Source organism: Cervus canadensis, chromosome 3, assembly GCF_019320065.1.
Source record: "Cervus canadensis isolate Bull #8, Minnesota chromosome 3, ASM1932006v1, whole genome shotgun sequence".
NCBI lineage: Eukaryota > Metazoa > Chordata > Mammalia > Artiodactyla > Cervidae > Cervus > Cervus canadensis.
Genome location: NC_057388.1, coordinates 23,966,360 through 24,038,448, shown reverse-complemented (window position 1 = coordinate 24,038,448; position 72,089 = coordinate 23,966,360). Strand labels below are relative to the sequence as shown.

The 72,089-nt window shown below is 37.9% G+C and overlaps 1 protein-coding gene across 1 annotated transcript; it reads right to left on the bottom strand.

The window, feature by feature from the left end:
- Nucleotides 1–14,938: 14,938 nt before the first annotated feature.
- AHR (aryl hydrocarbon receptor) lies at nucleotides 14,939–66,152 on the bottom strand. Its single transcript, XM_043462780.1, has 11 exons — nucleotides 65,436–66,152; nucleotides 54,078–54,265; nucleotides 37,440–37,543; nucleotides 32,392–32,481; nucleotides 27,049–27,172; nucleotides 25,992–26,122; nucleotides 23,937–24,139; nucleotides 23,147–23,256; nucleotides 22,211–22,352; nucleotides 19,869–21,096; nucleotides 14,939–17,036 (listed from the first exon to the last, which is right to left on the bottom strand). The coding sequence occupies exons 1-11, from the start codon at nucleotides 65,498–65,500 to the stop codon at nucleotides 16,902–16,904; spliced, it is 2,520 nt and encodes an 839-aa protein (XP_043318715.1). The 5' UTR covers nucleotides 65,501–66,152; the 3' UTR covers nucleotides 14,939–16,901.
- Nucleotides 66,153–72,089: the final 5,937 nt, after the last annotated feature.

Genomic DNA, 72,089 nt, shown 5'->3' with positions numbered 1-72,089 from the left:
CAGATGTAGCTGAGGTGGAGCAGAGGGATGGGGACTACTGCGAGGGGCAAAAGAGAGGCAGAGGATGGATCTTCTGTTTGTTTCTAGACACGATCATAAATGTAGTGTTAGTCATTCAGTTGTGTCTGACTCTTTGCCACCCCATGGACTGTAGCCCACTAGGTTCCTCTATCCATGGTTTTCTCCAGGCAAGAATACTGGTGTGGGGTAGCCATTCCCTTCTCCAGGGGATCTTCCCAACCCAGGGATCGAACCTGGGTCTCCTGCATTGCAGGCAGATTCTTTACTGTCTGAGCCACTAGGGAAGCCCTAATTATAATCAGACATGATAATAATGGGAGAGTAATTGTTTTCTTCCCAAATGCCTTCTTAAAATCCATAACCACTGTATTAGTTTCCTATTGATGTTGTTACAGATTACCACAAACTTAGTGGTTTAAAACAATACAAATTAATTATCTTAAAGTCCTGGAGGTCAGAAGCCCTAAAATCAAGCAGTGGACAGGGCTGCCTGCCTTCTGAAGGCACAAGGGGAGAATTGGTTTCCTTGCCTTTTCCAGTTTCTAGAGGTTGCCTGTATTCCTTGGCCTGTGGTCGTCTATTTTCAGGCCAACAGCAGAGTATATTCAAATTTCTCTGTCCTTCCGTCATCACCTCTCCTCTTTTGACTCTGACCCTCCTCCCTTCTTCTTATAAGGACTCTACCTTATAAGATCATGAGTCTACCAAGGTAACAGAGGACAACCATCCCATCTCAAGGTTCTTCCCTAATAACATCTGTGAAGACCCTCTTGCCATCCAATCTGGGATTATAATGTGCACATCTTTGGGGGCACCATTATTTTATCTACCACCACCATCCTGGTTGTTTTGATTGCTTTTTAAAATAGTTTCATTGTGTGTAAAATTGGGACAATGATATTCACCCCCTGGGGATATAAAGTCAATGGGCTAGCCTGGCTTCAGCCATCATAGCAAAACACTTAAATAGTGGCTGTTAGAAGATTTAACTTTTTATGTGTTCTTAATTCAGAGATGCAGAGTTGAGATTCTGCTCTTACTGCTGCCTGTTACCTGAAGAGGCCACTTTGCCCTCGGTTTTCTCATTTTTTAAATGCACAACTTGAGTTTTTGCATCAACCTACGAGTAATGACTCAAGTTTCAATATAACCCCACCTATAAAAGAAAGGGGCTTCCCAGGTGGCTCAGTGGTAAAGAATCCACCTACCAATGCAGGAGCTGTGGATTCAGTTATTGGATCAGGAAGATCTCTTGGAGAAGGAAATGCAACCCACTCCAGTATTCTTGCCTGGGAAATCCTATAGACAGAGGAGCCTGGCGGGTACAGTCCATGGGTGGGGGTGGGGGGTGGGTCACAAAAGAGTCAGACACGACTTAGAGACTCAACAACAACAACTTAAGTTTTCTCATCAGCCTGTGAGTAATGACTCAAGTTTCAATCTGACCCCACCTATGAAAGAAAGCACTTTGAACCTCCTCACAATCTCACCCACTTCTTTATAGGAGTGTTAAGGCACTGTCCTGCATATATCCACACACCCCAAGGACTCCCAAGTCCTTTCTACTCTGGGCCCTTTTGGTTCACTCAAGGTCAGTAAAGAGAGCAGATAATCTGCAGAATAGGAACTCGTAGAAGATACAGGAAAACTATGATTGGGACTATTAGATGAGTCAAAAGTCAAGTATTTCAAGCACAGTGCAAATAATTTTAAGTTCACAGTGTCAGAGAGAGTGATCATGATAAAATGTCATCACCTCTGTGAAAGGCAGACGAAATTGAAAATGTAATTTACAGTCATCATCCCCTCATTTGACGGCTACTTCTGTGCTGAGCCAGTCTGTCTCCTGTTAATGCTCCCAAGTTTAATTGGCTAATATTTTCTCTAAAGGCATTTGTGGATAGCGTATTTATCTCTATCAGTGCACTCACTGACTGTATCTTTATACGGATAATTTATATCCTGCCTTAAAAGAATTTGTGGCAGCTGACATGAAAACCTAAAAAGTGTTGTCTAGAGGGAAGTGATGGATGAAGCAGGGAGAGTAGCCAGCGAGCATGCATGCTAAGTCACTTCAGTCTTGTCTGACTCTTTGGGACCCTGTGGACTGTAGTCCACCAGGCTCCTCAGTCCTTGGGATTCTCCAGGCAAGAATGCTGGAGTGGGTTGCCATGCCCTCCTCCAGGGAATTTTCCTGACCCAGGGAATCACACCTGCATCTCTTACCTTCTCCTGCACTGGCAGGTGGGTTCTTGACCACTAGTGCCATCTGGGACACCCAACAGTAGTCAGGCAGAAGTACAAATAACTTAGCCAGAAATACAGGCCGAGGGAAGCTGTTGCACTGAGTACAAATCTGAATTCTGTGCTTTCTGGCAGCCTGAAAAGGTAAATGAAATAAATTAGACAGGACTTTGCCTGAAGAGAAATCTTTTTTCTCAGTCTGAACTCTGACTTAGTTCTGCATCTCAAAGGTGCCACTGAACAAAATGATGGACAGTGAAAAGGGCCCTAAACTGAAATTTTTACCAAATTAGGTTGCTTTATAATAATAATGATAATGATAGTTGTGATGGTCAAGTTTGGACAGAAAAATCTTTTCTGTTACTTGGGATTCTGTGAGAAAGGATGAACACTTCTAGCCTCTTGTCTTATCCCTTAATTTTCCCCTTGGAGAAAGGCTGGGTGGGAGATGGCCACAGTTCAATTTCCTCAAATATATGAAGCAAATCTCTCAATGGTCCTGGGCATGAGGAATCTGGTCCCTTTCCCCCTTTCTTGCTCTCTCTGGAACTGTAAGAGACAGTGACATGGAAAAGCAGGCTGGCTCTGCCCACTGAAAATAATCCCAGAATAGTCTACACAGGGGTCTAGATTAAAGACTGAGGAATGGAAAAAATAAAAATAAAGACTGAGGAATGCAGTGGTCAATTCCCGTTTGACTCTTCTAAGTTATAGTTTCTGATAATAATGACATTTTCCTCCATTACTTTTTCCTTATTTCTCAATAGCATCAAAATTCAGATGGAATAGAGAAGTGTTATTTTTGGTCTTGGTCCTTTAGGTTACCCACAAAAAATCTATTTCTTCTTTTTCCACAGAAATAGAATTTTTGCTGGGCAGATAGTTGCAGCCAGGTATAATGTGAGGACTAAGTCCGTGGGTACCAAAATTGGGCGGAAAAAAAATGTATGCACGTTGTGACTTTAGCTCTTAAAGATCCTTGGCCTGAACAAGGTCCTTCCTTTCCTTTCTCCGGGCAGGAAAAGGCAGTGGCTGGAGCATACTGAGGCTGGAAGAGTTGCCCCAGAAGCCTGGGCAGCCTTCTGGAGCAGAGCCCACATGCATTTACATGAGAAAAAGCCCAGTTTTGAAATAACTCTATCTTTGATCTCTTTATTATACCAAGCTGCTCACCTAACTCATTCGTACAGACTCCAAAACCAATAAGAACTAACAATTCTTTAACACTGTTTTGGAGTTTTTTTTTAATTGTTTTATATCAACATGTAGTTGTTTAACAACGTTGTGTTTGTTTCAGGTGTACAACAAAGTGATTCAGCTATACATATCCACGTATCTATTCTTTTTCAAATCCTTTTCCCATTTAGGTTATTACAGAATACTGAGCAGTTTTCTGTGCTAAGCAGTAACTCCTTGTCGCTTATCTATTTTAAATATAGCAGTGTGTACATGTCAATCTTAAACTCCCAGTCTATCCCTCCCACTCACCCTTCCCCACTGGTAACCATAAATTCATTCTCTAGGTCTGTTTCTGTTTTGTAAATAAGTTCATTTGTATCATTTTGTTCACATTCCACATATAAGCGATATCATATGATATTTGTCTTTGCCTGACTTACTTCACTTAGTATGATCATCTTCAGGTCCATCCATTATTTCATTCTTTTTAATGGCTGAGTAATATTCCATTGTATGTATGTACTACATCTTCTTTATCCATTCATCTATTGATGGACATTTAGGTTGCTGCCATGGCTTGGTTATTGTAAACAGCATTGTAATGAACAATGTGGTGCATTAGCCTTTTAAACCATGTTTTTCTCTGGACCATATGGTAGGTCTATTTTAGTCTTTTGAGGAACTTCCATGGTGGCCATACCAGTTTACATTCCCATTTCTCTGCACCCTCTCTAGCATTTATTTGTTGTAGATTTTTTGATGACCATTGTGATTGGTGAGAGGTGATATCTCATTGTAGTTTTCATTTGGACTTCTCTAATAATTAGCAATGTTGAGTCTTTTTCCGTGTTGGCCATTTGTATGTCTTCTTTGGAGAAATGTATATTTAGTCTTCTGCCCATTCTTTGATTGTATTATTTGTTTTGATGATATTAAGCCTCATGAGCTGTTTGTAAATTTTGGAGACACATCCCTTGTCAGTTGCATCATTTGCAAATATTTTATCCCTTCTTGTGGTTGTCTTTTTGTTTGGACTAGGGTTTCCTTTGCTGTGCAAAAGATTTGGAGTTTAATTGGTTCTCATTTGTTTTGTTTTATGGCCATAACTTTAGGAGATGGCTCAAAAAACATTGCTATGATTTATGTGTCAAAGAGCATCTGTTTGTGTCATCTTCTGTTTCTTTCATCAGTATCTTGTAGTTTTTGGAGTACAGGACTTTTGTCTCCTTAAGTAGGTTTTTTCTTAGGTATATGATTATTTTTGATGCAGTAGGAAATGGGACAATTTCTTTAATATCTTTTTCTGAACTTTCATTGTTATTGTATAGAAATGCAATGGATTTCTATGTATTAATTTGTATCCTGCAATTTTACTGAATTTATTGATGAACTCTAGTAGTTTTCTAGTGGCAGCTCTAAGATTTTCTCTGTGTAGTATCATGTCATCTGCAAACAGTGACAGTTTTACTTCTTTTCCAATTTGATTCCTCTTATTTCTTTTTCTTCTCTGATTACCATGGCTAGGACTTCAAAAATCATGTTGAATCAAAGTGGTGAAAATGGACATTCTTGTCTTGTTCCTGATCTTAGAAGAAATAAATACTTTTAGCTTTTCATAATTATGATGTTAGCTGTAGGTTTGTCATATATGGTCTTTACTACATTGAGGTATGTTCCCTCTATGCCCATGTTCTGGAGAGTTTTTATCATAAATGAGTGTTGAATTCTGTCAAAAGCTTTTTCTGTATCTATTGAGATGATCGTATGGTTTTTTCTTCTTCAATTTACTGATGCAGTGTATCACATTGGTTGATTTGCAGATAATGAAATGTCCCTGCATCCTTGGGATAAATTCCACTTGATCATGGTATATGATCTTTTTAATGTGTTGTTGGATTCTATTTGCTAGTATTTTGCTGAGAACTTTTGCATCTATGTTCATCAGTGATATTGGCCTGTAATTTTCTTCTTTTTTTGTGTGTGGTATCTTTGTCTGGTTTTGGTATCAGGGTGATGGTGGCCCCTTGAGTGAGTCTGGAAGAATTTCTTCTTCTGCAATTTTTTGGAATAGTTTCAGAAGGATAACAGTTAACTTTTCTCTAAATGTTTGATAGAATTTGCCTATGAAGGCATGTGGTCCTGGAATTTTGTTTGTTGGAAGGTTTAAAGTCAGTTTCCATTTCAGTACTTGTGATCAGTCCTCTTTGACACTTAATATCAGGTGCCAGTATCTGTGTGGAGCACTGTCCGTGTGTTATGTCACCTGGGTCTCAGAAATATCCTCTAAGGTAAAGTCATTACATTCTTTTTTGAGGAAGGAACAAAGACACAGAAAGGTCAAATAAGCAACTTATACCCCACACACAGCAAAGGAGCAGAGTCTGAGTTCCAGCAGTGTCCCTGCCTCGACTCTTAAACATCATGATGTCTTGCCCTTTACAAGGACTTGGAGCAGAGAACTGAAGGCAGGGTTTCTCTATTTCCATGGAGAGTCAGAACAATGTAACTTGAGGATAGAAAATGTTTCAGGTTTGCCATGCACCTCCTGGCAAGCCCTGGAGAGGGGAAGGGCTATCCACTCCAGTATTGTGGCCTGGAGAATTCCATGGACTATATAGACCATGGGTTGCAAAGAGTCGGACATGGCTGAGCGACTTTCACTCACTTCACTCCCTTGAAAATAATTGAAATTATTTGAATTGTCTGTGAAGTTAGAACAGGGAGGCAATCAACAGAGGAAGGATGAGAATTTTAGTTAAAAGAGCATGCAGAACCCATCAGGATAAGTGCTGGAGACCACTCTCCGTGGGGCTTTTGTGTTTCTGCATGTGTTTGCAAGCAGAGGCACTGGCTACTTGTGTTCTGAACCATCTTTTCAAGGAAGTTTGTATAGTGAACAGCCTGAGAAGATATTGAAGGTATTTCCCTTTAGAGCAAAGGGTCAGGCATGTCTACCACCATCTTAAAAGATTTGGGTTCCCTAAGTTCAGGGCTCCTTTCTTGTAACTGTGTGTAGGGATGTTTGTCTTGCCTTTTGGGGAACCAACACAAATGCATATGCTGGCTGCTATTACGATTGTAAGTAATCAACCACCCTTTGCCTCTGACCCAGAAATCATATGTCTTTTTGCAGCTAGTTAATGTGTTGGCTTGAATGTAGGGGAGAGTCTTAAACTATTCAGAGTTCTTGACAGTAAAGTAAGTTTTCTATTCCCTTTTAATTGCAATGAATCACTCAGTATTCAAAGGCAGTTGGTCTGGATTTTCTGTCAGTTGATTGAATAAGGAGAAAGGAAAGTCTTTAAAGATAATGGAAATTAACACCCTTGAAATAGATATTCATTTAGTCAGAATTCATGTTAACCCAATTCCAAAACACATGACAAAGTTCCGAAATTAGATTTCAGTACTTTCAAATGTGAACAAATACGTAGTCTAAAGTGTTTTGAAGATACAGCATGATGGGGAAATGAAGTTGATAAATTTTGAGACATTCCACAAGGATTAGGATGTCCAAGTTTACCTGAAAGGAGGGTGAAACTATAATTCTGAATAGAAAGAAAATAAAAATTTCATACATAGTGGTTAAAAAATAATATTATTTGAATATTTTGATTTCCCTAACTGGAGAATAAAACCAATCTCTTGTGTTGGGGAAAAATTACTGGTTTAGAACTCAAAATAGGTGAGATCATTTTATCAACTAATTGTGCAACTTCCACAAGATAGTATCTGGGCCTTGTTCTTTCTTCAAGCATAAAACAGGGGTCATGAAATACATCATTGTGAGGCTCACACCTAACATGGAAGTTCATGGAATCCTAGACTCAGAAGTAGAAGGAAACAGTAATGATAAAGTGTAATGTTTCAGAATTTTGAATTATTTTCTCAACATAAATTCTAAGTGGTGTTTCTAGAGACAGGAAGATCATTACATTTCAATGAATCAGTTTATTTCATATCTAGAAATATTTCAATAATGGTCTTCTTTATATTAAAGTAAAATCTGTCGTCGTTATTCAGTCATGAAGTCATGTCTGATTCTTTGCAAACCCATGAACTGCAGCATGCCAGACTTCCCTGTCCTTCACTATTTCCCAGAGCTTGCTCAAACTCATGTCCCTTGAGTCAGTGATGCCATCCAACCATCTCATCCTCTGTTGCCCCTTTCTCCTCTTGCTCTCAATCTTTCCCAGCCTCAGGGTCTTTTCTGATGAGTTGACACTTCACATCAGGTGGCCAAAATATTGGAGCTTCAGCTTCAGCAACAGTCCTTCCATTGTGAATATTCAGGGTTGATCTCCTTTAGGATTGACTGGTTGGATCTCCTTGCGGTCCATGGGACTCTCAAGAGTCTTCTCCAACACCACAGTTCAAAAGCATCAGTTCTTCGGCGCTCAGCTTTCTTTATGGTCCAGCTCTCAATCTGTACATGACTACTGGAAAAAACATAGCTCTGACTAGATGGACCTTTGTCAGCAAAGTGATGTCTCTGCTTTTTAACATGCTGTCTAGGTTTGTCATAGCTTTCCTTCCAAGGAGCAAGCATCTTTTAATTTCATGCCTACTGTCACCATCCACAGTGATTTTGGAGACCAATAAAATAAAATCTGTCACTGCTTCCGTTGTTTTCCCATCTATTTGCCATGAAGTTAATGGACCGAATGCCATGATCTTCGTTTTTTGAATGTTGAGTTCTGAGCCAGCTTTTCACTCTCCTCTTTCACCTTCGTCAAGAGGCTCTTTAGTTCCTCTTGTAACTTTTATCATTGATCCTGGATTAACTTCTGGACCATAAATGACAGGAATAATCTCTTTCCCCAAATTCTAGCTTATTAGTTATTTGAAGTAGGTAATCACATCACAGACCTCTTCTCTTTTTTAATCTATTAATCCCCGATTTCTATAAATTTTTCTACATATAAGTCTGTGTTCCTTCAAATTCTGGCTGGCTTTAAATTGTAAGCTGTTTCATACAGGCCCATATACTTTAGACACCAAACAGAATTCTGTCCATCACTCTTCCTGAAAAATTTTTCTAGAAGTGGAAGAAATAGTATCAGAAAATGACCTCCAAGGGCAGTGGATCCTGTCCAAGGTGGTGATGGTGGGGCTGGAGGTTGGGTAGGAAGCCAGGACTGATTCTGCCTAGTGGAATTTAAAAGTCTAAACTCATCAGCACAGGAAAGCTAATGGGACCAAATTAAATTCTATCAAGCATGTGCACATACCAGGGGAAGAGGGCAGTTAAACTAATAAATGTGATTTTCTCAGTTGGGAGCCAAAGGATCAATTGGGGTCACTCAAGTTACAGTGTAGCTTGGGACAGGCCTCCCTAGTCTAATACTTATGTTGTAAGATTATCCTGATGGTTTTCATATATTAATGTAACATACATCTCATCAGAGGAGTTTGTTAAAAGGTAACCCTCAGAAACCATAGATTCATTCTCTAAGTCTGTGAGTCTGTTTCTATTTTGTAAGTACATTAATTTGTATCATTTTTTTAGATTCCACATATAAGAGATATTATGTGATATTTGACTTTCTCTGATTTCACTTAGTATGGTATCTTCAGGCCCATCTACATTGCTGCAAATGACATTATTTCATTCTTTTTAATAGCTAAGTAATATTTCACAATATTCATGTACCACACCTTCCTTATCCATTCATCTATCTATGAAACATTTAGGTTGCATCCATGTCTTGGCTATTGTAAACAGCCCTGCAATGAACACTGGGGTGCATGTATCCATTCCAATCATGTTTTTCTCAGGATACATGCACAAGAGTGGGATTGCTGGATCATATGGTAGTTTTTTAAAGAAGTTCCATACTGCTTACCACCAATAGTACAATAGAGTTCCCTTTTCAGCACACCCTCTCCAGCAATAATTGTTTTTAGATCTTTTTCACGATGGCTATTATGACTGGTGTGAAGTGGCATCTCATTGTAGTTTTAATTTAGATTTCTCTAATAATTAGTGATGTTGAACATCTTTTCATGTGCCTCTTGCTCTCTCTATGTCTTCTTTGGAGAAATGTCTATTTAGATCTTTTATTTAGGAGAGAGAGGGGGACCAAGAACAATAAAATATTATCATGTTACAGAAGCCAAGGTAAGAAAGTATCAAGGAAGAAAGATTTCTTGACTTAACATTTCTACAAATTGGTAGTAAATTCACACTGTGAAGATTTAAGAAATAGGTCAGTAATGGAGAAAGTAAGTCACAGCAAGCTGCTCCATTTAGATGTAGAACAATAAAAATGAATGAGTGAATGGACAGATGGAAAAAGAATGAATGAGTAGCGTGATTTATTGTCCTTAGAAGAAAATGGATGATGCTTGTGTGCTGGAGAAACCAACACATTCAATGTCTGAAAATGCAAGAAAAAGGACTAGGGAAAGTCTGAGAGGATAACTGATCGATAAAAACATAAAGGTAAAAAAGGAGGAAACTGATTATCACATCAGACTTTGTTTGAGTCAAGTCAGAGATAATATCATTGGAGAGTGTGAGAAGATGGAGATACCATGGATGGGGGATAGGGGTGGGATAGATCATAAAATGATGGGTTAACCAAGGCAGAAATCTTTTTATCTCTTATATGTAAGAATTCACGAGGTAGGCAGACAGGGTTTATTTTGTGGTTTCAAGTCACAAGGAACCCTGGCTTGTCCTGTTTTCACTTCACCATCCTAGTTTAATGGCTTCTGTCTTCACTGTCAGAAGAGCTGCTGAATCTCCACTGATCACACCCATGTGTGCTGGCTACAAAGGAAAAGCAAAAAAGCACAAAAGACTTGTTGCAGCTGCATTAGGTCTATTTCAGCACCCTTAGAAGTATCACAGAAGTTTTGCTTTCATATACTTGGCCAGATCTTATGTTAGCTATACCTATCGATAAAGGAGTCTGGAAAATGTAGTCCTTTTTTTCCCCTCAGTGATCAGAGAAAAGTCAGGGTTCTCTTATAGAGAAAGAAGAAAAGATATTACTGGTGTTAGGTAATTGTCAGTCTCCACCAAAGACATGGTAAAAGTGTGTGTGTTGTTCAGTTTCGCAGTCGCGTCTGACTCTGCAGCCCCACGGACTACAGCACACCAGGCTCCCCATCCTTCACTATCTCTGGGAGTTTGCTCAGATTCACGTCCATAGAGTCGGTGATGCCATCCAACTGTCTCATCCTCTGCTGTCTCCTTCTCCTCCTGCCTTTAATCTTTCCCAGCATCAGACTCTTTTCCAATGAGTCAGTTCTTTGCATCAGGTGGCCAAAGTATTGGAGTTTCAACTTCAGTATCAATCCTTCCAATGAATATTCAGGACTGATTTCCTTTAGGATGGACTAGTTAGATCTCCTTGCAGTACAAGGAACTCAAAAGAGTCTTCTCCAACACCACTGTTTGAACACATCAATTCTTCAGCACTCAGCCTTCTTTCTAGTTCAACACTCACATCCATACATGACTACTGGAAAAGCCATAGCTTTGACTGTATGGACATTTGTTAGCAAAAGTAATGTCTCTGCTTTTTAACACACTGTCTAGGTTTGTCTTAGCTTTCCTTCCAGTTCAGTTTGCAGTGAGGCCATTTTTCCAGTTTTGTCACTTTGTCTAGCAAAACTGCTTATCAGGAAAAGAAGTGGCCTGGCTATGTGCTCTGCTGATGAGTTTTGGCCAGGGCTATGGATTGGAGTGTCAGTTACCAGTAAGGAAGTAAGCAATTTCAGGGCACAAGCAAATGCATTGCTGACACCCTGATACTGAGGTCCAGGCTGATGGACTGAATAAGAACAATGTGTAGTCACAGGGCTGGAGATCACAAGAAGGGCAAAGAGCTAGTTGAACAAAGAAGAAAGAATCAAGAAAGTGGAAGATGGTGTGATCAGAAAAGGAAATTTGAAGTTGGCAAAAATAAGGCAGTTAGAAATGCTCAAAGTTTGAGATGTGATTGTTTTTAGCTGGAATGGAAAAACAGATTATTATATTGATGTGTAAGCGTTCTGGAAACACGGCTAGAAGGATCATTGATAAGGATGATAATCAGGAGATTAAAGTAGAAAGGAGCACTGGAGACTAAAAACCTAGATATTCATGAAATAAATAGGAAACAGAATGAGAAGAAACAGTACCAATGTAGAGACTTACCTACAACTGAGGTTGACTGGAAATCACAGGGAAATAGTAATCACGGACATTTATTCAGTACTTGCTATGCGACAGTTAACAAACTGTTTTTAATACAAAAATGATTTTTAAATAAACTATTTAGGAATAATTTTAGATTTACATAAAAGTTGTAAAGATACAGAGTTCCTTTCTTCTCTTCATTCATTTTCCTCTAAATTTAACCTCTTACATAACCATGGTACTTTGGTAAAACTAGGAAATGATACTGGTCCAATACTACCACCTAAATTTTAATTTGGGTTTCTGCAGGTGTTCTGCTAAAGCCTCTTTTCTATTGCAGAATGCAGTCCAAGATACTCTATTATATTTTGTATTTATCAACAGTTATGTCTCCTTAGCCTCCTAATCTGTGAAAATGTCTCAATCTCCAGTTTTCTTGACTGTAACACTTTGAAGAACACTCCCAGAAATCTTGTGGAATCTCTCTCAAGTTGAGGTTTCTCTGACATTTTCTCATGATTAGACTAGGGTTACGTGTTTTTGAGAAAAACGCCACAGAGCAGAAGTGTACTGATCATACCATTATATCTGAGAGGAACACCGTGACTTATCATTGTCAAACTCAACTGCTTGGTTAAAATGGTGCTAGGCAGATTTCTACAATGCCAACTTGTAACTTTTTCCCTTTCTCTACTGTATTCTTTGGAAGCAAGAGGCTGAGTTTAGCCCACACTCAAGGGAAGAGGGGGTATTATTAAGCTCCTTGGAAGCTTAATTATCTATTAGAAGGCATAGTTATCTACACTCAGGATTCTTCTATTTGGAAGAGTTGCCCTTTTCCCCCATTTACTTACGCAACCCTTTATACCAGCATGGATTCATGGGTATTTCATTCCTTGGTTTGTAATCCAATACTATTATTGTTTTGCTCAAATTGTTCCCATTTTGGCCTCCTGAGAACTGTTTTTACATAAAGTCTCCATGGAATCCCCCAACAATACAGTGGAGCATTACTGTTATCCTTATTTTGTAGAAACAGAAACTCAGGCTGAGAGAGAAGAAACATTCCCAGTGATTCACATCGTATGTGTGCTGAAGCCAGGAGTCTGACTTCAGTGTCTGAGTGCTTGGCTCTATTCTGCTGCTCTTGGAGGGAAGGATGCTCTACGAATACAGATCAGAGATAAGGTGTCTCTATCATCATTTCAGAGGTAAGATCTGTTTTTGAGAGGATTCATCACAAAAGTAATAGTTGCAGAGAGGATGTGCTTCCACAGGGTCAGTATGAAGAGAATGAACCACACACAGTGATCAGAAATGAGACTCTTCCCAGGTGGGAGGAGAGAGAAGTTGAAGGAATAATCGGATGCAGGGCAACTAATACCACAGAGTGAATGAAGGAAAGAAATTCATTGAGGCTACAATATATTTGGTTGCAGGGCCACAGAGAACCAGCCTATGGTAAGAAGGAAGTTAAGTGAACTACAACAGAGCAATGTAATGGGAGGAAAACAAGATTTCAGGAGCTCGACATTGTTTTAGAGAAAGGAGGCAGAGAAGTGATAAGGAAAGGGATGCAGAATTAAGTAACATTTTTTCCAGGATAGAGGATGACCTGTACACTGGTAAGCTTACAGGACAGAGAAAAGATTCTGGAAGAGGAAAATACAGTGATTTACAATGTTGTATTAATTTCTGTTGTGCAAAGTGATTCAGTTGTCCATATACATACATTTTAAAAATAATCTTTTCTATTTCGGTTTATCATACTGAATATAGTTCTCTGTGCTATACAGTAGGACCTTGTTTATCCATTCCATGTATACTAGCTTACATCTGCTAACCCTCCTCATGGACATAAGAGAATACATTTGTCATTCCCAAGGGTGTGGCCGAGGGTTGAAGGAGGGATGCAGTGGAATCTGGGGTTAGGAAGGGTGTTTAATCTTGAAGGAAAGGGACCTTCTTCTCCCCCATTGGAGGTTGGCTTAAGAACAGAGCCCAATGGTACTGTCAGGGTCAAAGTACATAGTCTGAGGATGTGCTGTGGGGTTTTGATAGTTTCAGTTGTATTAGCGGAATTGGAAGCATGGTCCTCTGCAGACATTGGGAAAAAACTTGGAGCAATATTCCTTAGTCTGGTGAGTAGCTAATAACATCCCTGGTCAGTGTCTGATAGGCTTGATAACAGGGGGACAAGTTGAAGTCATTCATCCTGATGGAAACCAATTAACTAAATGAAAACCGGCATCAGGAAGATGATTATCTGGATTTTTTCTTAGTTCTCTGAGATCAAATACTTGAAACAGAATGTATTATGCACTTTTTAGACAAAAGATAGTGTTAGTCTTTCTAAAATGTTCAGACTCAGGTATAAAAGGAATTTGCTATGTTACTATCAAGTTGTTATGATTAAGAATAAGTGTAAAATTAATGTAAACAATTGTTACTGAGAATAAAAACTTTTTCTCAGGAATTTTTCTTCAAATAATGCCAACTGCAGAATTCAAGGTGAGTGTTTAATAGTTATGAATATAATACCAAAGGCTTAACATGCCATTTATATTTGATAGAGACATAAGTTTGGGCAATAACTTTTCTTACCTAAGCACAAAATAGAACATGGGTTGTTTAAAATTTTTTTCATAAATTTTCTTAAAATACTGTCTATTAAAATGGAATTAATACTACCACCACTAAACTGTAACACTGATTGTACAAGATTTAAAAGAACAGTCCATTGCAGAAGCATTTTAATCCATGAGTTTACTTGAAGTCTTTTTTTATATTCCAGTAAAGCCCAAAATATCTAGGGGAGCAGAACTTCGTAAGAAGTTTAGGAATTACTGACATAACCTATCCTTAAATAGTATAGATTGCCTTCATCTGACGTAATTATAATACTATACTATAAGTGCTCATTTCCTTTATGTGGACCAAAAATAATCTGCATTAAAACATACTATTCATACTTGGTGATTATTTTATTACCATAAATTATTGTATACAATTTTTGATAAGGATGTTATAAATCATATTTTAAACAAAAATGTATGCATGGCATATGTAAGCAGTAACATCTTGAAGGAGAAAACACCCATGAAAACATTTACCTAAAATTTAGTAATACTGAAAAACACTAGATTGTGCAGAGTAATGATTAAAAGCTATATGTAATACATTGGAACACTGGTAAATCTTCAGGTACTGGAGGAATAACCTGGCATAGGAAAAAGATCAGAGTAGAAACATCCACATCCTTAGACGTGCACGTCATCTAAAAATAAATCCCTCAATATAGCAATACACAAAGATTCTTCCTTAGCAATACAGACAATACTTAGCAATACAGACAAAGGTATATTGGGTTTAATGTGATTTTATTACTAGGTAAATTTTAGTTACTTTATATAGGTAAAAATATACAATATTGCTTTAAATTTTTTAAGTGTATACTTGATCGTCATCATATTCACATACAGTTTAGAAGCCTGCTTTTTCCCGCACTAAACAGTTCATTCAGTAACATGTGGAAGAGACTAACAAAAATGATTTAGATGAAGACTTTTCATGAAAGGTTTCAATGTAAAAATGGAGTATTAATCTGGACTAATATTAGTCTGGTCTAAATCTTTAGTGATTCCTCCTGCTACAAACAAATTATGAAATGTTTTAGACAAATTTATTTTTTTCAACACTTGAATTCATTGTCCAGGTTCAAAATTCTGTCAGAAAATGCATAAAACTGACTTAGCTACTGTGTCTGAAGTCACTTTTATACACATTGATTTACTAAAAAAAAGAAAAGTAATGTATTTTAATACTACATTTCAGTTTGGGATTTCATTGTGTTTTTATATAATACATGCAAAACATATCTATGCCTTTCAGCTGTCCTATTTAAGTAAAAGAAAGTCAGATGGTGGCACTTTTAAGTCACCCAAGGATGGTAAAGTTATTAGTGGTCTGATTAATTTGCTTTCTTAAAAAGACACAGTGATAACCTGAACAAGTTATTTATGTGCATATGTAAGATATGCACTATTTTTAAATGAAAGACTGAAAACATTTTACAAATATTGTTGTTCATTATAAACTATACAATGCACCATTTTTTCACTCATACCAATACTTTGCACCAAACATTGCTATATTCAATCTTAACACTCCTCAAATATGAGAAAAACAAATAGTTTCCACTGTACTAAGAAGTGAAATTTATAAAGTCAACATACTACATTTTAAAGGATTACAGCTCTAAAACAGTTTTTAAAGAATTTATACATATTGAAATGGGTGCTTTACTTACTAAAGAGCTAAAAATAAAGCTGCTTCTCTTCATTTTAAGTTAATACACAGGGTTGCATTTAACAGCAGATTCTTTACAGGGCAACATTCAACTATTAAGGTGGAGATTTTAGTAAAGCTAAATGGTGATATATCTCTTACTTCTGAAAACTCTTGAAATTTTAGTGCTGTCCTCTTACAATAACTAAAAAAAAATTTGGGAAGATATTTCCACTTCCAAAATTTTTCAACGTAAGGCACACGGCAACATTAAAATCTAGAAACAACTAGAGTAAGTAATAAATATTTCTCTTTTCAACCATTATTTGCTCTTTACCTGAAGAAAGTGGGTGAGTAGTGCAGTTGAAACATGCCTAGATTAATAAAAATGACTGAATTTAAGAAATACCAATAATATTTGTGTGCAGAATGTTATTAATTTTAAAAAGAAAAAGTATATTTTATGTAAAATATATACTTTACATAAAATATACTCCCTACAGTGTTACAGGTAGAAAAAAGTGTGAGGCACTTACATTACCAAGGAGGGAGGAGCATATAGAGATTATCTTTTTATACAAGCACCAAACCACTTGTTTTAACCTCTGAGATAAAAGCAGAAGCTAAAAGTAAAAGGAAATAGTTCATATTTGGTACACTAATAATCTACAAGTTCAAAACTCAAAAGTATTTTATTTTAATCTGATGGAAGTAATTCCACCAGAGAAAAATTTTTCTTATTTAAAAGTGTCATAATATCTCCCTGAAAAAGTTCTGTATATTCTGTGGTATTATTTCAGAATACTGTAAACTGTAGATGGTATTTCACTCCTCTGTGAGAGCATACTATGCTAGTGATGGTAGTATAGGTGATTAACTCCTCTTATTACAAACCAGATTTTAATGTTTTTATAACAGTAAAAATAACACATACATCAATGCCTCCATGTGAACTTGCTGACATCCAACAAGGACAGTCTTATTACTCTGTGATGCTTCACAAACTACTTGAAAACCAAGGTGAGGAGTGGGCTTGGAATTACAGGAATCCACTGGATGTCAAATCAGGGTAAGGTCTGGCTTCTGATGGGTGAAGATGGGTGGCAGGCTGAGTGTTACTCATGCTATTTAATTCAGCTGGATACGTCTCATTTAAAATTGCTCCGTTCTGAAACTGCAAACAGCAACACACCTTATTAGAACAGATCCTTCATACAGATTAAACCATAAGATAGGTGAAAATGTAGTTCTAAAATCTTTACCCTCCAAGTTATCGTTAAAACTCCTTTACTGCCATTTTAACTCATTCAGTGAAGACATATTGAACACATGTATTAGTTGCATTTACAATCTTTCAGTTTCTCCATTAGATAGTATAGGTAAGTGATATCCTTGTCTCACTTTAGATGTGGCACTCCATACATTGCCTATCTGATCAATGAAATGCCTTTGGTTTGGGCAGGAACCACTGGATCAGAAAGTACCAGTCACGAACCACAGGTACTACTCTCTGTCCTAAGTAAGTCTGCTTTGACCAGATTGTATCTCAGTAAGATTTAGGTAGCAATAAACTAACTACATTCAAGATCACCACACTGGACTACAGATAACCTAGAACTTTCTGAAAAGAGGCAAGTTATGATTTGCAAGAGGTTTCTTAATATTCCTTACATACTATATACCATGGGTATGATTTCTAGAACCAATTTTATTCATAATATGCTTTCAAAGTACTACGAAAATTATTGTCCTAAGTATGGAAATAAAAATTACCAAAGTAAAGTGCTTGCTCTCGCCTTTTAACAATGAAATTTAGTCTCATTTCCATAAGTGCTACTGGAAAAAAAGGAGGGAGGGGAGGACCTTGAGACACACAGTTCTGTGGAATTACAGGAATAATTCCTGTTACTAATAATTAGTTGGTGATGGACAGGGAATCCTGGTGCGCTGCAGTCCATGGGGTTGCAAAGAGTTGGACACGAGTGAGCGACTGACCTGAATAATTCCTAATACTTCTGTAGATTTTTATAGATTATAGAACTTTTTGAATCTTAGTATAATTAGTGAAAGTAATAGATTATAATCATACCTTTAATTGCTTCAAATGAAATTTACCTTTCTAAAGCCTATGTAACATAAGGTTTCAGTCCTTCTAAACTTTGTCAAGTTTTCAAAGGGAAGGTAATAATCACCCAGCAAAAGGTAGGTTTTGGATAAATTACTTTCATCACTCAATACAACGCACATCAGCAACTGTCTTTAAAGAGACTGTGTGCTAAGTCACTTCAGTCGTGTCCTGCCCTTTGGGTATGGACTGTAGCCCGCCAGTCTCCTCTGTCCATGGGATTTCCCAGGCAAGAATACCAGAGTGGGCTGCCATTTCCTCCCCCCGGGTATATTCCCAACCCAGGGATCGAACCTGTGTCTCTTATGTCTCCTGCATTGGCAGGCAGGTTCTTTACCACTAGCCCCACTCAAAAAAAGACTGTCTAGAGTAGTGCTAGCCAACAGAAATATAATGTGAGCCACAGATAGAGTTCCGATTTGTTTAGATTTAATAACTCCTTTTTTTTTTTTAAGTTGCTCAGTCATTTCCAAGTCTTTGTGACCCCATGGACTATAGCCCTCTAGGCTCCTCTGTTCATAGAATTCTCCAGGCCAGAATACTGGAGTGGCTAGCCATTCCCTTCTCCAGATGACCTTCCCAACCCAGGGATCGAACCCAGGTCTGCTGCATTGCAGGAAGATTCTTTACTGTCTGAGGGAAGTCCAGTAACTCCTTGGAGGAATATATAGGTCCAGAATTCTTACTATTCATAAGGAAGTAACACAAAACAGTGGGAAAGAAAACACTGTAAGGAGCTGGTGCTAATGCAGGCCCTCTTCAGAATATAATTTTACATAATTCACTTTTCTACAGTTTACAAGTTACCTATCTGTGCTTATTCTGCAGCAATGTTGTGAGATAGACTGTAACTCATTGTTAAATTTTAATATACCTGAGCAATGTCAGGAGTAAGGATAAGAAAATTTTTCACAGTCTTTTTCTAGGGAGAAACTCATATGTAATCAGACAAACCAAGTGTATAAAAAAGGTCAGGAAAAAAACAGAAAGCTGCAAATGACATTTATAAACTTATTACAGTCTTATTGGGATTTGCTTCACAACTAAAATATACAACATGAACTCAATGTTTTCTAATGGAAAAGCATAAAGGCAAGCATGAGACATTCCTGGGTGGTCACAAAGAGCAGCAATTATCAGGAAGCACTTTAAGTTACCATGGTGGTAGAAGAGTCTGAATGACACATTTAAATGATAAAGATAAAACATCCAGCTTGAGTCTTGTGATAGAAAGCCAGATAAGTACCTTTCTTAATTTTCTTAAGATACCAGGGGGAAAAACTATTTTACCTTGAAGGGTAAAATGAAGATAGAACACCGAGCCTAGGACTTTTACCAGAGATCACCTAGGACAAAACTATTTGAAACAAACACATCGATACTGGTTTTAACCCAGTTTCAACAGGAAGAGAGTCAATATTTAATAATAATGAGTATAATCTATAAAAACACTGAGTCACTGTTTATATACCTGAAAACGTAAATCAACAATGTCAGTTAAAAAAAAAAAAAAAGAGCTTTGAAAAAACTATTTATAAAACCTTAAAGCCTTCTAAGTCAACATGTTTAAAAGGTCAGATTTTTAAAAAAATCAACATTATTCTAAACAGTGTACTTTTAATTAATTTTACTTTGTAATTTTACTTTTAACTTATGGATGTATTCATACTGCTTTCATCCTTGATTTCTTTAAAATATGATATACTTGTATCAGTAATGTGAAAGTACCAGCTTACACAAAATAGTCACAAATAAAATTAGAAATGTTCTCCCATTCATGCTACAGATAGAGGTTTAAATCACTGACAGAAAACTCGTAACTTACATCTATTTATAATGTATGAAGAGGCATTTGAGAGGACTCGGTTTGAGAACGCTCACCTTGCTTACATATGCCTGTGAGCCCGGCGCGGCTGGGTTGTACGGCGCCTGCGCCAGCTGGCTGCGCTGGGGGCCGGGCGGGCACTGGTACATGGAAACAGCCCCGGCGTAACACGTCTGAGGAGCTACCATGGCCGCCTGTGGGTTCAGTCCATGCTGTTGGTTTTCAGGAACTTGTAAACATGAGACAAAATCTTCTAAATTAGAAGCAGTAGTAGGGTATGGGGCTGGTTCAAAATTGCCCATGGGAAAGTCTAACTGTGTACCCTGAGGCTGACCACAGGGAATCAAGTTCTGGGGGTAAGGCATAGGATCAAGCTCAGGTTTGTAGGGAAACTCTTGACTGGTCCCAGGTAAGTCTGCAAAGACACTGTACTGCTGGAGGTCCTGCTGAGGACAGTTCAAAGGCACGGACTGGTTAGAGTTCCAGTTTGCAAACATGCTGTTCACCTGCATGTGCTTCATTTTCTGACACAGTTGTTGCTGCGGCTCCATGGCCGCGTGCACCTGATGGGGCTGCAGCTGCTGCTGGTCTGATGGGAGCTGTTCCCGGACCAGACAGCTGGGGTTCAAAGCCAGGGACGGCTGCTGAGGGTACCCTGAACACCCGAAGGTGGGCTTATTTAAAGAGTCTTCAACGTAGGTCAGAATTTCATCTGTTAAGTCAATATCTCTGAAGTCATCTTCACTGGAAAAGTCAGTTCTGAAAAATTCCTCATTCTGTTGCATGTGCTGGATGTCTTCAAAATCAATGCCTAGGTGTTTCATAATGCTGTACAAGTCACTGTTTCTGTTATCTGCAAAGAGCCCGGCATGATCTCCAGAGAGAGTTGGGTTCATGTCCTGAGACTGGCTGATCTGCTCATGTTTCAGGATACTGTCACTCCCCATAGGTACAACATTGTTTTGCCAGTTACTGCACTCATTCAGAGAGTCACTGAAAAAATTCCTTTCGATAGGTGTACTAGTTGAAGCAGGACAGAGATAAATAGCCTCGTCTTGTTGCATTATGGCATTCAGGAGGGAATTGGGGTTGAAGGACTCCTTACTTAGAGTTGATGTGGCAGTTGACTCTTTTCCACCAGCACCATTTTTAGTCTTTATTGGTAAGGGATCCATTATGGAAGGAAAAGGGCTGCTTATCTCATATAGAACGGCGTCTCCAGTGGTAAACATAAATGGCAACTTCATATTGCGTTTGTTTAAGTGCTCTGTTCCTTCTTCATCTCTACAATTGGGCACAAGAAAGTTTGCATGTATTAGGAAAAGCTGTATCATAAACATTTCCAAAATAAATTTTAAAAAAGAAAAACTAGCATGCAAAATACGCAGTAGTTAAGTTTGCTAGAGGTGAACATAAATTTGAGAGAAATCTTTCTGATGACAAGTACTTAAAATTGTTCAGATAAATTTAGACAGAATTTGTCCCAAAATTTAATTTCACTCTCAGATTCCATCCCTACCTGAAAAAATAAATTCTGAATGGAATACAGATCCAAATATACAAGTGAGGCATGCTGAAATATAAAACTCTAAAGGAAGATTGACATATGAAAATTAAAATTTTTTGCATAGGAAAAGAATTCATAAGTCAGGTTAAGGCATGGAATAAATGTCATAGTTTCATATATACTATGTAGTGTGTATATGTGTAAAATTTAATGTTGGTATTAGGTAAAGAGCTCCAAATGGGTCTAACAACCTCTTAATAACTAATAGAACAAACAAAAATAGCAACTGTATAAAAACATGTAATCTTCACAAGAGTATGTAGGATATTTTATCAACACTGACCATACACTAGATTATAAAATAAGCCACAACAAATTTCAAAGGACTGAATTCCTTCAGGCTCTTGTCTAATCTTTGACTGTGTGGATCACAATAAACTGTGGAAAATTCTGAAAGAGATGGGAATACCAGACCACCTGACATGCCTCTTGAGAAATCTGAATGCAAGTCAGGAAGCAACAGTTAGAACTGGACATGGAACAAAAGACTGGTTCCAAATAGGAAAAGGAGTACGTCAAGGCTGTATATTGTCACCCTGGTTATTTAACTTATCTGCAGAGTACATCATGAGAAATGTTGGGCTGGAGGAAGCACAAGCTGGAATCAAGATTGCTGGGAGAGATAGCAATAACCTCAGATATGCAGATGACACCACCCTTATGGCAGAAAGTGAAGTGAAGAAGAACAAAAGAGCCTCTTGATGAAAGTGTTTATTTTCAGTGTAAATTCTCCTAGAATTTACTTTAAGGTTTTCATGTAAGAGGATTTCTAAACCAGAGTGTTAAAAATAAAAAACCAAAACATGAAACATTCTAGGTCTTTGTACTTACGTTAGAGGTCTCTGAGTTGCAATGATATAATCTGGTCTTCCATTTTTATAAACTAAGCGTGCATTTGACTGCACCCAAGTCCATCGATTGTCTTTTGTAAGAAGCCTGAACACTATCATGCCACTCTCTCCAGTCTTAATCACTAAAACAAAAAAAATTAAATTAGCAAATCTAAAATCAAAACAATAAAGAAAATCTCTGTAATATTTCTGGATGTAATTCACGTATCACCAAAGATGATAAATACACTGATGACTTCTAAGCAAAGTATATTAAAATGCATCAAGATAGTTCTTCAGCATTGCTGTTTTTTCCTCTTTTGGACTAAATTTATTATTTAAATGATTCAAGGAAAGATTAAGTCAAACAATTCAAGTAATGTGTGAAACTATAATTGGGGGGGGGGGAATTGTTTTCATTTTTAAAAGGGAACATGTCCTACAGTCTAATATTTTACTATACAATTTTAAAGTATAATTTGGGCTTCCATGGTGGCTTAGATGGTAAAGAATCATCCTGCAATGCAAGAGATGCAAGTTCAATCTCTAGGTCAGGAAGACCCCCCGGAGAAGGGAATGGCAACCCACTCCAGTATTCTTGCCTGGAGAATTCCATGAAGAGGAGCCTGCTGGGCTACAGCCTGTGGGGTTGCAAAGAGGCAGACACAACTGAGCAACTAACACTTGCACTATATTAACAAAGTTATGACATAAATTGGTGAGACAAAATGGCCATTTTCAGAGTAATTAAGCCACTCCACTCCTGTGTGGCAGCTAATGAATTGAGTGTAACTCCAGTTACTCACAGTGGTGTGATACTGAATAGAAGCTAATCCAGATAGTTCCCTTAAAACACTTTTACATCAGTAATAATCTGAAACATGTCCTAGCGTATAAGGTATTTTCTCAGTCAAGTTCATAAGAAAATACAACTTACTCCGGATATGGTACTCAGCACAATAGAGCATATCAGCAGCATGGATAAACTGATATCCTGAGCCTCTCATGCACAGCTCTGCTTCGGTATAGCCTAAAACAAGTTTTCCTCTGTTTAAAGGGAAAATAACAAAAAAATTAAAACTTAATAAAGAATTTATGTCGGTGACTTCTTTTGTGTTTTCTGCACTATGTTGACACTCAGAATTTCCCAATAGCAGGTAGAAATGAACACATTTCTGTAATTTCTCTTTTGCATATGCCTGCAAATTTCAGTTTTAGATAATTTTCATGGTCTTCATTCAGGAGAATAATCACTAAAGATGAGTCTAACAGAGTAGATTATACAGATGAAATACAAAATCTTTAATTATATTCTAGAGTGCTTTTACTCCATTTGGAGGGGCAGGGTTTCTCAAACCTGTATGCATTCCCATACTGGGGAGGAGAAACGCCCTAACATACTTTGGTTACTGAACTTCCAGGGTTAAAAGTCAAACTTCGTACAGTGTATAACAAGCCAGCAATAAATGGATACTGAGTCTTATTAATATAAACACATCATCTATAATACAGAAATTGTGGCAATACTGTAAGATATAAAATAAACAATCTGTGAATGTGATGAAATTATTTTAAAAGGCTATGCTACAAAGTATGAACTAATAATAGCTACTATAATAATAAACAAAGTTATAAACTATACCATATAGAAAATATATACATCTAAGACAGACTTACTGCAATAAAATACACATTTGGTAAAATAAACCCGAAAAAGTTTCACTTACTTGGCATCACAACCAGTAGGTGTGAAGTCGAGTTTGTGTTTGGTTCTAAAGATGAAATTTTTGGTTCGAATTTCAAGTATGGATGGTGGCTGCAGTGGCGTAGCTATTGCAAACAAAGCCAACTGAGGTGGAAGCATTGATCCATCTTTCCCTTTCTTGTTCTGTCCATGAAGATATTTCAACCTCCCTTGGAAATTCATTGCCTTAAGAAACGAAAAGTTCATTGAGACTACTGCTGTATAAAGGTTCCACGCCACCCCAGTCTGATCACTGTGACAGAAGGACACTTCCTGAGCTGTGAGCTTGCCCTGGGTGAAAAGCGACAACAGTGGGAAGCCGAGCAGGCGTTATAGCCAGCAGGAAGCCTTCGGGCCTGCTGGTCGTTTCCACAAAACGTCTGTTAGATCTTCATCGCATATGCCTGTCCTCTGGGGATGGGTGAGAGACTCAGTTCCCAATTTTTTCCAGGGGAAAGGAGTAAGCCACATTTCTGCTCAACTCCAGTCTGAAGTTAGGTTTGAAGACAGAGCAAAGAACACATAATGGAATCCAGCTCTTGGAGAATATAAAAAATGGAATTTCCTTATACAACTTACCTGTTAAATTAGCATATAATCACTTCAGTTTCAGCCTTTTTAAATAAAAGTTTTGTTTTTTTAAACCTTCGAAAGATAAGTAAAATGGTTCCTTTTTAAAGGGTTCAATCAAGGCCATTTTCAGTGTTTTTGATAATTCCACAAAAGTTCACGAGGCTATCAAATGCTATTGTCGTTCCCTTCTTCCCAGGAAGCCCATTAAATATATCCTAAAAGATAGTATCAGACTGTCCTCAAGGGACTGCTGAGTGACCCACTCTTCGTTTTAACAGGTCACAATAGGAAGACCTACATAGTTTTCTGAGCTTGCAGCTGCCCAAGCATCTATGTCTAGCATGGGTCCATGCACACTGCATGCTCAAAATCTATTTCCTGAACAAATGAATTGTGATAAAGTCAGCAAGTACACATTAATTATAAAATATACGTGGGCTAGATTCCATAGCTCAGAGTATATTTCAAAACTCAAGGGGATCTTTTCTGTAGAGAGAAAACACAACTGTTCAAAAACACTAAAATGAATCCTAAAGCCATATAAAGAATGCAGACCTCTATTAAGATAAAGAATAATTTTAGAAGACTGAGGAAACAGACAATCATGACCATGATCAATTTGGTTGCTTAAAACAGTACTGACCAGGCCAAGGGATGACTCTGATGTCAATCTGACACCAGTACAAAGGAGAAAAGACCCAATTACACAAAGAAACTTCACCTAGAAATACAGACTAATAATTGCTCATCAGTACAAGGAAAACTATCTCAAAGCACAGTTCTAATTCTGGGTAAGCAAAATTCAGACATAAACACACCAACAAAAATCATTTTGTTAACAGATCTGTGGTGGAGTGCACTATCTTAAGGATACAAATGAGAGCCTGGACGATCTACCTCCACTCCTAGAGTTCTCCCTTTGCTGATCATCCTGGGAATTCACACAGGATGTCGTGATGGAGTGCACTGGTGGTGATGAAGGTCACTCCAACACGAGAGTTCACACTGCACAGTGTGTCTCACACCAGATGAGGATCCTGCAGTGATGAATATACAACCATATTTTTTTCTACATGGCAGTTACTCTAGTCATGTGGAAAAGACCATGATCATATTTCCATCTGGCAGGCGTTAAACCCAAAGAGGATAATAAGCAGTCTGCCACCAAAAAAGGGCTACATAATTACCTTATACCTACAAAGTCCAAAAGAAGGGCAAAATACAATGGCCCGTGTTATTCCACTCAGTCTTTGTTATACTGCATCCTAAAGGATAGAGACTCTGAGTTATGGAAGATATTTTCAAAAATCTAAAAAGACTTTTAAAAAGTTACTTTCCTTTATAAAACTATTTAATTAAGTAGATTTTTATAACCTAAACTCAAATACATTCAAATTGGTTTCATTTTTCTTTTTAATTTTCTAAAACTTCATAGTAAATGCCAGTATAAGATGCTGCACCTTACCAGAAAACCAGATGAATTATCTAGCAGACACCTGAGTCGGCAGACGAAGCACCTCTCCATAAACGAAGAGTTCTCTGGAGGAATCTGGTCTGGGTTATAATACATGGCTGGCTGGGAGAGTCCATTAGCTTCTATAGAAATAAATAGCAACACAAAGTTACTTTCCATTTTGCTAAAAATTAAGTGTTTGAATGGGCTTCGCAGGTGGTGCTAGGGCTAAAGAACCCATCTGCCAGTGAACGAGACATAAGAGACACGTGTTCAGCCCCTGGGTTGGGAAGATTCGCTGAGAGTGGGCATGGCAACCCACTCCAGTATTCTTGCCTGGAGAATCCCATGGACAGAAGAGCCAGGCAGGCTACAGTCCATGGGGTTGCAAAGAATCAGACACAACTGAGCAACTTAGCACAACACAGCACAAGTGTCTGAAGAGCTGAAATTTGTGTTCATTTCTAAACCAAAGCTATATTCTAATTATAAAAAAAAAATCACTTTTAGAAGAGAAGCTAGTGAAAAGAAATTAAAACTTATTGAATACTTTTACTACATAGAACTTTATCTATTCAGCTGTTTTTATTTCTATTGAGCTATCACTGTCAACAATTTCTCTATTTTCTAACACCTTTTTTCTCCTTTTTAACATTTTTACAGATGTATGAAGACACGGCTTTTGTTGAAAAAAGTATTTTTTAATCCTTCCATCTGCCAGTTTGCTTTTATATTTGGTGCATTTTAAACACGGAACAATACATACACACTCCAGAATCAACCTTATACATTCCACCCCCTCTTTCACAATAGTGTAAGAATTATTTTTATACACTCTATTACTGAGTATATGGCTATACTTTATCACTTGGAATCCATCAATGGCTGTCATCTTTCGAAGTCCTCCTTAGGTCATCAGGCTTCTTGTGACCTGGTTCTGGCCCACGGCTAGATAGTCATCTTTCCCCTTCTTCCTAATCTTCACTGTGGAGTTCTATGCCCCTAAAGGTTCTCTGCCTCCTTTCAGAGAATTCAATTCCCAACACTACGTTTTGGTAAACATTCTTACCATCAATTCTTTGTGCAGAGTCTGGACACTGTTGAGGGTTTAATGCCCAGTGCAGCTGGCGCTGAAATTCAGCTCGGTCTTCGGTATGGATCAGTTCATACACACTCTGATGGATGACATCAGACTAAAGAAAAAAGCAACAAAGAAATTAACAAGTAGTGCTGATTTTTAAAAGGACTTCCTTGGTGGCTCAGTGGTAAAGAATCTGCCTACCAATGGAGACATTGGTAGACACAGGAGATGTGGGTTCAATCCCTGGATTGGGAAGATCCCCTGGAGGAGGAAATGGCAACCCACTCCACTATTCTTGCCTGTAGAATCCCAAGGACAGAGGAGCCTAGCGGGCCACGGTCCATGGGGTTGCAGAGTCAGACGTGACTGAGTGATACAGCATGTATGCACTGATCTTTAAAAATGTGGTTTATTGATTTCAAAACCTAGCTGCTAGATTACAGGGTGCTTTTTAGTGGTGATGTATGCAAATCAAACAATTGCAGAGTTCTCCTGGAATTCAAGACAAGAAAAGCTAGAAAGACACAAGCACTCTAGCTGACAAGTCAAAGGTTATTTGCCATCACTTCCCCATGTGAACCACTTTTTAGTCACATAAGTCACCTTCCTGTTCATTAACTGCAACACATTAGGGTCTGCTGATTTTTATTTATTGATCTTTTAAAATAGAGCCTCTTATACAGAGTGAAGCAAGTCAGAAAGAGAAACACAAGTATCATATATTAACACATATACATGGAATCTAGAAAAACAGTCCTGATGAACCTAGGAGAGAATGGACTTGTGGACACAGCGGGGAAAGGTGAGGAAGGGATGAATTGAGAGAACAGCACTGACATATATATGCTATCATGTGCAAAACAGATAGTGGGAAGTTGCTACATACCACAGGGAGCCCAGTCTGGGGCTCTGTGATGACCTAGCAGGGTGGGCTGAGGGGAGGGAGGCTTAAGAGGAAGGGGATACATATATATATAAAATTATGACTGATTTGCCTTGTTGTACGGCAGAAACCACATAACATTGTAGGGCAATTTTCCACCAATTAAAAATTTTTTTAAAAAATCCTCTTTTGACAAAACTTGTCTGAACATTCAGTTAAATTTGACTTCTTTCAGCCTGAAGTATTACGTATTTCCTTCACTGCTCTCTAACAATTTTCCTGACATGAAATTTTGACTTCTAGTAGATTCCATAAGGCTAAGGGATTATGCCTTTATAAAGGTCAGAGTCTTTCCTCCACCTCTTGCTTCTTAGCATTTACTACAGGGCTGAGGCCTTAGCCTTTCCACCATTAGCGTTCTAACTTTTTTATTGCAACTCACGGCAAGAAATATTTTCCATTCATTGTGTGTGTTTGTGTGTGTAGATAGACATGGAAAAATGTTCCACAGAGCGCTTCTATGTGTGACAATATTGTGTTTCCTATTTTATTTTAAGCAGCTAAAAAGAATGACTGGTGATCCTCTATATCAATTTCATCACCCACTCATGAGTCATGACCTACAGTTTTAAAAATGGTGCCATATTTCAGGGGAAATGCCTTCAATTTTTCACCATTGAGGGTGATGCTTACTGTGGGTTTGTCATATATAGCTTTTATTATGTTGAGGTATGTTCCTTCTATTCCTGCTTTTTGGAGAGTTTTAATCATAAATGAGTGTTGAATTTTGTCAAAGGCTTTCTCTGCATCTATTGAGATAATCATATGGTTTTTATCTTTCAATTTGTTAATGTGGTGTATTACATTGATTGATTTGCGGATATTAAAGAATCCTTGCATTCCCTGAAATCAGGAACAAGACAGGGTGCCCACTCTCACCACTACTGTCAACATAGTGTTGAAGTTCTGGCCACAGCAATCAGAGCAGAAAAAGAAGTAAAAGGAATCCAGATAGGAAAAGAAGAAGTAAAACTCTCACTGTTTGCAGATGACATGATCCTCTATATAGAAAACCCTAAAGACTCTACCAGAAAATTACTAGAGCTAATCAATGAATATAGTAAAGTTGCAGGATATAAAATTAACACACAGAAATCCCTTGCATTCCTATACACTAACAATGAGAAAACAGAAAGAGAAATTAAGGAAACAATACCATTCACCATTGCAACAAAAAGAATAAAATACTTAGGAGTATATCTACCTAAAGAAACAAAAGACCTATACATAGAAAACTATAAAACACTGATGAAAGAAATCAAAGAGGACACAAACAGATGGAGAAACATACCGTGTTCATGGATTGGAAGAATCAATATTGTCAAAATGGCTATTCTACCCAAAGCAATCTATAGATTCAATGCAATCCCTATCAAGCTACCAACGGTATTTTTCACAGAACTAGACCAAAGAATTTCACAATTTGTATGGAAATACAAAAAACCTCGAATAGCCAAAGTAATCTTGAGAAAGAAGAATGGAACTGGAGGAATCAACCTGCCTGACTTCAGACTCTACTACAAAGCCACAGTCATCAAGACAGTATGGTACTGGCACAAAGACAGAAATATAGATCAATGGAACAGAATAGAAAGCCCAGAGATAAATCCACGAACCTATGGACACCTTATCTTTGACAAAGGAGGCAAGGATATACAATGGAAAAAAGACAACCTCTTTAACAAGTGGTGCTGGGAAAACTGGTCAACCACTTGTAAAAGAATGAAACTAGAACACTTTCTAACACCATACACAAAAATAAACTCAAAATGGATTAAAGATCTAAATGTAAGACCAGAAACTATAAAACTCCTAGAGGAGAACATAGGCAAAACACTCTCCGACATAAATCACAGCAAGATCCTCTATGACCCACCTCCCAGAATATTGGAAATAAAAGCAAAAATAAACAAATGGGACCTAATGAAACTTAAAAGCTTTTGCACTACAAAGGAAACTATAAGCAAGGTGAAAAGACAGCCCTCAGATTGGGAGAAAATAATAGCAAATGAAGCAACAGACAAAGGATTAATCTCAAAAATATACAAGCAACTCCTGCAGCTCAATTCCAGAAAAATAAATGACCCAATCAAAAAATGGCAAAGAACTAAACAGACATTTCTCCAAAGAAGACATACAGATGGCTAACAAACACATGAAAAGATGCTCAACATCACTCATTATTAGAGAAATGCAAATCAAAACCACAATGAGGTACCATTACACGCCAGTCAGGATGGCTGCTATCCAAAAGTCTACAAGCAATAAATGCTGGAGAGGGTGTGGAGAAAAGGGAACCCTCTTACACTGTTGGTGGGAATGCAAACTAGTACAGCCACTATGGAGAACAGTGTGGAGATTTCTTAAAAAACTGGAAATAGAACTGCCATATGACCCAGCAATCCCACTTCTGGGCATACACACTGAGGAAACCAGATCTGAAAGAGACACGTGCACCCCAATGTTCATCGCAGCACTGTTTATAATAGCCAGGACATGGAAGCAACCTAGATGCCCATCAGCAGATGAATGGATAAGGAAGCTGTGGTACATATACACCATGGAATATTACTCAGCCGTTAAAAAGAATTCATTTGAATCAGTTCTAATGAGATGGATGAAACTGGAGCCCATTATACAGAGTGAAGTAAGCCAGAAAGATAAAGAACATTACAGCATACTAACACATATATATGGAATTTAGAAAGATGGTAACGATAACCCTATATGCAAAACAGAAAAAGAGACACAGAAATACAGAACAGACTTTTGAACTCTGTGGGAGAAGGTGAGGGTGGGATGTTTCGAAAGAACAGCATGTATATTATCTATGGTAAACAGATCACCAGCCCAGGTGGGATGCATGAGACAAGTGCTCCGGCCTGGTGCACTGGGAAGACCCAGAGGAATCGGGTGGAGAGGGAGGTGGGAGGGGGGATCGGGATTGGGAATACATGTAAATCCATGGCTGATTCATATCAATGTATGACAAAACCCACTGGAAAAAAAAAATAATAAAAAAAAATAAATAAATAAATAAATTAAAAAAAAAAAAATGGTGCCATAAACCACCATTAATGTCAGATATAAATGTTTTCTTAAAGTATATCCAGGTTAGGTGTACATATGAAGAAAAAAAAAACAGATTGAGAAATAGCTAGTCTTTTTGATTTCTTACCTGATATGAATCAATCAAATAATAATTAAGCTAGTTATGTAATGAAGTTTCTAACAGGTTTTTCCATGGACATTAATATATTTCCTTTAAAATTCAAAAATACTTAGGTTTGGTGTCAGGAGCCAGATTCCACCACTTTAGCTATCTGGACTTGAACCTTCCTATGAACCTTTGCTTCTAACATGAAGTCATCTCTATGCCATCCATTACACAACTACCAGAGTTATCTTGGGAAATATAGACTGGAATACATGCATTCCCTTCAACAGAAGTATCTAGTGGCTTCTGTAGTGTGTATGACATAATTTGGACTTCAGGCTTATGGTTATTCAACCATCAGCCTTGGCATCACCTGTTGAGCCTGTTAGAAATGAAATACATGGGCTCCACTACGACATACTGAATCAGATTATATGGGACTGAGGCTCATCAATTTTATGACATTTTTATCAAGTTCTTCAGTGATTCTTAAGAACATTAGAAATTAAGAACTACTGATATGTAAGAATAGCGAGCATTTAAATGTACTTACGAATTGTTCCCACATCGTATTGGATGTTTTCACCCCTCAAATACACAGAACACCTTACAAATCCATATTGACTGTATACTTAGTAACATTAAACCAGACACACTCACCTCCTTCAAGGCCTTCCAGCCTACTGCCTACAGTATGGCTAGCTTTTCTTCTCTGCGTTCCCTCCACAACTGTCCACTCATCAGGACCCCACACTCTTTTCAGATTAAATACCATTTCCTTCAGGAAAACTTTTATAATCCATACAAGTCAGAATTAAAGGGATAAGCCACAGTATTTTGCTTGTACCTTTATATATCACCTCATTCATTTCATAGTTACCACTTGCCCTCCAATTTCCACAACTGATTTGATGGCACATGTTCTCCTGTCTGCCCCCATCCAAACCCCATCTGCTCTTTCTTATACATAAGAATTCCTTATAAATGAAAGAAGAAACACAAAACCCATGAGTCACATGTACCTTTAAGGAACTTACAATGCAGTAAAATATTAAAAGCATAGAAATACATTAGCTGCAAACATATACTTTTTTATTCTATAACATATGTATTTCAATTTTATTTTTATCTAAAAATTATCACTTGTGTCCCTAAAGTATAAGATAAATAAAAAGTAGTAAGTTAATTTTCAAAAAAGAATTTTTTAATGACCTAAGAAAACTATATTTACCTGCTGAAACCCCAGGTAATCTTGTATGGTAGATGAAGCATAGAAAACCAAAGCATCTGTAGTGACAACCAGTACAAAGCCATTTAGTGCCTACAAGGAGAAAAGTTAGAAAATTAGTAATGTGACTAACTAACAATATTATCATCCATTAAGTATTGACTTCAGTTAAGGTTATTACTTTTACTGATGAGAAATCTCTTAAATCATTAAAATGATTACACCCCCAAAATGCAGAGACACCATACCCCTAGTGGTGAAAAGCATCCATTCTTTTGATTTGGCCAAAGAAAATCTTAGAGCTCATTTAATACTCAATCACAATAACTTGAATAGAATATTGATTTCTTCTTCCTCATGCTCTATAGATTTTGTGTTTATTATACTGGACATGTTTTCTAAACATAATTGTATACATATCATTTGCTGCAATCTGTCACACTGCTTTTAAAGGAAGATAGCATGTAAAGATGTTGATTAGAGCCTTAAAGTAATTTGATAGCAGAAAATCTCTGTGTAAAGATAGTTTAAGCACTAAAGTTTGAAATTTAGATACTCTCAATGTATTATAAAACATTGAAAACATTTTTATTTTAGAAAAGGAATACAAATGGACTATACATTAGAACTAATATATACATGTAAGACAAGTATACAGCAAATTGTTTCATTTAAATTTAATATAATTACTAATATATTTAGGTTTAAAGCTATCATATTTTATAGGTGTTATTTCTATCTGTTAACCTATATACTATGCTACTTTTTCCACTTTGCCTCCTTTGGGCCAATTATTTTTTATTACTCCTTTTCCTTTCTTTTAGTTAAGAAATTATATATATACTTTTCCTATTCTTTTAGTGGTTGTTCGAGTTCTATGTTAATATCTCTATATGGTAATAAAAGTATTTAGATCACCTTAAGAATTAATTGTGATCACATCTTTTAAATCTCAAGCCCTCATTACTGCCTGCTTGAGTTCAACTCAGCACTTGTTTTTCTTCATGCTATATGTGCTGAATGTTAAACCCTCCTGAGACACTCTTTTCTGTGTAAAACGAGACAGGGAATGGTTAAGTTTAAGAGTCACATAGTTTGGAGTCAGAATTTGGACTAATTCTTCTGTCTCGTACCAACAGTGTGGTTTTGTTAATTTACCCGTTCGAGCTTTAGTGAAAAACAGGCTCTCTATCAGGTGGATAGGAGGACGGTGTCTCACCTGACGCAGTGCCTGGTACAGATTGGCGCTCAGCTCATGTGAGGCACCATTGTTACAATACGCTGCTGTGGAAATGGGCAGATCAAGTATTACCAGATCATGCTTTGTGAACTACAGGGACACATAAATGATAGCAAGTAGTTAACACGTAATAAAATGTTACACAGCAGACAGGACACAAGCTCAGTACTGAGATTCGCAAACGAACAAGCCGTCGCCGCTGGGCTCATGATGCCCGCACACTAGTAAATACCCGCACTGTCAGCCGGGGTGAAAGAAATACAGCGACTGTCTTCCTTTTCACTCCAATCCCTTTCACCTTCAGGATCCCTGGTCTACATTATACTTCTGAGAGTCTGATTATAGAGACAACAAACAGCACCTATATTCTTTAACAATCACTTTTCTAAATGGTTTTTATGTATTCAAGTAACTTTGAATTCTCTCAGCAACCCAAAGTAGGTGCCACAGTCCAGGTTGTAAATCGAGGACACGGAAGTGAAGAGCCGAGAGCTAGGAACAAGCTGAACCAGAAGGGAGAGGTTGGCTCTAAAGTTTGCCCACTTAACATCGTACATCATATCATGATCTGCTACCTTTAAGCGTTGCTAATCACCAACTGTTGCATGGCTATAACTCACACAGTTACAACTGGGATCTGAGATCCTTGACTTCACATATCATGCCTTATCATGCCTGGCAATTTCCCTAGGATGAAGAATGGCAATGGCACCCACCAAGAACGAAAATGTTTAATGATTCAGTTCAGTTCAGTCGCTCAGTCGTGTCCAACTCTTTGCAACCCCATGAATCACAGCACGCCAGGCCGTCCTGGTCCATCACCAACTCCCAGAGTTTACCCAAACCCATGTCCATCGAGTTGGTGATGCCATCCAGCCATCTCATCCTCTGTCATCCCCTTCTCTTCCTGCCCCCAATCCTTCCCAGCATTAGGATCTTTTCCAATGAGTCAACTCTTCACATGAGGTGGCCAAAGTATTGGAGTTTCAGCTTCAAATCAGTCCTTCCAATGATAAACACCCACCAAATTGAGCATTCTTAAATTTTACTTGGTTGTAGTAGGGTTATGTCCATTACTGCATGTTTTTTGTTTTGAAAATATCTTCCTTCTAGACAACAGTATCCATTGATCATATATGCATATTATTTTGTAGAATATCATGTTTTCTGAAGAGTGGAAGAAATTTAGTACTTTCCAATAAGCTCATTAGTGTATGCCAGGAGACACAAAGATAATTTAGGGTATGCCAGTAACTTTTAGACAAACGTTAACTGTCAGAAATAAACCAAAAAGCCCGTGGAATGAAGTTATATTGAATTACTATCTTAGCAAGTTAAAGAAAGGAATAAATTTGGTAATTACATACTAACAAGATTATTATTGTTAGTCTCAGTCACAATTTTCTGAAAATCATGTTGAGCTACACTTTCTATTTAATAAGAGAAATAAACTGCAATTAATACTGTTATTTATAATTTGAACTGCTGTTATTTCAAAAATGAAGCTGTAGATTTTAAAAAGCATACTATTAGGTATCAACAGTCAGAACATAAATATATAATGAAAAGATACAAAAGTTACTTATTGTTTTATTTTTATTCCTTATAAAACAGTAATTTAATCAAGAAAATAAACATTTTAAACTTTTGTTAAATATTTAAAAATATTTTCTTCAAGTGCCTCCTTTGTTAAAACCAAAGGTCACCAAAGTTATAAGCCAAATAGTGAGCTGTACCTCTGGACATATCCTCTTTGGTAACTAGTTGATAACCACACATAATGGCAACTGTACATAATGAAATATCCCATCTTCACATGTCTACAATGCTTTTGGTCATCTACTTCATATGGGATAACAGGTACTGTCCTAAGCAAGGTGTTCCCAGATTGTGGTCATGCTAAAGAACCCACCTGCCAATGCAGGAGACCTAAGGGACAGGGATTCAAACCCTGGGAAGATCCCCTGGAGGAGGAAATGACAACACACTCTAGTATTCCTGCCTGGAAAATCCCATGGACAGAGGAGCATGGCGGGCTACAGTCCACTGGGTCGGAAAGAATCAGACATGGCTGAAGTGACTTAGCACGCCCTAAGCAAATTATATAGTATGTGATGCCTCATGCTGGAGAATAATCTACAAATGGCATAAAACAGAATTAATGACGGACTATTCATTTTAAATATCTAAATGCTTCCAATTTTTAGAAAATTAAAAAGTGAACAACAGCTTGCAGCAGTATATTTTTATTGTGGGCCCTTGACAGGGGATATGTTGACAATCTGTCTAAATGTTCTAGGGGGAAAATAAAAATCACTGGCCCATAATTTAAGCCAGTTTAAGATAAGAAGTGTGAAGTATGCCACGTTTGTCTATTTTCACTTGAGATAAAGAACTTCCTTATTACGTTACTACATAAACCGAGACGTGTTCAATCACATTGTGTGTGTGCATGCGCGTGCTCAATCGTGTCCAACTCTTTTTGACCCCCATGGACTGTAGCCTGCCAGGCTCCTCTGTCTATGGCATTTCCAAGGCAGGAATACAGGAGTGGGTTGCCATTTCCTTCTCTAGAGGATCATCCCGACCCAGGGATCAAACTGGCATCTCCTGTGTCTCCTGCAATGGCAGGCAGATTCTCTACCACTGTACAACCTGGGAAGCCCGCTATGCTTAATCGTATTAAGCAGCAATTATTAGAATGCTTTCCTGGGACCTAAGGGGTCTTTGTGTTTCAGCTAATATAGCAATACATAGAAATCCTCAGACAGAGTCAGGAGGATGACTCATGGTTGAATATATTTAACTTTCTTCTAACATAAGGGAAGCAAAAGTTAATTTTCCCTATTAGGGATTTGAACACAATTATAAAATTATAATTTGTTGTCACAATTTTATAAATCATTATAAATAATAATAAAATGTTATAAATTGTCAGGTTACACTTAAGCATTTACTGAATGAATGGAGTTACTGAAACTTACAGCTACTTTTTAATCACAGTTGCAAATTAAGTTCACATCTCAGTTCCCTGGGTAGAATTAAAAATCCTTATGCAGAATTAAAAATTCTGTAGAATTAAAAATCTGTAATATAGTGCAGATTACAGCATACATCTTTTTAATTTTGAGTTTCTTCTCTAACATTTTTAAATGGAAGTTTAGTTAATTTGCAGTACTGAGTTAGGTTCAAGTGATTCAGTTATGCATGTGTACATTCTTTATAGCATACATCTTCATTCTTTAACAGAATAAATACCTGAGAATTTAACTGAGAATCGAGCAGTTTATCGGATCCAAGAGAAAGAAAAATAGGAAAAGATTTAAAATACTTTCACAGACAAATCTACCAGAAACTCTCAGAGTTCTAATGCATGACAATAGGGCTGACAGAGGCTAAAAAAATATCTATAGCATGTTAGTAAGTCATACACAGCTGCTAAAAGAAAATATAGTTACAAGAACACTGTTCAGGTTAAGAACAATTTTGAACTATTAAAATTATTTTAATGGAGCTATATTCCTAAAAACATATACCTAAAACCAATGTCTTAAATGAGAACCTTTCAAATGATCTAGAATTTCTTGCTATTTAAAGAAATGCAACAGGGAAAGTGATAACTGACTTCTAATAAATCTACTTCATAAAATTCCATTTATTCATGTACTAGCATTATACCACTACTGTAGGTCAGATGAAAGTAGTATGAATCACTGAGTCCTAAAGAAACTAGGAACAGTTAAAAGGCTGTTAACTAATTTTCCATTTATAATGGTTCTAATGAAAAAGAACTATATTTACTACAATTTACCTGTAGTAAGAATTCTCCTTCCTGCAAGTTCAGGCCTTCTCTGAATTTGGTTCTACAGTTGTCCTGGACTCCATTTCTGTCAGCTGGGGAGGACTTTAATGCAACTAGGAAAAAAAGAGGGAAGAACAATGATACAGTAGTTAGTTTTTAAAATAAGCAATTTTAAAGAGCTCTAAGGAAAAAAACCTATGTATACCGAAAAAAAGAGACAATTTGAAAAATTGCTATCTACTGGTACTGCAATGACTAAGTAAATAATCCTTTGCCAATGGGTGGTTTCTAATGTCAGTTGACAGATTCTTAAAGACAATTTTTAATGAGTTCGCTATATGATTTTTGGCATATTACTTAAGAAGTTTCAAATAAACTGTTTCCCAGGTGGCATGACTGGTAAAGAATCCTCCTGCCAATGCAGAAGACCCGGGTTTGACCCCTCGGTTGGGAAGATGCCCTAGAGAAGGAAATGGCAACCCACTCCAGTATTCTTGGAAAAGCCCATGGACAGAGGAGCCTGGTGGGATATAGTCCCTGGGGTTGCAAAGAGTTGGACACGGCTGAGCACACGTTATCGTTATTCAAAGAACTGCATGACATTGCTATACACACTCCTCTGGTTCTCATCTATTTAGAATAATAAGATTCCTCACAACCTAATTTATAAAAAAAAATTTATCTATATATTCATCTAACTTCTGTGAACTAGGGGTGGTAAGAGAAAGAATCAACCAAAACCCATTATTAAAGACATATATGTCCATTAAAGTTAGGATCCTCTAGTTTTAGGGTAAGAAAACTCAGTATTGTTATTAACTTCATATGAGACGTATAAATCAACTCATGGAGAATTAGCATCTTTATGATGTTGAATCAGTCTGTCCAAGAACATGTATGTTTCTCCATTTGTTCAAGTCTCTATCTTTTGTCCCACTAGAATGCTTTGAAGTCGTCCACAGAAAAAGATTTGCACGTGTATTTTTATGTCTGTTCCTAGGTATTACACCTTGTAACGCGGCTTCTCTTTCATTAAGTGAAGTGAAGTCACTCAGTTGTGTCCGACTCCTTGCAATCCCATGGACTGTAGCCTACCAGGCACCTCCATCCATGGGATTTTCCAGGCAAGAGTACTAGCTAACTGCTTGTGGACTGCATATGTGAAGGAGAGGCGGATGGGATGGTGAGATGCTTACAGTAGGAGACAGCATGCTCTCAAGCAGCATGTGTCACCACCTTCCCATCTCTCTCCTGTGTGTGTGTGTGTGTGTGTGTGTGTGTGTGTGTGTGTGTGTGTACGCATTTAGTCTGGGAGACAGCACAGCTGAACAGAAATAAAAACAGCCACCATTTACTTATTTAAATGGCGCATTTTTCTGAGCACTGCAAATATTCTCTCAGTTAAAAAATGTGGACATTGGTATCACAGAGAATTGAGTTCAAATCTCAGCTCTGCCATTTCCTAAATGTGGGAGCTTTTTGAGCCTGTCTCCTGGTATGTAAAATGGTAATTGGGAAAACAAAAAATCACCCTGCAGGAGCTATTTCTAGCACAGAGGAACTCAATATTACTTCAGTAAATGGTAGCTTTAATTATTAGCAGTACTTCCCAGAGCTTATGGACTGCCCTGTTATAAAGTATGAACTTTTAAACACTATTATGATATCTATTTTGCTGATCTTTTTGTAACCTGTGAAAACCTTGACATTCTTTTTAAGATCTCTTACTTCATTAAATTTTAATGTGCTAAGGATAATTGGGCTCAGTGATAAACTAGAGATTTATTAATAACCAGATTTCCTCTCAGTTTGAGAAAAGCGTTCCATATAAAACATTTTCATGTTTGAAGTATATTTTCTGGTAAATCACCAACGCATGTGTCACATTTCAACCTTATGCCAAGTTCTGGCCTTTGCAGAACTTTTAAAACATGTCTCTGAAAGAAGAGGCCAAAACACTGGCCTCTGAATATAACAATTCCAAAAGGCCACAGAACAGATTTCCTTAGGCCAAAACACAGTTTGAGGTAAACTGACTGATCTAACAGTTCGCCAAGACCAAAGGAAAAGGCTCAATCTCTTCTCACTGAAAGGTAAAGGCAGAAAGGTTTTTCTCCCCTTTATATCCTGTTTCTCCCCTTTATATCCTGTAAGTTCTCTTATTTGCTTTCTAGTGGCTGCATTTGCTGGAATCCATTAAAGCCTCACAATGTCAGGGTTAACTACACTCTCCTACTTTTCCAAAAGCTCCAGCGTGAAGGAGAGGAGCACTGACAGAACTTTCTCTAGGCAAGAATACTGGAGTGGGTTGCCATTCCCTTCTCCAGGGGATCTTCCTGACCCAGGAATCGAACCCAGGTCTCCCACACTGCAGACAGATTCTTTATTGTCTGAGCCACCAGGGAAGCCCAAAATATACACTACCGTGTGTGAAATAGCTAGCTTCTGGGAAGCTGGCATACTGCACATGGGGCTCATCAGTGGCTCTGGGATGGCCTAGAGGGGTGGGGTGGGGGTGAGGTGGAGGGGGGCTCAGTATGTATGTGTACTTATGGCTGATTCACTCTGTTGTGCAGCACAAGCTAGCACAACACTGTAAAGCAATTATACTCCAATAATACAATACAATAAAAGGCAAAAAGGTTATACCAAATATTGGTGGGATTGGTTATTAAGAAAACAAAATCCAAACCCTGATATTATGAAAGCAGCAAAGTCATTCTAAAAATAGATATGAATAGTGTCAAATTTAAATGTCTAAATTTTATCAGGAATCTTTTAAAACTAACTTTCAATCAAAAGAATCTATGTCAGTTTCCACTAGCATTACCGGACCGCTGAGAAGCTGAATAAGAAATGAAAGAGGCCATTCATCTCAGTAACTTATTTGTTTCTGGTCTTGTATGGGAGATATCAGCCAATGTAATTAGACATTAGACAGACTGCCTTTAAGTAGGGCATATAAGCTATGGAAATAAAGAACCAGAAAAGAATGCCAAAAATATTAAGTACCAGCATAGAATTTAATTAAAATACTAGAGAAACTTGAAAAAGACAAAGTATAAACTCTTTCTAAACAACAATACTTACAGTTCTAACTGTTGGAGGGACAATACTTAATAGGTATAACTACTGCTTAAGTAGGAAAAGTGATGAGTGCATTTTGGAGAAGGATCACTAGGGTTCTTCCAAAAACAAGCAAACAAGTACTTCTGTTGCTCTCATGCTTAAGGCTAATAATCACTTAAGAATTTAAGTAAATATTGTGCAAAGATGAGTCCAGGAAGGGCACACTCCCTTCCCATTCTCACCTAAAGAAATACTAATATGACTTTTTAGAAAACTCAGATCCTAGAGACTTGCCCCAAATTATGTAATTTTTGCCCTTCTATGAATCTGTCCTCCATTTCTTTATTTCATACCTACCACCTCTGCCTTCTAGAAGATGTATTAATTAACAATACTCACTTTCACATGCACATTTCTTGCCTTGATTAGAAAGCAACAGAAGAGTAAGAAGCAGATGTGGGGAGATAACCTTCCTACCATCTGAGTGCTCTTCAATAATTTCCTTAGTAATAATGTGTGATACTCAGAGCTCGCACTCTATGCCAACCTGTTTCCAAGTATTACATCTTATTTAATCTTCACAAGAGTGCTATGAGACTGGCCTTATTGTCCTTTCAGAGATTAGGAAATTGAGACTTAAGGACGTTAAGAAACTTTCCCAAGGTTATACCTTGAAATGGTAAATATGCCTAGATAAGAACCCAGATAGCTAGATGCCAAGGGCATGAGCTATTACTAACCACCTACCAGACTTCTCCCCCATGCTAACCACCTGTCATCTTTCCTTTCCTCATCTTTAAATCAGGACAGTGATACCTCTGGAGACAAATTCTTATGAGGGCTAAAATAGTATGTGGAGTACTTGGGTAATCAATCTGTAACTGACAGTCAAGTATAGAGAGAATAGGCTGTACTTTGAGTTTATACACCCTCAAACCATGATGGCCGCTGACACTAAAAGTTACACACCAGGATAACTGAGTGTTTTCTCATCTCTAACCAGTGAGCATTAATGAGTGTCTGACAGGACTGCTATGATGACTATAAACATAAATTTGAAGGTGTTTCAAACTTATAAATTGTTATAAAAATTACATGCATAATCAGATGGAGAAGACACTTTAATCATCACACCCCTGGAATTAAATACATGGCAGTTTACAGAAACAAAATATACTATCTGAAAACAAGTCATGAGTCAATTTTGCTGTTGGGAAATCTCTGCCGTACTACACAGACCTTGTTAAAACCCTTCCCTCATCTGTAGGAACAGCACATCTTCCAGTCTGCTCTACGGCTCTGGCTTTAAGCATTCAGTGGGATATTAAGATAAAAGGCCACCACAATATTTCAACTATTTGCTCTTTGAGAGATCAATGAAACAGCTATACAAGAATTTAATTGATAATAGAATTTAGAGTGTAAATATGTCACAGCATTATCAGATTGTAAGATTTTAATTATTACCAACTGATTCAAGTCTTTTCTCCATATTCCAGTATTATTCCCAGGTGCACTTAACTGTATCCATGTTTCTTAACATGGCACTTTCTTTCCTTACATATCAAAGCTGAGATTTCCATTTCTCCCTACAAGCCAAATATTTCCTCTTCCTAAACATGCTCTGAATTGTTCAAGGGAGAAATTCATGGGGAACAAATATTGGCATGTAGTAAACTATACTTTGTATTTTGTTACTGTAGTTGGCATTTAAACAGAAGGATGTCATGATAAATGCCTTGCCAGGAAAAAGCATAAGTCTTTTTAATTTCTGTTGATATAAATTCAATTTCTTTTACAATAATATTTATCATCCCCTTTATTACCTCTGGCAGGAGAAGTTTAAGTTCTTGTCCCACATTTGTATGAGCATATAACAGAGCAAAACTATCACCAAAAATTAAAAAGGGCTAAATAATGCAGTATTGCTTGAATATAAGAAATACTATATTACTTAAAACTACATTCCCCAATTGAGTATGGATGAGTATTTACAAATAATTTCCAATCATATATCAGTGTACCTAAAGGGAGTTTTTTCTAGATCCTTTGAGGTAACAAGATATTTTGCTTCAGTAACATGAAGTTTGCTTTTTGGTAAAGGAAGTATTGCCCTTTGTGATAAAGAAGAAACTGAAATTTTAAAAAAACCCATGTTATATTCTAGGAGGATACATACATATTATATCTTCCTAAGTCTCCAGGAGACAAAGATGTATACAGTTTGGTCCTTTCTGATGATAGTCACAGATTATTTTTGTCTGACTGGCAGTTTCTACTCACCAAGGCAGAATAAAAGTAAATTTGGTTTTTAAAAATGCAAATGTTAGTTTATAATGAGTGAATGTAGGCTAAAGTGGTGGTTACTGTCTTTTTTTAGCAAATCTAAAAAAAAAAAAACCAAAACACCATCATTCTAAAGTTGAAAAAGTCCTTAAAGTTAGATCAAGTGGAAACTATCTAACTTACTCTCCATCAAATGGAAACTGACTTTGAAAGATATTACTCAAAATTTTTCAGTTTTACATTTTAGTTACATGCAATTCTACTTTAACTACATGTGAGGCCTCTAATTAATGAAACCAACTAGTGCAATTAATTTACCTTTTCAGTGGGAACTGAGTTGCATTTGACTTTCCACGTAAATAGTGAAATTAAAACTGCATTCTAAGTAGGAGAATTTAATCAACCACAGCAGGGATTCTCAAACTTTCTCAGACATCAGAATCATCTGGAAGACTATTAAGACACATTGCGTGACCTCTAGAATTCTGATTCAGCAGGCCTAGTATGGGGCCCCTCAGTCTGCATCATTAACACGTTCCCAAGAGATGCTGAAGAGCAGGTACCACTGCTCCGAGGGACTCAGAAAATCAAGACTGAGGAAGTAACTCACAACGTTCTGGATCTCATTCCCTCAAATCCTCTAACATTATCATTCATCTACTTAAAGAGTTCATTATTAACATGAATGTCTTCAGGAAGGAATTCTCATCTCAATTTTATAAAGATGAAAGTAGAACCACAGAATTGACGACTAAAACACAGGGCAGTGACAAAAAATTCTCTATGTGCAGCTGACCTGTGAACAACATGCAGTTTGATCTGGGCAGGTCCATATATACATGGGTTTCTCCCCAGTAAATAACACAGCACTACATGATCCATGATGGGCTGAATCCACGGATGCAGAGCTTTGGATACAGAGGAACCATGAATGTGGAGAGCTGACTATAAGGTTTCATGCCTATTTTTGACTAATCTTCATGTTGTGCAAGTCAGTTCAGTTCAGTTCGGTCACTCAGTCATGTCCGATTCTTTGCGACCCCATGAACCGCAGCACACCAGGCCTCCCTGTCCATCACCAACTCCAGGAGTTCACCCAAACCCATGTCCATTGAGTCAACTATAAACAATTTTAATTTCAGAATCTGGTTCACAAAGATCTCACTATTTAGGGTAAATCCACTACAAACCTGCAACATCAGGCAGGCAAGCATTCGTACTGTCCATGCTGAGAATATGAAACTCTGTGGAACAGTGAGAATACAGGTCTAATCTAAAGCCACCAGGTTAGGTAACTGAGCCACCTCCACGTCTCCTTCCTGCTGGTGTTTTCCTTACACGACAATCTCCCTCTACTGGGCCAGGACAGACAGGGGACCTGCCTCTGACGCAGAGACTAGACACTATCAACAGCCCAGTGGACAACAGCATACTCGGTAAAGCTGACCATCAAAGCACTCTCACACCATGCGGGCAAACTTAACGCTGAATGAAGTGAAAGTTGCTCGGTCATGTCCGACTCTTTGCGACCCCATGGACTGCACCCTGCCAGGCTCTTCCGTCCATGGGATTTTCCAGGCAAAAATACTGGAGTGGGTAGCCATTCTCTTCTCCTAGGGATCTTCCAGACCCAGTGACTGAACCCAGGTCTCCCCATTTGCAAGCAGATTCTTTACCATCTGAGCTACCAGGGAAGCCCAATTTAAGGCTAAAAGAATTCAATACAGACAACTTTAGGTTCCAGTTGATCCAGTTTTACTGTCTCTCCTCTCAGCCTCCCACTGTGGGCACCTGGATGGCTTAATGTTTTCTGTGGACAACCAGGAACCAGAAATTACTTCCTCTAGTATTATTTTTCTGTGGACTTTAATTTCATTTTAGTTTATACTTTCAGGTGTAATTTTCTCCTTGACCCTCTAAGAACTTGAAACACCAAATGAGGTCATCTTTGAGCAAACATCACCATAATGACATCTGCTGAAACTGTATCACAATTTCATGTTACACACACACACACACACACACACACACAGATGTGCTTTCCTCTCTCTCTGCCCATTCCTAAAACATTTTATCTTTGGTATTTTCCCTCTTATTCTATAGGCTTTCCCCAGGAATATTTTATTCATTTTCATGGTTTAAAACACTATTTCAATGACACTATGGTGACTCCCAAATTTAAATCTCCAGCTATGAACAAATAAATGAATTTGAGCAACAGATTAAAAATGACTGATCACCCCATGCACCTATGGTCAAAATAATCTATGACAAAGTGGGCAAGACTACACAGCGGTGGAAAGACAGTCTCTTCAACAAATGGTACTGGGAAAGCTGGAGAGCTACATGTAAAAAAAATGAAATCAGATCATTCTTTAATACCATACACAAAAAATAAGCTCAAAATGGATTAAAGACTTACATGAGAGACTGGATACTATAAAACTATAAAACATAGGCAGAACACTCTGTGGCATAAGTCACACAGCAAGATATTTTTGATCCGTCTCCCAGAATAATGGAAATAAAACCCAAAATAAACAAACAGGATCAAATTAAACTCAAAAGCTTTTGCACAGCAAAGGAAACCACAAACAAAGTGAAAAGACAATCCACAGACTGGGAGAAAATATTTGCAAATGATGTGACTGACAAGGGATTAGTCTCCAAAATGTACAAACAGCACAAGAAGCTTAATACCATCAAAACAAATAATCCAATCAAAAAATGGCCAGAAGACTTAAACAGATATTTCTCCAAAGAAGACATAAAGATAATCAAGAGGTACATGAAAAGATATTCAACGTCACTAATTATGAAATGCAAATGAGGTATCATCTCACAGCAGTCAAAAAGGACACATGCACCCTAATGTTCATTGCAGCACTGTTTCCAAGAGCTAAGACAAGGAAGCAACCTAAATGTCATCAACAGAGAAATGGATAAAGAAGATATGGTACATATATGCAATGGAATATTGCTCAGCCATTAAAAAGAATGAAATAATGCTGTTTGCAATAACATGGATGGACCTAGAGATTCTCATACTGAGTGAAGTCAGTCAGACAGGGAAAGAGAAATATATGCTATCCATTATATGTGGAATCTAAAAAGAAATGATACAAATTAATTTATTTACAAAAATAGAAACAGATTTACAGACTTAAGAGATAGAACTTATGGTTACAGGGGATGGGGGGATAGTTAGGGAGTTTAGGATTGGTATGTGCACACTGCTATATTTAAAATGGATAACCAGCAAGGCCCTACTGAATAGCACAGGGAACTCTGCTCAATGATATGTGGCAGCCTGGATGGGGGAGGAATTTGAGGAAGAATGGATACGTGTATATGTATCACTGAGTCCCTTCACTGTCCACCTGAAACCATCACAACACTGTTAATCAACTATACTCCAATATAAAATAAAAAGTTTCAAAAAGGATACCACAAAAAAAAGTTGATCAAAAAGACAAAAAACCATTACATATATATAATTACTGAATAAAAATGATTAGTGGTAGTGTTACTGTATCTCATTACAGACCCTCAAGGGATTAATTTTACACTATATGTGAAAATAGTTTCTAAAACACTATAACAGGGCAGACGTATATTTCCATCAACCAACAGTGAAGTCTCACAAAAAGTCTCACAAAGTCTCTCAAACTAAAATTTAACTAAAGACATTTAAAACCTGTACTGGGAAAAAAAAAAGGAGAGAAAACTACTAAAGTTGGGCTGGCTTTAGTATTTCCCCAGTGGTAATCTTCCTTTAAAAAGAAAGCTAAGCCCATAAATTTATAACCAACTGGAACTGCTCATGGCCAAGCAAGGAAGGATCAAGGATCCTAGAGTCATATAACACTAGGAAACGATCAAAGAGAAAACCCATTAAAGCAGTAAATTTAAGAGACAAGAAAGAAGCAAAACAAATTATAAAGAACATAACGAGTGCAGGTTCTGATATGCATGTCACTGTGTTTTTAAAGAATACTTGCCAAAGCAAAGAAAAACACTCTAGATAAAAGTATCCTATATAAAATATCATAAAATGATTTTGTCATTTTATTTATTCATAGAATTTAAGGGCTTCCCTGGTGGCTCAGTCAGTAAAGAATCTGCCAGCAATGCAGGAGACTCGGGTTTGATCCTTGGGTTGGGAAGATCCCGGGGAGAAAGAAACGGCAGCCTGCTCCACTATTCTTGCCTGGAAAATCCCATGGACAGAGGAGCCTGGCAGCCTACAGTCCATAGGGTCACAAGAGTTGGACATGACTTAGCGATTAAGCCACCACCCACAGAATTTAATGCCACATTTGCTATAAGTTAGACTATCTGTGGAAAAGAGACATTAAATTCCTGACCCATATAGGTCATATTATTAAATATAAGAGCCAGGACTTGAATGTACTACACCCTGACTCAAAAAGAAAGTCCTACCATTCTTTTCATGTATCCATGTTTCCATCTGCATGGATCTGATTATATTAAGTCCATAACTTAAAATTTAAAAGAACCTCTAAATTTTGTGAGTTTATTTATGGAAGGTATCATGAATGTTAGAGTTTCATGTTTTCAGGTTCTGGGGAAAAAACACATAAATTACCATCTGAATACAATGGTTAACGAAACAACACTATTGGATGATTTCAAATGTATTGATCTTTTAGGACATTTCTAGAATTAAGAAATTACACTTGCTATGATACTGGAAGTTTTGTAAATTACTTGGCCTACAGTATTTTTTTTTAAAAAAGGAAATAAAGTTAGCATACAAATTCAGTGAATGTAAAAAACACATACAAACACCTTAAACTTTTACATCAACCCTTAAAAAGGCTCTATTACTTAGTTGGTTTTTACTGCTTGTTCAAGTTCATTCCTCAAATATATACTTCAAATATATATATATATACTTTTCAAGATAATGTTCTGAAATTGAGAGAAACACACAAGCTAAAGATGAATAAACACAATAACTCTTTTTTGAAAACCTAATGAACTAGAAACGAATTATTAAACGTCTACAAAAGGAAGACCAAGAAAAAAGCACACATAATTTCTAATTTAAAACAGTCTACCAAGATCCATGGTAAACACTGAGGTTGAATAAATTTTAGACCATCACATAACAGAAGTTAATGCTTCTCATCCTCTCTTCTCACAGCATTTTTAGACTCTATGAATTTAAAATATTCCAATGTGTAAAATGTTAATGCTTCATAAGACAGCGATTATTTAAGCATGCACAATGATTTATGACTCACTGCCCCTATGTTATCCAGTTTTATGTGTTGTGTGTACTAAGTCGCTTCAGTTACGCCGCTTTAGCTTTGCAACCCCATGGACTGTAGCCCACCAGGCTCCTCTGTCCGTGGGATTCTCCAGGCAAGAATATGGGAGTGGGTAACCAGTCCCTCCTCCAGGGGATCTTCCCAACCCAGGGATTGAACCTACGTCTCTTCTATCTCCTGCATTGGTAGGCAGAGATTACCACTAGCGCCACCTGGGAAGCCCTATCTAGTTTTATAATAACCAGAAAACTGTCCCCTGTGACAGCTGCAAATGCAGAACTTTGAAATTACAAACTCAGATCCCCAGACTCACCTGTAGACACAATCACCTTTTTCCTGTTTCTAGGTTTTTCTTTCCACAAATTAAATCTGTACATCTTCACTGTAAAGATGTCATGAAGAGTAACTCATGACTGAGGTATAATGAAGGATGTAAGACTACACAGTTAAAGACTATATTTAAAGGGACAACAAGTACTATGGATATTTTACAGAATGAACAATTCTACATGCCCTTGACACTTACTATTGTCTCAAAGAAAGAAAACTTTTCTGCCTTTTTTTTTACTTCATTAGATATTTGCATTTCAACACAGAAGTGGGTTAGTCATTCTCATTAATTTTGAGGAGGGTTATCAAAAAGTAGAATAGTGTAAACAATACTTACATGATGATGAATATTTTTTAAAATTATAATGAAATCTAATTCAACATTGTTCACAAGTTGAAGTTACTCTTACTAAGAATAAAGCATTACCATACTGATTCAGACTAGCTAACAAGCACAATGTCCACTGTTTGATCCTGGCTTTAAGAGGTACAATGAAGAAGGAGACAACACTTTTCCTTCATGTCAATCAATTTCAAAGACTAGGTTATATGCAACCCCCCAAATCTAAGTTTCTCTTAATAAACTATTATTGATCACAGTCATTAAGTTACTTACATTTTATTCTAAATACTTTCCATCTCAGAGGTAACATGATATTTGAGTTTAAAACTCGTTTGTGACATAGGTCTTCCTTTTATTTTCTACTTTAAAAAAAATTAGAAAAGGACAGTTTAATTTTAACGTCTGAAATCTGATAGAAAAGTATGACCATAATGTTAAAGATTTTAGGCTTTCACACTGACTTGCCAGGTCACAGGTCCACTTGGTCATTTTCTGTCCTGAGCTTGCTTCTCTTGGATTTAATCTATCAAGCAGCAGAAACTGCACTTTCCTATGTTCCTATTTAATTACGAACATCAGAAAATAGCAATTTGGAATTTTTAGAATTTGTTTTCTAAAAATAGAGAAGACTCTACAGAAATGCTTCACAGATACATAATTCAGAAAAGCCTTTCAACCGTTAAGTTGGGAAGAATGGAAGGTAACACAGAAGAGCAATGCTGCTGAGGAAACTGAACAGAACTTAGAACACTTACAATTCCAATTAATCTAGTATTAACATGTCGTTGTTACTCCTTAAACATGTCTAAACGTGTCCATTGTGCAGAAGTTAAAATGTCACTAGGCTCTGGGATTTTTCTTCTATCGAATGTATAAAGAGAGTGATGTTTCCTTTTAAGTTCAGAGTCCTATTTGTACATCCTATCAGCACTGACAAAACTTAAAAATACACCAAGACTGGCAGACTCCTGGGAAGTACAACAGGGACAGCCAACAAGGAAGAAAACGACCACTGGCCCAGGAACAAGATAATAAACAAGTGAAGGCAAAGACGCAAAGAACACAGGGGCTGTAATGAGAGCGCTGAGAAGGCGCAGTGATGAAGGCGCTCAGAGCAGGCTGGGTCCTTCAGTCCGTCTACATGTTTCACCGTATGATTCAGCCAATTGATTACAGACCATGGAAAACTCTCTCACTGCTCTAGCTCCTTAAAACAAACATTCCATGCACCTGTATATTTAGAAATAAGAAAATCAAATAATTGATAGAACCAATCATAATCATTGTAAGTGGCTATTCACAGAGAGATTATCTGGAAATTGCAAAATATTAACATCACAAACCAAGCCCCAGAGACATATTTCATATAAAGTATCTAATTCAGAATTTCAACATGAATTTTACATTTTTTTCAGATATGTTAATACAATCAATAGACTTTCTGAGTGCCCACTCCGGGGCAGGCACTGTCCTGTATTCAAGGTGTAACAATAAACACAATATTCTTAAGGAGCTTCTATTCTAGTGAAAAAAATAGGCAATATATGGCATGTTTAAATGCACCAAAAAAATATAAAGCATTGTATTATGAAAATGAAAATGCTGTGATGATTACTTCATCTATAAAATTAAGTAGAGATTACACACTGAAAATTCTCTGGGCTTTACTATCTACAATACCAGTAGTTCAAGAGTTTTCAAGGATTAAACATTCAAAGACTTCCTCCATTATTTCCTCAGTTGAAACCAAAACTAATAACTAACAAGCTTCTAATCCTTTTCCCTCCCTTGAAAATACTCCCTAACTGTTGCATTATAAACATTTCATGTGCACATTTTTAAAGGATTTCACATACTGTATTTGTTAGAGTTTATAAGACACTCGATCTTGAGCTATTAGAGGGCAGAAAAGCCTTTTCCCCCCTTTTTTTCTTCTTCATGAATTTAGCACAGTGCACAGTATTTAGAATAAATAAAGCACAATCTTGAATTGCAAAATATATTTAAAAACCATTTCAGTTTCATAATGGTACAAAACACCTTCTAACTTTACCATAAGGACTGAGTTTTATTCAAGTACACTAAAGTTATAGTTTAGAATGTTCTGATTAATTAAAAATGGATCAAGATTAATGTTGTACTTGAAACTTAAGTGCCGCTTTTCAGACAGTCATAGAAGTAGAGTTGTGGCTTCAGTTTAAGAAGATCCCATCCAAGTTGGATTATTTAAACTTGCAATAAATAGATGTATTTTCTTGGAAAAATATCTATTGTTACAGTAGAACTTGAGTTTCCTTTCTAACAAGATTGTATGATTACTCGTTTATATTGTTCTTTCCGCAGGAATTAACACACCCCCTGTTTGCATCCTGTTATTCACTTGGCGCTTCCCTTCCCTCTACTCTTTCCCTAACAGTGGGAGAGTGGTTTCACCACACACAGAAACCCTCATCACTGTCCTCATGCTCCACGTGTCCCTGTCTGCACCTAGTGTCTGTTTAGGTCATGACGATCACCTGAAAATCTTATTCTCTGTGTACTTTCAAAATACTGCATTGCCTTCCTAGACCACTGGTGGTCTGGGGGAGACTTTGGGATTTTTCACTGATTGTTTCGCTCACCCTCCACCTAACTCTGGTCCTGTATTGAACAACCCTACAATGACTGCTTAGAGTACACATTCCACTGAACCTTAAGCAAACACACAGAAGTCTTTCTAAGACTGTCTACATCTGGATTTGTCTTTCTAAAGGCAAACAAAAAAGATTTAAGTAACACAGGGCATAAAATTAGATTAAATCATTGTCTTAAACTTATCTAGATTGCTTATAAAAATACAGATTCCTGGGTTCTGGATAAACCTACTCAGAATCAGCAAAAGAAAGGGCACATCCTAGAATGTGCATGTAACAAGCTTTCCAAGTTATGCTGAGGCACACTTAAGTATAAAAGCCAGTAATTCAAAGGACCTCAAATGAAAGATACTGTGATTGATGAAGGAATGACACTAAGAGGGTAATAAGATCCTACTGTCAAGTACACTGAACCAGAATAAACATAAACTCATTAGTGAAGAGCCCAGAAAACCCTTTTTAACAAGTAACAATTCCATAATGAGCCCTGCTAAACTATGACATTCTTTATAAGGTAGATTTTGGAAATGCTTTTACTTGGGGGATTTAACGGGATACACATCCAATCATGAAAAAATATGTATATATAGTTTTTCATTAAATATGCATATATTAATATGTGTATGTATATGTGTAAGCATAAACACATATACACACAGAGAGAGAAAGACAGCCTCGAAAGCAGTAAGTATTAACATATTAGTACTTAAATGGCCCACTGGCTATCCTCTAAGCAGCTTCAATTCTGCCCCACTGCTTCTAAACAGGAAAATCCTACACATTTTGTTTCCCTCTTTTTAACATAAAAGCTGATTTCCCATGAGAGAGGAGCAGGAAACAAAAAGGCAAAATGATCATGTCAGTACATCTTTATCAGAGTGAAGGAATAATGCCTCCTTCTTTCTAGACTATAAACTCTCTAAGGGCAGAGACCACATCGTACGTGTCACAGAAGCCCCACCAGTCTGAAAGCACCGCATGAGAAGAGATGCTGAAGGTCGGGACTGCATCCCAAGAAGCTGGGAGTGCCCTTGAGGTTACAGTCTACAACAGGGGCTCCCAAACTTGCCACTACACCAGAGCATTTGATTTCAGTGGGCTCAGTACGGCTCAAGATCTGTTGGAAATGCCCAGCGGACAACTAATGCTGACCATCTGGGGACTAATGGTTTGAGAGTCACAGATCGAGGGAAAAGGCCTCAGGATCTTGCTACATATATGGTTCTCAGAAGACAGAAGTAACTGAGATGTGGTCTGCAAAAACAACAGAGGGAATCTGGAAAGTTAGTTTCTAGCTCCCGTCACAAAAGTGACTGTGCAGCTGATACACACACAGACACACACCACTCAATATCTCATAACTCACCGCAAAGATGAAGGGTCTGGAAAATTCAAAGACTTTTCACACAGAGCAGAGAAAATGTTAAGTATCTACTATGAACCTTTAAATACATAACCCTCCCTGAAATTATCAACCTGAAATCAGTGTATACTGCCCAGATTTTCAATGACTATATAGTTTTTAACCCAAAATAAACAACATATGGCAGGCAAAGAAACCTATAAATAAAAAGATGCTCAGACTAAACACAGCAAACCATCTAAACACAAACCTAAAGGGAAATAACTGTCTTGCGATATTCTGCACACAAACTGCAAATTCAAGCATCTGTAACTGTGTCAAGGGCAGCACTTGTTAGCATCATCTGACTGTCTGTAAGAAGTGCAAAATCTCTGACGACAGCGAAACCTACTGAATAGGCATCTTCATCTTATTAAGGTCCCTATGTGATTGCGAGCACATTAAAGGTTAAGAAGCACTGACGTAAGTCATTGAGATTTTATCATTAATTCTCTACTGCTGTTGGTCAAATGGCATGATATATTTACAAGACTGAACAGTTTCTAAAAACTCTATGTCTGACATATAAACAGAAAAAGAGAAGACACACAAAAGAGAAATCGAGGAATTGTTTTGCATGAAGAGACACACCGAAACATTATTTTCAAACCAAAACTGCCATTTAAAATATTTTATGACTATGACAGACTGTACGATTAACAAAGATCACCTAGTTCAAATCCCTTGCTTTCGGCTGAGTCAAGTGATGCTAAAAGATTAAAGTAAAATAGTTGTCAGTGGCACACGGGAGACTGAAAGCCAAGTCTACTGCCTCCAAAAACGAAATGCTCTTCTCAGTGGAAGAAGGTATTTTAATTACATTTTCCTGGAGTAAACATATAGTTAACTATAAAGCAGCAGAACTATACCTAACTTTCAAAGGACAAACGAAATGATATATCTATGAAACACAGTAAAGGAAACCCAGCAAAAACATATCATAGTAGTTCATATGTCTCATTCTTTCCATTAAAAAAAGACTTTAAAAATTTGAGTTGGAAGGAGAAGAACCAGAAAGTGTCATACTTAACATGTGTTATAATTTTCAAAGAATGACATAACGTATCCTTTAAGTGGCAGCATCTGTTTGATGAAGCAATTGGGAAAACTGATATTTAGAAATATTAAGAATTAGGCTTTGCTACCTAAGTTTTATTCTACAGCAATAAACAAAACTTTTTCACATAAGGCTAATTTTTACAGTTTTCAACACAGAAGCGCTCATAGCCATAAGCAACATAAATACTTGGTAAGCGATTACAGAGAAATTAAACCCTCCTGTCTTACCATCAAAGAAGCTCTTGGCTCTGAGATAACTGACGCTGAGCCTCAGAACGGAGAGTTTGTCCAGCTTGTTAATAACATCTTGTGGGAAAGGGAGCAGGCTGGCCAGACGGTCCAGCTCTGTATTAAGTCGGTCTCTATGCCTCTTGGAAGGATTTGATTTGACTCCTTCGACTGGGACTGGCTTGACACTGAAAAACAAACAAAATTCCATAAAATACATGAAAATCTAGAGAGCAAACATTTTTATCACGTTGTAACATCGCCTCAACTATTTTTCTAACAAATCATCTAAAACCTACTGCAAGTTTGTATAAATCTTTTCAAAATGCTTCTTTCACATCTTAATTAAGAAAAGCAAGATAACAGGTAAACTCTTTTGTAATGTTTCATTAAAAAGTATGAATCCATCACAGGAAAATGCCAAGTACCTCTTCCACACCTCATACATCGGTGGTACATGGTCCCCAATTAACAAATCTACCAGGATTTTTTTCTCCCTCAAACACAGCCATTGTTAGGGGGAAGAAAGAAATCTTCCATAAGTTATGTGAAATTATGCCTCCTTTGCTGTCTTTCATAAGAATCATCTTGGCATCATTTAGGTTGTAGATAAACAGAAATGACCTTTAAAAAGCTGTTTCTTCATCACCCTCAGTTTCCTATATTAAACACTTTTCATCCTGTCAGTGAGAACTTCTCAAAGCCATTCCTGCATCTCCACAGGGTCCTCCAGCCATCTAATGGGGTCCTCCAATATTAAGGCAAGAAAAATTTGACCTCAGTTATTAGTATTTGTTGACTGACAAATATTAAAGGTTAACTGCTTACCAGCAATTACTGGCAAATATTATCTTTATGACATTTTGTGTCTCAATTAGAAAATCCAATGAAATTCCAACATTTAGCATGATTTTCATCTGAGAGAAAAGATACTGATGGGTAGGAGGAGAACTTCAGTTCAGAAATGAGCAACCGAGCTTCACATCTAGGCCTTACCCAGGATTTCGTAACAGAAATCCATGAAAGTAAATTTACAGATCATCAGATACCAAATGTTAAAATACAGAGAAGACATTAAAAAAAACAAAGTCATTTTTAGATCATGTCTATGCACCCTTCCATTTGCCAGAAAAAATAAAGAATATTAAGAGCATTCTTAAGACAAAGACTTCTTCCTCCAGTTTTACTGGAGAAGAAAAGGATTTTTGATGGTTCAAATTAAGTATTTTAAAAGAGATAAATTGGCTGGAGTATAATGCTATTAATTTGATTCAATCAAAACATTTCTAGATAACATGCTTTCAATGTTACATGAAGTAACATGAAGAAGTAATTACTTTTTTTTAAAGAAGTAATACTTCATGTAAGAATATGATAGAAAGCAATATGAAAATTCAGCATATTTTTTACACTGTCCCTAATGGGTAATTTCTTCAGAACTTGTCTATTTCTTTTTGTTTCTGTTATAGTTCATGTCATTCCTACAAAAAGTAAGAGTACAAAATTGGTAAAGTGGCATAGATACAAAATAAGTCACAGATACTTTCCTCCAGACTTTGTGCATAACTCCATACCTAATCGAAATTGGTGACTACCTCTCTAGCTATTTTCCCTAATCACATGTAAAATGAAACTCAAGTCACATCTAGTTACTGCATTTCTCCAATTAATCAACTGAATTTCAACTTTTACTTATAATGCATGTCCACCCCATTGAATAATTCTCTACCAACCAATCACCTGTTAAACATTTGTTTGCACCTATCATGTCCTGGGCAGTCCCAGAAAACATTCTTCTCCTCTATACTGAAAAAGTGTTACAAGAACTGAGGACAGTGAGCAACTGCTTGAAAAAAGATTTTTATACAAAAGGAGGCATATGAGCTGAACCTTGAAAGGTGAACAGGATTTCAGGAGGTGGCCCAAGTGAGAAATGGTGAACAGTGAGAGGAACTATCTGAGAAGCTCAGAGTGCAAGAGAGACAAGGGGAAGCGGGTTAGGGCCAACTCCCTTCAACAAATACTGACCACCCACCACGTGCCACACCCAGAAGACAGAGCAGTGAACAAAACATGCTAAAGCCCCTGTTCTCCTGAAGCTTACATTCCGATGGGAGGATCCAAAATACATAAGTGAAGAAAGAAACAAATAAGCACATAACTTTCCAGGCTGGTAAGTGTTGAGAAGAAAAATAAAGCAAGATAAGGAAGTAAGGAGTGATGTGGTGCTGGTTTTGGTCAGCAAGGAAGGTCTCTTGATGTGATGGTTTAGCACAGACAAGGATATGGTGAAGGAGTGAGCCATGTGGGCATCTGATGAAAAAAAAAAAAGTTCTTCAAAGAGGAAACAGCAGGTTTCCCCACAGAAATGGTATGAAGTTGGCCCTTGGTATCGGGAAATCAGCTTCAGCTCTCAGCTGGGGTTTACATGACCAGACTTGGGCTGCCCTGACTCTGGTGATGGAGGGGATGGGATGCAGGGTGGATCACAATATAGCCAGTCCTTTCTCAAACATAAATCTCTCTCTCCTCTGATCCAAACCACTCAGCAGCTCTGCACAGTCCCTGTTCCTTAACCTAACAAACGAAACCCCCTCTTGATCTTTCTATGGCCCCGACCTCTGCCTCTGGTCTCTGATCCCCCCAGGCAAAACCTTCCTTGCCTGTTACTCTCCAGAGCAAAGCCAGGACTTAGGTGACCAGTCGCACTCTGATGTTCTCATACATGTCACTCCCCAGTACCCCGTGTTCTGTCACAGCGGCTGCAAAGTGCTGCTCCGCGAGATCATGTTTGTTGTCTTCCCTGACCCGCTCCCACTGGATTCCTCCCACCCGACTAGGTACTATGTGCATCTTGTGCAAGTGCCTTCAATAGCCGTTCCACGAGGGAGTATTCTGGGCTGACAGCATTTCCCACAACTGAAAATAAAATCCAGTTGTGTGCTCTTGGGAGCTTTCCAGTAATGGTTATAAAACACTGAGGAGAAGACAGTAACACAAACACTGAAGCAAGACAGGCTGCTAGGACACAGAAAGGAATAACAGAACAGTGGGAGAAAGAGGTTCAGCGGTGCTTCTACACGTGACATCGCTGCCTGTCTAGTACTGGCTCCTTGCAGAAGCCAGTCCTGCGCTGGCAGAGACTATTCCTTTAGGCACTGCAAACTGTCCACAGTATTAATGTATTATTATGCACATACTGGAATATTTAGCAGAAGATCAAATTTCCTAAGTGTTATGCAACCTATGTTGCATATACTTATGTGTTACTCTTACTACAATGTAAACTTCATCATTTTGTATCTCCAATGCTCAGCATAGTACTTGACACAAAGGGGACTCTCAATTGATGGCTGATGATCAGAAGAGTCCAGAAAGGAAACGACTGGAGCCTGACCAAAAGGAGTGATTGTGGGGTAGTAAGGACGGCCTGGCTTGAGATTTTTTAACAGCACTTTGAATCCACCACAAAGCTCATACGTAGCCAGACTCAAATGGTCACTCAACCAAACTGACTTGCTGACTTCCTAGGTATAGTGAGTTATGGGGAAAAAAAAAAATTGGCAAGGAGAGGTCACAAATGACTGGGATTTGGAGCTTGGGATAACAACCACATTTTCTAATGGAAGGTATGCCAAACAGAGAGAAGATACTCAAGGATAGACCTCAGTGATGTCAACACTTAGGTATAAAGTTGAGGAAAGGCAGTGGGCAAAAAGAGGACGGAGAAGAATCAATAAGGCAGACAGGAAAAGAATCAGGGTAAAATATTTTGCAGGTCACAGAACAAAGTCAAATGCACAAAATTACTAAGGAAAGTCAGGGCTGAAGAGTACCTACTGAACTTGGCATTTCAGATCCACTGTTGTTAAAGCTGAAGGAACAGATCTGACAAACCTTTTCACTGATTTTGTGAGAAATATTCACAACTATTTTGTGAAAATACTTCACACTTATCTATACCTATTTAAGATGCACCGAAGAGTAAAAATAGAGTAATTCTACATCAGTCACACTTGACTTGAGTCATGCAAGTATTACTTCTGTATTCTCTACAAACCTATGCCAAAACATACTGCCAACCATCTATTTAAACAAAAGGCTAACATTTGAAATATAAATAAATGTCTCCAAAAGACTGGATCTGAGATACTTTGAATTCAGACATCTTCTGAAAGATGGTAGATGCTGATCATGTAAAGGAGTTGATTTATTATTTTTTTTAAGCCTTAACCTCAAAAATCTTGTCCCAGCCTGTAAACCAAAACTGTTGTGAAAGCAAGCCTTCAGCTGACTGCATGCCATGCTTCGCTTTAGAAGCCGTGAGTGCCGTAAGTACTGGTGTAACAGGCCCCGTGGTATGCCCAAGGCCAGCTCGCATGCTCCTTGTAAAGCCTTTTTAATATCCCGAGCTAAACTGTCTCTTAGGCTCAGAATTTGTGCTCAGTATTTGAAACACAGTTAAAAAAAAACATAAGGACCCAGTTTAACCATAAAGTATTGTAATCACAGATGTTCATATTTTTATGTGACATTGACCATAAAACCTCAAAATGACATGCAAAGACAGTTTCAGTAATCCTATGAGATTAAGGTGACATTTTCTAACGGAGATTACCTATCACAGGACTGAGTCTGCTCTATTAGCTTTTTCCTGTGGATGATTTAATCTACTCCCACTGCTTCAGGCTACTTACCAATAACTTGTTTATTTCCAGTCTCTGTACCTGAATGTCCTTAAGTTCATGTTTTTCAGAGCTCTGAGCATCCCTTCTCTGCATCTGCAATGGTATGACTCTCATTCCAACAGCTAGGATATTGAAGTATTTCTCAATAAATGTCTCTACCATATTCCATTAAGCCCAGCTCCAAACACATTCATTCTTCATTTCCTCCCTATGGCTTCAGTGCATACTTATTTGTCTCTAAATTTTGAATATTTACCATCATAAATTATATGCTTAATGTGATACTGGAGAGGGGAATCTATGACATGAATAAAGTCAGATTTCACATTAAGCTCAATACAGCTGGATATCTACTTCCCTATGTGAGGCAAAAAAGGTCTACAAAAACTTCTGAGCATTCTGACTGGCAGTTACTTGTGAGGAGTCTGAATTTCTCAGTTACTCTCCTGTTCCCACTCTATATAGCTATGATGGCTTCTTCCCTTTCCTGCTTCTGCTATGCTTAAGAAGCAGTGATGAGGTACAAACAGCATGTAATCTTTAGCACAAGACTTTAACAATGGAAGCCAGAACATGAAATATGCCCTGGAAACCACTCTTACTTCCAAAATCCTTAAAAATAAAACAAAACTAAGGATGATCCCTTTATCCTCTTCTGTTTTGAATATGCACTTTTTTCTATGTATTTTCCTTGGAACCCATATAGAATACATCCACCATACGTGAAGCACTAAAACATGAAAATTTTTAAGTGGTGGGCAATTGTTAAATTAATAGTCTCAGATATCTACACTGTGCATGGTACTAGGAAGCTGTGGTTGCTACAAAGACAAAGAAAATACACCTATCTTTACAGAGCTTGTCTTTCTTACTAGGAGAAGATGCACTCTATAACATGGCAAAAATCAAACATAACGTATTGTTCAATAATGTAGGTGCCTTAAAAGTTATGCTGGAGAGTTAAGGAAGGTAAGATTCAGCTATAGGTAGAAGAAAGGGGGAAGGTTTCATGGAGATGTGGCTTCTCAATCAGGTCTTAAGAGATAGGTAAACTGCTTCCAGTTCCATGAAGGCTGAGTACATGGCTTTCTGCAACCATCCTTCTCTTCCAGAAAATCAGGCCAAACAAGGAAATCAGAGACAGAAACACAAAATCTGTCTTGGATTAAGCAAAGACATAGCTAAACTCAGATATAAACGATATGAAGATGAAAAATAGGTAAACAATGAAATCGATGACAATGGAGAACAGAAAGGAAAATGTAATCAGAGTGTATCACTTAACTCAGCAGTAAACAATATATACGGTTTAAAAAATAATGAAACACTGCAAGTGAATTGAATCCAAAATTGTGATAAAACTATATTGGGAGGATGAAGAAGACATTAAATAGCATTGACAACCATAACTACCACAATAAAAGATCATCAGATAATGCTTAGTATGCCAAACTTAACAATATACATGTATTTTTGACTTCTTAATGTACATGTGTTGTTTAAAATGAATATTTTTCAAAATAGTCTTTCATTAAAAATAAGGTAAAAGAGCAAACTGAAAAACATAAGACAAGGAAAACTAGTATGTAAAAGACATCTCTAATAGAAAAATCTGCAAACATACTGTTATTCCACACATACAATCTCAACATAGAAGTTCAACTGCCCACCCCATCTTTTTTGCCTATGAAGTTGACAATTGATATTTGTAAAGCAAAAATGCAAGGACATAGGCTTTCCTACAGACTACCAATAGGAATATATATTTTTTTGTAATCTGACAGTATATTTCAGAGCATAAGATCTGGCTCAACCTTAAAATTACATATCTTTGTACCCTAAATTTCCACTTACAGGAATTTTTCCCAAAGGAATGAACTAAAAATTCATACAGAAATTCACAAAACTCAAGGATATTCTTTGAAGTACTACTTGAAGTATTTAAAGATTGGAAAGAAAAAATTTCTGCCTCAAAATAAATTACAGAACATTAGCAGAAGGGACTACTATGCTGCCACTGAAAATAGTGTCTTGCAGGAGGTGAGGCTGGTAGTACCTCAGTGAAAATAGAAGGAAAGGAACCTAAGAAGACAGGGCATGAATGTACATATGGCGTGAAACCAGCACGCCATCAGGTAGGGGCAATGTTGAGTAATTTATTTCAGAACACTATTCGAGAAAAAACAGTGAGCATGATAAGGAAATCTCCATATATGGGTGTACCATACGCATCACTGAACATATTCACCTGGACAGTATTGTGAAGTTGAAACAAACACAAGCTTTGGAGCCAAAAGACCTGGAATCTGATATTCAAACTCAGCCTTTCATTTACTACCTAACAACTGTGAATCTGAACCTTAGGTCCCTATAGAGAAAACTGAAATAATAATAAAACTTTTCATATTACTACTATAAAAACGAAATAAAATGAAGCCTGCAGAGCACTGTGCATGCCTGTGTCACAGTAAACACTAACAAAGAGGAATTTTTTGTCACATTAAACCAGTATGCAAAAAAATCAGTTTTCAAAGAAGCACAGAAATAGAAAGGTACTGGTGTCAGAGATTTGCATGGCATTAATTTCTAAGTAACTGTCTTAATTATGTGCATCAATAAGCACGTGCTATGTTAAGTTTTTCACTAGTGGAGAACCACATGTCATCACCCACAATTGAGAACATATTCATAGACTGCCTCTTACTGTTTCACAGGAGAAATGGTTATTCTGTGACAGTGTAGGCTAAAAGTATTTAAGAATGAAATTTAAGAGTTTCTGTTTCATCTCTATCATTAGCAGCCTTTACAGATTATAAAACACTTTTTTCCTGCTAATTTTAGTCGTGAGAGTGGCAGGGTGGGTATGGACTGCCTTGCCTTATTGATCAATCACTTGCCCGGACCAACAGAAGCAAGGAAATCAGACTGCACCTTTTGCTTTAGAACTAGTTTTTCAATTTATATCTCGCTGTTTCCTCTTTTCATCATTTATTTTGAATAGGCTGCTGCTGCTGCTGCTCACTTCAGTTGTGTCCAACTCTCTGCGACCCCACAGACGGCAGCCCACCAGGCTCCTCTCTCCCTGGGATTCTCCAGGCAAGAATACTGGAATGCGTTGCCATTTCCTTCTCCAATGCATGCATGCATGCCAAGTCGCCTCAGTCATGTCCAACTCTGTGCGACCCTATGGACAGCAGCCCACCAGGCTCCTCTGTCCACAGGATTCTCTAGGCAAGAATACTGGAGTGGGTTGCCATTTCCTTCTCCTTAAATAGGTTACCTATAGCTAATCACTTTCACTCATTTATTTCATAGTTCCAACATGTAAGAGCCTCTACAGCCACTACTTGTAAACTAGCTGAAGGAAGATATTTGAAAGAAAAACAATAGTGGAGAAATAAGTATGTAACTAAAAAGACCTTTTTTTTTTTTAGAAGTTACTTAGGTAATTGTATCATAGTATATTTATATCAAACATTTTCAAAAAAACACTGCAAAATTTTATTCAACTAAGTAGGCATCAATATAACTGAGTTTCATTTAGTTTAGATAGAATGAATAGCAATTTCGTAAACACAGCAAGGAAGAGACTGCTTTTCTATTACTGTTATTAGTGTGTTACCAAAGTTAAAGGGTAAACTAAAGGCTGAGAGCTATTTCTAATTCTGACACTTCATGATGGCTGGTTTGATCATCACTACTGTTGATATCATTTTCAGGTGTAGATTTTATTTACTCAACATCTATTATTTGCCAACATTCAGCACTAATTTTCTGCAGAAACGGTAAAGTGAAGTACCACTAAAACTTTTTATGTATTAATAAGCTTAAAAACTACAAAAACACATCCAAAGTTATTTTCATTGGCGGGCGGGGGGGGGGGGGGGGGAATCCAGACTCTAAGTCAGGACTGTGTTTTTCATCAATCTTCATGATACAAAGTAATTAAATGAATAGCAGGTCTTTCACCACTACAGAAAAACACTGATAAAAGAAGAAGAGGGTTTAAGTAAAAACACTGCTTTTTCTTAAATTTAAGGGTTGTTTTTTTTTTTTTTTTTTTTGAGCAGGGTTATTTTAAGGAACATTTAAGGAAACAGAGTAGAACCTATTCCTAAGATATCTTTGAAAATCTCTTTTGGAACGTAGATTGGATTCAGGGCTGCTTCAGGTCCTTTAATTTTCTACCCTCTATTACCCCAAAAAGAAAGGAAACATTTATTGAGTGTCTACTATGCACAAGATACCTTAGTGGGATTAAACTGAACACGTTTAAAATCATTTTGTACTATCAATAATGATAATTTTGAATGTTGGTCTTCGCCACTAGGGGGAGTTTATCTTGTTTAATAAATACCATCGAAGTCAGGGAGCTCTTCAGGTTAAAATGATGTCACCCAGTTGATTCCAAAATTTTATAGAATTCTATATTTAAATGGTCATTTTATTAATAGTTCTATGATTATGGTACAACGTATTTTCTTCTAAGTAAAATACAGTGGCTAACTTACAGTGTCAGAGTTAAACAGATCTTAATATCATTTTCAGCTCAAACAAGATGAATTTCTCTGACAATGTGCCACCATATTAGTGTGTCTATTAGTTATAAACTAGTAATTTAACTTAAAAAACATTAAATTTAATCCTGGATTTATGGCTCCATTCTTGAAATGGACTCTAACTGCATTTTAAGTTCATCATTTTTCATTCAGTTAAAACAATTTATAAACTTCCCATGATTATGTAAATGTTAGCACTAGGCTTTTCTTATGGAGCAGTGACATTTTAAGGCGTTTGTAGGATTAGAAGCCATGCCCGATGCTCAGTAAAGATCTGATAAACATCTCTACTAACTAAATAAAACAAGGGTGAATGTGGAAATGCTTTGGTTGTATTACAGGAGATATTAAACACAAATATAAAGTCTTAGAAAGCATATTTAAGTGCTAAGATCAAATAATAAAAGGTACATCTTTAAAAAAAAGAAAATGTGCAATATGTTTAAAGGGAAAATCTTTAAGAAAATGTTAACCAAAGCCCAAAATGTTAAACTTTAAAATGAATACAAAAATTAAAGCATTTCATTGAAGTCGTCTAGGTCCTGTGTAACACACTTCCTGAAATGCAATAACTTACCAATTCTCAGGTTTTTTTAACTATACAAATAAAACCCATGATATACATATATATATTATACATTATGCCAAGTGTACTATTGTATTAACTAAAATACACACAGGTGTCTGTGATGCCTTTCAATTTTAAATAACCATCAAGGACAAAGTCAAATTAGACAAGCACATTTTTTATAAGAAGCCATTCTATAAAACACAAGTATTGTAAACCAATGTCAACAGAATTGCCAAGACAAAAACTGCTGACTTGACAGTATTCCTAATGTCAACCACACTGCAGGATAAGTCTTCCAAATTTTAATCAGTCTATTTATAGATGAATATCCTCTGTTAATGCCAAGTCTAGATCTGAAGGACTGCAATCACTGAAATTCTAAAAGGAAATTAAAACCCCAGAATACTGAAACGTTTAAACTGGTCTTTAATATTAATCTTAAACTGCTATTTTTCTGGTTTGGATTAGTGACCTAAATTTAGTCTTAAGCTACATGCACACTTCTGATTTGTTCTGAGTAACCGTTTAAAGTGTTCTTAAAATTGTTTATGAAAGTATGAAAAATGTGAAGTAAAATAACTCAAGGATAATAATTAGGAATAAACACATGAACATTGCCAACTCGCAAAAGTAAATCTGTGTTAAGCACGGATTTTTCTTTTTATCTGAAAAAAAAATTAAAGTATTTGCCATAATCACACAAATATCCCACCAAAACAAACAAACCTAAGTTTGTACTTTATCAGAATTGACCAAACTTTGAAGTAGAGGGAAATGGGAATTAAGAGAATGATGCTAAGAATGAAAACGTCTGTTTCAATAATTCCATCTCCAAATCATTTGCAGACCCTAAAACCACCTCCAAAGTGATAAATCTCCCCCAAAAGATGACTTAAAATACAAATCTTCTACTGTATTCTGGCTACTACACTCACTCAAAGCTGCTACCACCTCTATACATTTTATTGATATGTTCACGCTGAGCGCTACAAAATTACTGCCAAATAAGAAAGCCAGTTGCAGGGAACCAAAAAATACCTTCAGAGGCACTCAGCCCCTTTCTTGCACACAGCACGTGTTTAGCTATTTAAAGCATCTCGCCCTACCGGGAGTAAGAATGGTGACCGTCCTCTAACCTAACAGAGGAGGATATTAAATGTGAAAGGGGATTTCAAGACGGGCTTAGGTTAACTAATCCACCAGCCCCACAGGGCAGAGGAAAGCTGTCAACAAATTAGGACCACAGCATAGTGAACAGCGCTTCAAATGGCTGGAGGTGTGAAAGGGTGCGCTGGAGAAGGGGTTGGGGGGCGGGCAGAGAACGGGGGGCACAATTTTTAAAATGTAATCACTAATCACGGAAACATCCAAGGCCTGGGTTTCTCCACCGGCCTCCAGATCTCGATTCCACAGACTGCACAGGGAAGGGACCTAATCCCTCGGCCTCGGGGATTTGGGGGCGGGGTGCGGCAGCGTCCCGCACCCGCGCGCCTGAGCGCCCGCCCCACCACCGCACAGAGGACTCGCTCCGGAGACTCACGTTTTCTGCACCGGCTTCCGCCGCTTACGACTGGCATAGGTGATGTTAGCGCTGCTGCTGTTCATGGTGCCTGGCTGGCTGCGGCTCCTCCCGGGCGCGGACCGCCCTGTCCCCGGGACCCGGCGGCAACTGGGACCAGGTTCCACGTAGCCGCGGCTGCTCCACCTGCGCCCTCCTGGGACGATGGCGGAGACACAGCACCCCAGGAGCCGCGCGGCTCCTGCAGCCCCGCACGTCCAGGTGCGCGCCCCGGGCCTGGCGCCGGGGGGCGAGGGGCGGAGACCGGGGACACAGGAGGCGCAGGTGCCGTCGGTACCAGCAGAGGCGGCGCCGCGCTGCCCGCAGGTGAGGCGGCGCGAATGGAGGAGGAGCCTGGGCTGCCTGTTTGAAATCCCGGCCTGGGTCGCTCGCTGTGGCGGCGCGCCCCGTGACCGTCGCTGCGGCCCCTTGGGTGAGGGAGGCGCCACCGCGCTGCGCTGCTCCCGGGACTTCCCCGATCCCGGGTGCTTCCCGCCTGCGGAGCTCGGACTGCGGCCGCCGCTCCGGGTGCCACCAGCTTCCGCTTGGCTATGCGGCTACCTCTGGTCTGAACCGGTGGTCCCAGTCACGCTCTCGGAACCTAGCGTCAAGTGGACTCGCCCGGCGACGCCTCCCGCTGCTGCCTGCACCGGCTGAAGAGCAGAAGCGCCCCCGACCCCTCTCCGGCCCCGCCCCGCCCTCGTAGCCCCGCCCCATCCTACTTGGCCCCGCCCTTCGCTATATTTCCCTTGAGAGCCCCACCCTCCCGGCACGTGATGACGTAAGGCGTAATGACCGACCACCCCCACCCCCTCCAGTAGCCATCTTCTTGAGGTCAAGGGGAGGAATCTGTGAACACGTTTCCAGCCCAGAAAGACATGTGACAACAAATTATGTGTAGCCAAACTCTTTGTAATTAGACAACCTCAAGGAAAGAAATGCCAAGTAGTGAGCTTAAATTCACCTTTGCAAGAGACAGTGAGTCAGCTAACTTTTGGCTAAGAATAAAAGTGAGCTGGCAAATAACCAGTGGAACTATAAATCTTCCTAGAGGAGAAGGCTTCAGGAGGCCACATCTGAGTTGAACTTGAAGGCCAGGCATTTTCTTGTCTATTTGTTTTGAGTTTGGTTTTTGTCTCTGTACAAGACAGTATAGTATCTTTTCCCCAGTCAGAATAACTTACTCTATAGTCAGATTTCAGGAAGGTGGGAAGGCAGGCAGGCAGCAGGGAGCATTTAAGAATAAGCAGTCTGGTATAGCTGGAGAGAGGAGCTGGAAGTGAAATCCAGGAATCTAGGGTCAAATTATAAAGCCTGATCAAGAGTCCAGATTTTATTCTGCAGTCAGTGGGAAACCTTTGAAGGATCCACAGCAGGCAAGTGACATTCTGGTGTTTTGGAAGTTTTAAATGACAGTACAAACTGGATTACAGGAGAGAAAGACTGGATGTAGAGAGAGTAGTTAGGGAGTTGTTGAAGTAGTCCAGGTGAAAGTCCAGGGAAGTGACAGTGGGATGGAGGGAAAAAAGGGCAGATAATAAGGAAATAAACAAGAGAGAGCAATCTCAAGTACCTCCAAGATTTCTGACTCCTTCTGTGCCTTTAACCAGAATAGTAAACACAGGAGTATGTTTTGCTTGTCAGGAGAAGGACAATCAGACCAAGAAGTCTAGATGAAATCTTACACCATGTCCATTCCTACATTTCAAAATGTCATCAAGCCATTTCTATCTGGTGAGTTTGTTACCTCACATTCAAAACATCAATAAATTGAACATTGTTTTCTTTAGCTGAAACCTTGCTGTCATATACTCAACCATTCTCCTATCAACCCTATGAAATATCTTCAGCTCTTCTACAACTTACATCTAAATATTCCAACAAATACTATTAAATTTTGTGTATTGCAACATCCCTAATTCATCTTCTGCCAAGTTATTCTTCAATAATAACACAAAAGTTGCCCAACTCAAATGCTTTATCATTTGAGATTCCTACTCAAATATGGTGTGCTTTCCTCCTAGTTCAGTCAGGACAGAATCTGCCTGCAATGAAGGAGACCTGGACTCAATTCCTGGGTGGGGAAGACCCCCTGGAGAAAAAAACAGCAACCCACTCCAGTATTCTTGCCTGGAAAATCCCATGGACAGAGGAGCCTGGTGGGCTACAGTCCATGGGGTCTCAAGAGTTGGACACAACTTAGCGACTAAACCACCACCACCACCATACTCTCCAGGAATATTGTAATGGAGAAGCACATGATTAAGTATGGTGTCCTAGTAGAGAAATTTGACATAGTCATTGAAACAAAGGTAGCTTTCCCAAAATCACGATGGTGGAGTTGAAGTCCGATGGATAAAGTCTTAGAAGAAAAGAGGGGAAGACATTGAAAGTCAATGAAACAGTACAAGCAACAACCCTTTAATGGAAGGAGCCTGGCAAGTTGTATGAGGGACTAAAGCAAGTTCAAGATGAGCAGGGGAGACAGGCACAGATGATCAAATTTATCCTTCAAAATATCACAATATCTTCAGGGTGTAAAAGAGGTAGGAGCAGAATGCAATGAAAATGATATTCCATAGGAAGCCATTAACAGTAGCCCAGCCAATAGATGGTAATTTTTGATACAAGGGTGGAAAAAAGTGAATAGGTTCCATAGAATTCAAGGAGGTCTTAAAAGATAGAATGGATGGACATATGACACTGAAGGAAGAAGATGTGTCAAAAACATTTTTTGGACTATGCATCAGGCTGTGTGAAGATGGCATGTAATGGTAGGAAATTATTAATTTAGCTTGGATCACTTATAGTTGAGGTGGCTCTGAGCTATCTAAGGTGTCAAGGAGGCCACAGCATATATAGGTTTGTAACTCAAAGATTATGAGCTGGAGATATCAATTCAGAAGTCATCTGCATTTAAGTGACAAGAGATTATGAAAGTTGTAGGGTGTGGATATATGCTAGAAAAGGAAGATGGGACCCCAAGGAACTTCAGTTTGTAATATCTAATAACTGCAGAGAAGATGCTGGTCCTGTAAAACTGTCTGAAAAAGAGTTTCCAGAATGTTAACAGGAAAATAAAGAGACTGTCTTGTCATGGAGGCCAAAGTGGAAAAATGTTGGAGTGGTTCACAGAACTGAATGCTGTTGAGAGCTTCAAATAAGATGAGAACTGAAATGTCCTTTTTGGCTTCCTACCATGGGGTAATTTTGAGACTTTAGTGAACACTGTTGGTGGGCTGATGGACCTACAAATCAGATGGAAGGGGAACAGAACTGAATTGGAGATGAAGAAGTGATATCAGCAAACAGACAATTCTTTAAGGGAAAAAAAAAAGTCTGTGATAGAGACCTAGCATGGCAGCTAGGGGGAGTAAAGGGTTAAATTAGGATTTTTTTTTTTTTTTTTTTAAGTGGGTGATATTTAAGCAGATGAGAAAGAGGTGAGAGAAAGATTGAAATTGACTGTGTAAAAAAGACAAAAAACATGAAGAAGATTAGATGCTGAAAATAGTAAAGGAAGAAAGGAAAGAATGCTAAAGCAGAAGAGGAGAGTGAGGAGAACTCCTGTAGTTTAAGCAGCAGCAGAAACAGCTCCGCTCGTGCTGACTCTTCAGAGTGGTTCACAATGAGGTTGTAAGAAATGCAGTCTCTGGGTGTCCTTACTGACTCAAAATCTGACTCTAACAAGGACTCCCAGGTAAGTGAAATGTACATAAAGTTTAAGAAACATTCATCTACAGCAGCTGGGGGACAGAAGGGTGGTGGGTGAGATGGAACAGGCTGGTAATTTTGGATCAGAAAGATAAGGAAGGTGTGATGAGGAGGGATTTCTAGCATGACCTACAAAGGTACAGGTGCGTTTTGTGGTTGATAGTTTATGTGTTTTGGTTTGTTTTTTTTTTAATTTTACAAGACTATGAAGTAAAAGTGATGCAGGATGTGGCAATAGGGCACTATGGGGACATCACCTCTATATCTTGAATATGTGATGAGAGAAAATAAACATACTATTTGGGAGATGATAGTTTTGGGAAGAGCTAGCTTTTAGTTTAAGGGAAAAGATGAAGCAAGTTCCCAAAGAAGACAGTGCATACAGGGGAGTTTGCTGTTTACGGATTAGCAATTCCAGCACAAGATCAACCATCTTTATCTTACCTTCTCTTTTATTTCCCTGTCTCTGTATTTTCACCCATAGTCATGCTGCCTAAAAATGTATAAAGTATAATCAAATAATCTTCTCTTTGCCTAAAAGCTTTAAGGGTGAGAAATGCATAACAAAACATAATTTACCAATACTGTATCTTGAAGCACTTTTCAGAAAACAGATATACTGAAGGCACAAAATCAATGAATCAATCTTAATTTACTATTTTTTTTTAAAGTCCACCTTTTTAAAAAGTTATAGTTATTTAATGTAGTTGTTCACTATCTTACTTTGTCCTACACCCATATCCTTACTTTCTGTTCACTTTAGGATTCTGTTTGACTTCAGTAGTTGATTTTTATACCAGGATGAAAATAGAATATTAATAAGATTTTCAGAATTCATTTCAATAGTGACATCATGCACTTCCCTTAAAATTTGTGCTTAATATGTCAATAAAATCAGGCTTTGTAGTAGAGTGTCATTAAAAAAATAAGTTGCCATTTTCTAGAAACTCTCACTTTTCTACTTCTGATATCACTACTGTAGAACATGTTTCTCAAAGTGTGGTCTGGACCTTTGATAAGATTTTGAAATTTTGTATGTGAGCAACTTTTATGAAGTAATATAACTTTTTCTACCACAAAACTAAATATAGATCTACAGAATAGGATAGAAAGTCAGGTACACTATGAACCTGTGGGAACCCTAAAGCAGGCAAGAATATACAAATGAGGAAAGACAATCTCTTCAATAAGCAGTTCTGGGAAAACTAGGCAGCAGCATGGAAAAGAATGAAATTAGAACTTCCCTAATGGTCCAGTGGTTAAGAATCTGTCTGCCAATGCAGGGAACACAGGTTCAGCCCCTAGTCCAGGAAGGCTCTGCAGACGGTCCAAGGCAGGACAGCTAAGCCCAGACACCACAGCTGCTGAGCTCCCAATCTAGAGCCTGTGCTCCAGACGACAGAAGCCACTGCAATGAGAAGCCCGCACGCTGCAACTAAGAGAGTAGCCTCTGCTCACGGAAACTAGAGAAAGCCCATGTGGAGCAACAGAGCACCTCGCATAGCCAAAAATAAATAAAGTTTTTAAAAAGAATGAGATTAGAACACTCTCTAATACCATACACAAAAATAACTCAAAATGGATTACAGACCTAAATGTAAGACCAAATACTATAAAACTCTTAGGGGACAACACAGGCAGAACATTCTCTGACATAAATCACAGCAGATATTTTTGATCCATCTCCTAAGAGTAATGAAAATAAAACAAAAACAAACAAATGGGACCTAACTAGACTTAAAAGCTTTTGCACAGCTTATGAATCCATAAACAATATGAAAATACAACCCACAGAATGGGAAAAAATATTTGCAAATGAAGCCACTGACAAGACAGTAATCACTCAAGTATACAAATCATGCATGCAGCTCAATATCAAAAAACAAACAACCCAATAAAAAAAAATGGGCAAAAGATCTAGACATTCCTCCAAAGAAGACATACAGATGGCCAAGAGGCATATGAAAAAATGGTCAACATCACTAAGTACTGCGTGCGTGCTAAGTCCCTTCAGTCGTGTCTGACTCTTTGCAACCCCATGGACTACTGTAGCCCACCAGGTTCCTCTGTCCATGGGATTCTCTAGGCAAGAATACTGGAGTGGGTTGCCATGCCCTCCTCCAGGGGATATTCCCAACCCAGGGATCAAACCCACATCTTTATGTCTCCTGCACTGGCAGGTGGGTTCTTTACCACTAGTACCACCTAGGAATCCCCACTAATTATTAGAGAAATGCAAATCAAAACTAGAATGAGGTATCACGTCACACCACTCAGAACAGCCATTATCAAAAAAGTTACAAACAATAAATGCTGGAGTGGGTGTAGAGAAGAGAGACCCCTCCTATACTGTTGTTGGAAAAGTAAACTGATACAGCCACTATGGGGAACAGTATGGAGGCTCCTTAAAAAACTAAAAATAGAGTAACCATATGATTCAGCAGTCCCACTCCTGAACATACATATGGAGAAAACCATAATTCAAATAGATACATGTACCCTAATGTTCATTGCAGCACTATTTACAATAGCCAGGACATGGAAGCAACCTAAATGTCCACTGATGGAGGAATGAATAAATAAGATGTGGTACACATATACAATGGAATACTACTCAGCCATAAAAAATGAAATAGTGCCATTTGCAGCAACATGGATGGGCCTAGAAATTGGCATACTGAGTGAACTAAGTCAGAGAAAGACAACTATTGTATGACATTGCTTATATGTGGAATCTAAAGAAAAGGGTGTAATGAACCTGATTACAAAACAAAGAATAACATATATAAAAGAAACTTACAGCTACTAAAAAGGAAAGAGAGGAAGGATAAATTGGGAGATTGGGATCGACATATATACACTACTATTAAATATATATAAAACAGATAATAAGGATCTACTCTATAGCACAGAGAACTCTAC

What these genes read in the sequence shown, in the direction of transcription:
- AHR (XM_043462780.1), bottom strand. Translation starts at nt 65,500, where the DNA reads ATGAACAGCAGCAGCGCTAACATCACCTATGCCAGTCGTAAGCGGCGG. An exon ending in CGGAAGCCGGTGCAGAAAAC is followed by an intron (nt 54,266 to 65,435) that starts GTGAGTCTCCGG and finishes TTTGTTTTTCAG; the next exon opens with TGTCAAGCCAGTCCCAGTCG. An exon ending in AGCCAAGAGCTTCTTTGATG is followed by an intron (nt 37,544 to 54,077) that starts GTAAGACAGGAG and finishes TTTTTTTCCTAG; the next exon opens with TTGCATTAAAGTCCTCCCCA.